Consider the following 72,089-nt stretch of genomic DNA (forward strand, 5'->3'; position numbering starts at 1 on the left):
CTGGCCTTTCTGAGTGGGAACTGGGCCCACGCCACACAGAACAGTCTCCTATATTTCCCCCTTTGTTTTTAGTTAGGACCGCTATGGATCCCACAAAGCTTGCTACTTGCTGGTCTCTCTACCCTGGGAAAATAATTTGCAAATGCAGCAAAGTACACAGAGCATTATTATAATCAGTAAGCAACCAGCTGCTCCAAAGACCCACATTCTCAGATTAAGCCCAACATTCATTGTCAGGCAGTAATGACCAAACAACAGATAACATTCAAAGAACTATGAGGGCTTATTTAGAGTCAGGGTCAGATGGCTAAAGGGCCATAAAACTTTGGGGAAACAAGTTCATTTCAGGCCTGGACCCTTATCATTTAACTTGAGGGTATTAGCAAAGCAGGTTTCACAGGATTTTATGCATTCTTTCTTAGGCTTGATTGCCCCAGGGAACCTGCCCTTTCCAGCACAGGGCCACACCCACCTCCGGCATTGTTTCAGGCTTAAGTCAGGGAGGGGAAGTAAGGCAGCCAAGAGATTAGAAGACTTCTTGTAGACAGAATGAGGACTCAGACTATGTCAAAGCTGAAGGTGAGGGTCCATCACCCCCTTTTTATATAGCCCCCCAAGTCCTTCCCTGAGGGCCCCTTCATGATCATTCCTGTCTTAGGTCATCCCTCCTTTGAGGAATCTTACCCGTCGTTGGCTAACCAGTCATTTGCCTGGGGCCAGGTAGGGTGAAGTGAAAGGGGGCAGAGGCAGTGTCCCTACCAGGAAGATAAGCTTTGTCTCAGGAAGATAACCTACACAGTTGCTTGTTTCTAAATGACAGCATTTGATTATATTGAGTGATGATGATGTGGGGAACATCCTTCTGAAAATTGGTGTTAGAGTCCCTGAAAGGTGTTACTGAGAATTTCGTCCTTTTTACAAGGACCCATGTGATCAAACAAAAGTAGTCATCTCAGTAATTCTATTTGCACTGTCCCCCATTTGCTCAGTGATACCCTGTCCTCAGCGGGTGCTCTGAGAGTCTCCAGGGGTACCTCCTACTCCTGCTAACACATGCTGCTGCCTGACCATCATAAGAAAAGGCTGTCTTGGGTGAAGTTTCCCAGAAGCTGATCTCAAGAGCAAGTGATTTATTAAAGTATTTTCAAGGAGAAACTGGTAAGGAAGTGGGAGAAGCAGGACAGGGAAGGGGGAGAAGCCAAGCAAAGGAACAATTTTAGGCAAAGTAAGGAGGATAATTTCAGCTCGATCATACAGGATAACTCTGGAATAAAAATAAAGGCCTGGAGTTTTTCCTGAGGAAGCAAGGGAGCCAGGTCTTCATGTTTCTGCCCCAGTCCCTGATTGGCTAAGGCTGTCCCTCTGGAGTCTAAGCTCCTGGGCATTTTCAGCTCTGCCAGGCGGCAACCCTCTGAAGAGAGTTGCAGGTTCCAGCCTCTATAAGCAAAAACACAAAGAAGTTAGGGGCGTGACACCAGAAAGGGTCAAAGGAATCCCAGAGGCTCTCGTCAGGGTGTGGACAGTACCTGCTACAGCAGATATAATTAGAATGGGTTGCCCAACTTCCTCTAAAGACATCAAGACTGCTCCCCTCATATATTCCATCTCTCTCTCTCTCCCAGGTCATTCCTGGACATTTTTTTTGTTTGTTTTATCAGCATGCTCTGTGCCCATTTCCTAATATGACTTAAACTTGTCACCTTCCCAGCCACTCTGTGTCCTTCTACTTACTGTGCCCTGGAACTTAGCAGACATCCCTATATCCCCACCTTGTCCTTAAATGTCCCCTTTACCTCATTCCTCTTATTTGCAGTTATTGTTCATAATGGAACCTGTCACTCCTGAGGGTTCCATTTTTCCAGAAAACTTTTCAATGGTGGCTGCTATTTTCTGCCGACCCAGAGTTGGAGTGGGAGTTCACCTGGCTCCCCATGGTCAATTTGGGATCATCCTTTCCTTCCCCCAATCCTAAAAACCCCTGATTTTTTATAATGGCTTGCCATAGACTTCAACACCTTCAACTCATCCTTGTAATTTTCTCCTGATTTTTTGGTCTACTGGTTCTCAAACTTGGCTGCACTGAGGAATTTTAAAAAGTACTGATGCTTGGGCCCCACTCTGAGAGATTCTAATGTGGCCAGCTTGGGAATTAGGACTTGCAGAAGCTCCCCAGGGGTTGATGGTGAAGCCAACTTTCAGAGCCACTGTCCTAACCATTCCTTCTCATTCACTGAACGTTTTTAATACCTGGCTGTCTTTACCAGTGAATAGTCATCATTTTCATGGATTTCAATGTCAATGTTTATCAGTTATTCTCAATTGTATTGGACCCAATACTTCCACCATAATGAATATTTATGTTTTATATTCCCTTTACTATTTTGAAATAAAGTTCATACATATCATCTAACAACACACACAGTATTAAAAAAATCAATATAATTATCCAAATGTAATATGAGAAAAAAGAATGTATAATACAAATAATATGTACTTTAATATATGACTGCTCAAGCACAACTATACTAGAATACGTAAACAAATAGTAATCTGCTTGCAATAAATACAGAATTACATACTGAAATGGCTGTGTTATAATGGGTAATTAAGTACCATGCTGTCATAACATAATTTTTCTGAAATGATAAATTACTTCAGTAAATTTCCAATAAACCCATAAACCTTCCTTTGATTTACATGACATTTATTGAAAAGGTAAAATGTACATTAAAACTGTGCAAAAATACTTTATGTTAAAATAGGAGCTAAGCTCAGATCACATTGTTTCCCCATCCCCACTTATATGAACGTTCAACTAGGCATTTCAAAATCTACTGAGGAATGAGGCAATTCTTTGATAATTAGGACCACCCAAAATAACTGATACTCTGGGACCACCCTGAATATAGGAGGACTTCCAGCATCCCTAGTTCCTGCCCACTAAATGCCAGTAGCACCCTTCCAATGATTACGAGACCAAAATATATCCCCACAAGTCTCTAAAACACCTTTAAGTGGAAGGTATTACCAAATTGAAAATCACTACCGTTGATGATTCTTAGCCCTCCTGGCTGCTCTGTCCTGACCATCTTGGTTTCGTCCATCTGCCAGGCCTCTTCTGCGTTGGATCTCCCTGTGCTTCCCAAACTGTGCATTAGTTCCTCTTAACCAGGTTTGCCCAGGGAGACTTTAACTTAGGGGCTGTTTAGAGAAGTGTGTACAGGTTAGAGGGAGAAGTAAAGGCCTGTGAAGCTCCTGGCGATTAGTATCAGCAGGAAGCTGTTACCACCCTTAGCCCTGAGTGTACAGTTGCAGCCAGGCCTTAGGTCCATGAAAAAGGACTGCTGCACAGGAGTCAATTTTTGCAGCGAGGTGGGAAGGGATGGAAATAAATATATAAATATTCATACCTTTATTTGTCCCCTCTCCCCTGTAATCTGCTGATGCTTCCCATTTGCTGAACCCTAGGAAGACAGAGGGAAGGGACCCTGGGGGTAGAGCATTCTGCAGAGGTCAGCCTTCTGGGGCTTAGGGCAGGGAAGAAGGAGCGGAGGATGGATGGACTGAGGGTTTAGGGTGACCAACTCATCCAAGTTTGCCTGGGACTTTCTGATTTTAGCACAGAGCTCTGCATCCTGGGGAAGCCCTCATTCCTGAGCAAACTGGAATGATTTAGCACCTCAGTGGGGATGATGTGTGAAGAGAAAATACCATCGCTATTTCTGAATGTTGAAATGCCTCCAGGACTGAGAACTTAGGTGTATTCTCTTTTCTATCTGTACTTTCTCCCTAGGAATCTCATCCAGTCCTATCTGAAATGTAAATTAATATTTAAATACTATGTAAACATTTGTGACACTTACATATGTATCTTCAGCCCTGACTTTTTCCTTCTTCAAATGTATGCTTTTCAGGCATCTTCATTTAGATATCTGGTAGGTATATCAAAAGTAATGTCTTGATTTTTCTTCGTAACCTACTTCTTTCCCAGCATCTTCCTGTCAGTAAATAGGGCCACACTCATTTGTTCAAGACAAAAACTTAGGGGTATTATTACATACTGCTCTTTTCTTCACATCCCACTTCCAATCCAGGTGCAAAACCCTTCCACGATGTATTTCAAACCCAAGCGTTCATCACCGTCACTGGTGTCGGTCTTGTCTAAGTCACCATGGCCTCTTACTGGGGTACCTCCCTACCTCTCTCCTTGCCTTGTCTCTTGTGTGCCCACAGTCCATTCTCTATGGAGTTGGAGGGGTTCTTTTAATATCTAAATTAGATCATATCATTCCTTATTTAAAATCTTCAGTAGCTTCTTGTCAAACTGAGAATGAAATCAATTTCACTCATATCTTTGCTCAAATGTTATCTCCTTAAAGATGCCCTATTGGCTGGCTACCTATTTTAAAATCACTACACCTTCTCTGTTAGTCACTCTCCATTCCACACCTAAATTTCCGCCTGTCATTTATTACTACCTGATGTTATAGTACAGATTTGTTTGGGTACCACCTGTCTCCCTTACAAGTGTGAAAACTTCAAGAGGCAGAAATTTTGTCCACCTTGATCACGGCTGTACTGGTAGCTGATTAAACTGCACTTACTTTACTGTTCACAGCTCAGTATATATTTGTTGAAGAAATGGTAAAATATTATATTGAAAATTGTAACTATAATTTATGAAATAGATTGTATTTTCTTTTTCTTTAGAATGTATGTGTGCTATAAAATATGCACAGATACATTTTTGGCTTCTCTTTAACCAAGATAAATAACTCTGAGATGTGATTTTATATATTAACCTCACTCTTGGGTTTACCATATATTTCCTCTTGAATATATTTTACATTCATCTTATTTTCTCTTTTTAAAAAATCTAAATTTATCATGTGTGCATTTTTAAAAAACTGGCTTAATTCCTTTCTGGAATAAGATATGCCACAAATTAATACTTATTAAGAGTATTTTGAATATTCATGAGATAATATAGGTAAACTTTGTATATGTAATTTGCCACCTTTCCAACGTGTGCTTAAAAACCTTTTGGTTCCTTTTATTCTTAAAATAAAGCTAGACACACACCCTAGGGCTGAGGATGTACTTTACACTTCAGGTTTACTGAAGGTCATTTTCGCTGCAGCTGTGGCGGAGCTATGCAGTTTTTATGTCTAAGCGTGGGCCAGGCCAGTGTCACCTGAGCACGAGTGGACAGCAGTTTGTTTTCTTAAGTCAGGAGGCAGTATCATGGTCAGGTAACAGGTGGTAGGGACCCTTGAAAGTGTTCTTACTAAAATATCAAAACCCTAAACTCCAGGGGCAAAGTTGAGCGGGTGAAGTTGAGAGAACAGATAAGTGTTAGAGAAATCACCAGTATTAGGTTGCACGATGGCTAAGATGAACTCCGATAAGTCTTCCTGGAGAACCCAAGAGGTTATTCATCTTAAAAATGTGGGTTGGCCCTGGCTGGTGTGGCTCAGTGGATTGAGTGCTGGCCTGCGAACTTTGCAAAGGTTAACCGGTTTGATTCCCAGTCAGGGCACATGCCTGGGTTGTGGGCCAGGTCCCCAGTTGGGAGGATCGTGGGAGACAACCACACACTGATGTTTCTCTCCCTCTTTTCCCCTCCTCTTCCCCTCTCTCTAAAAATAAATAAATAAAATCTTTTAAAAATGTAGGTCAATCTCTGATAGTAACAAAAAGAAAATTATATATGTATGAAACATTAAATTTCTTTTTTACTTTTATATATAAGAACTTATTTGATTTTTATAGCACAGCTGTGAGGAAGGCCGGGTAGATAGAATTTCTACTTTAGAATCCAGAAGCAGACATTCAAAGATGTTAAGCACCTGCCCGAGGTCTCATCATTAGAGAGCTGTAGCCACAGGCTCCTGGTTCTTTTTCCTTTCCTCTTCTGCAACATTTCTCAGTGTTCCTCCCCCCGCAGCTCAGCAGACCTGATGATGTCCTAACATTTTAACCTCCACATCATTGTTTACACTGTAATACTAACCGAAGCTAACTTCTTAATTAGGTAAAGGCTTTCCTGACTACTAAATTCAGAGTGATATTTCTGATACTTGAAATAGCTTTTGTTATGTGTGACTTATTAGGTTCAATGTAGTCCCTAAATTACAACCAAGGACACTTCAGCTTTTGAAATTCTCTTCTAGCCAATGAAAAACTATTATAATTTACTTTTTTCTTTTTAACTTTCTTGTATGTCTAAAACTCTGCTTCCTTACTGAGTTTCTTCAAGAACGAATTCTTATGTAGGCCCTTTGCTGTAGAATGCATATAGCAGGCGCTCAGTAAATATCTGGTGAATGTTGAAAGTCAATTATGAAATAGCTTTTATATTACTTATTTCTACTTAAATTGTGTTTCTCTAAATAATACAAGTGGTTTTTCCAATTGATGCTTTCTACATGGCAAAAACACTTCACATTAGTACAGACTTGGCATATTGCTATCTACTTGAGCTAATTTGTACAAAGCTATCAGAGAACCAAATTTGCTCCTACTTTTAAGGTACAATGATGTTATTCTTCAGATGATTACATTTCCTTATTGGAATGGAAGCCTGCATTTGACCCAGACATGCTGTCATTTGTTCTGGATCCACATGTAAATTCTCAGATTCTTAATAATGTATTAATGCTCGATCGTTAACATACACAGAAGTCGGCTAGATGCCTGTATGAGTTTCTCTGCTCCTTGAGAATTTCTGTAAACTTAGTTTATTCCCCAACCAAATGTATGGCCAGAATGCTTTTTCTAATTTCTAAAAATTCTCGGCAGAGAATGATGCCTCATTTCTGTCCCTTGTCACTTAATGTGCAAAGCTCCAAGCCTTCTCTGTTTTATTTTTAAAATCTTCGACCAGCAAACATTTTGCAAATTTTGTGGGTTATAATGCAGACATGGTGCCTCTCTACAGAAATCCCATCTCACACTACATAGCTAAAAGTATTGCAAAAAGGCAAACCCCTAAAATATGGGTTAAAGGCTACAGATAACCAGAATACTTGCTAACTTATGATTTATCTGTACATTACTGAGATCCTCTAAGTTTCCAGAGAGCGTTGCATTTGCTGTAGAACTACCTTACAATAAATATCTTAAAACTTACAGAAGGCTGTTAAATACATCTGTAAAGTTCCTCAAGCCCATATTCTTCAAATGAAAAGGTCACTGAGGCACAGTGAGATGACATCTCCAACACCACAGTTTGAGAGGGAACTTAAACTGAATTTGCAGTCTGCTGTCTGCCTGTTAGAGATTGGTAACTGAGCTGTTAGGCTTAATCACTCATGCAGCTCTCATGAAGCTCTGAGCTCAACAAGGAAAAAATATATAAGTCCTCGCTGATACAAATTCTGCTCAAATAGCTCCTCAAATAGTAGCTGGGGATTGTTTCTATTTTGCTGCTAACAAAAGCCAAGGAGTTCCCCTTCAGGAATTTTTACACAAGGAACAAAATTTCTGGCTATGTCTTTTGATAGTCTCTGAATGACAAAAAAGCCCAAAAATATGGGGAGGAGAGTCAGCTATGTGCTAGAAAGAAGATAATAATTACAATAAGGTGGACTCTGTGAGAAGAGAGACTCTAAGTGTGAGAAAATATTAGCATAAATATCTCACCAAAACAACCTGTGATCTCACTTTCCCGTGTCTGTTGCATAAACACTATTAATATTACCGTAAGATTATAATCATGTTGCAGTAGAGCTTGGTGCTGTTTCTTGGCTGTGTGGATTGTTTATAGGAGGATCTGCTGCGATTGCCTGAGGCTGCTTCCCAAACTTGCTGGGTCATATATTTTTAAATGGGTGATTTTTACGATCTGATCTGTCGACTTTTGGACTCACTGGTTTAAAGCTCGGTCTCTTGGGTCCCCCTTTTTTTTTTCCCATAAGAATTATCTCTGGGAGATGAGAGAACTTGTTAAAAATGCAAATTTTTGAATTTTATCCCTCCAGGCTGTAATTTAGAAATTCTGGGATTGAGTTTGAGAAAACTCCTTTTCATTGTTTCCCCAGTGATCCTAAAGGAGGTCATTTGAAATCCACATTTTGAGAAATGCTAGTCCACAGGCTACTGCAAAGTAAAAGCTTAGTGTGTTTGCTTTGGATTTCAGTGTATGTTTTTAAGTGAAATTTCCCCCCATGGACTCCCAATAAATCATTTCCCTGGATCCGTCTCGCTCCCCCAACCATGTTGAAAGCATTAATCTTAAATAGTAATTTTATTTTCTTCCTTCATCACAATATATTTTCCCTTTATTGATGTAATTTAAACTACAATAGTAACACACACTTTTTGAACAATTGAATGCTACAAAGATCTACTGAAGAAAAGTTTATTATCACAAGCCAGCAGGCCGTCGTACTTGTTCTATGCCCCCCCATGTCACCCATCCCTAAGCCTCTGGGGTCGAGATTAACAGCCTGGTATTATTATTCTATACCCTTCCCTTTGCTCATTCAAATACATACAACTCTAAATACCCATACACACAAGAACTTTTTTTCACATAAACTTATCTTTTTTAACAATGTGTGATCCCATATATCAGTAGACATACATCTAATTTTGTTTTTGAAATCTTTTTGTAAATTAATTTATCCATAGAATCACACATATTTTATATGTGTAATTTTACATAAAAGAAATAATATCTTATGTGTCATTTTTTTTAATATTAGTATAGTTTTTCAAGTGGTCCCTTCCTACTTTTTTCTCTGTTATCTGCCTACTTTCCCCCCTCCTTACAATTCTGTTGAATACCTTAACGACCTTTTTAAAAAATATTTTAATGTTTTCCTCTGTGCTCATGCAGTTTATCCAACTATCTATCCATCCATCTAAGCATCACATTAAATGCTTTTCTGCATCTTTTTTCCTCACTCAATAGTGCCTTATGGAAATGTTACCATATCAACTGGTACAAAACCAATTCACCCCATTCTAATGTTTGTGTAATATTTCATGGGGCATATTCTTCTGCTATTTCTCTTCATGCATGAGTATTAATTTTATTTACAGTTTTTGGCCATTATGAACAAAAGTACAAAGAACCTTCTATACTGGTGATTTTACTGTTATGGAATATATTCTCAGGAGCAGGACTGCTAAGAAAAACAAAAAGCAGATACTGTTTTACTGTGTTCCAAAAGATTGCAATAACTTACATTTCCACCAGCGATGCATGATCATAAGTTTCCACAGCGTTCTAACAGCCAGGTGTGTCGTTCTTGTGAATTGTTGACGGTACGAATAATGTAATGATATTTATTGTTACATTAATTTATGTTTTCTAAACTCGTAGTAAGCTTAAGCTTTGTTTTTTTTTTTTTGCCATGTCAATTTACACATTAGTGAACTACTTATACCCTTTTCTCATTTTTCCATTGAGTTGTTTTTATTGTAAATTTTGAAGGATTCTCAGTGTATTCTCTTACCGAACATAATGTACATTAAAATATTTCTGGTATCTTTTCCTATATAAATCATTTACATTTTTTATTTTAAATATTTCTCCTTTCTTGTTTATAGCTTCAGAGTTGCTTTGTCTTGGTTCAGAAGGCTTTTCACCCCTAATTTTTTAAATTAATATTTTGTAATGATGTTAATTTTTTAATATTTAAGGCTTCTGTCCTCCTGTAATTTATAGTATGAGATAGGGACTCAAAATTGTTTTTTCTTAGATAAATGATTCATGTTCACCAGTTAATAAACTATTATTCTTTATTAACAATTTATATAGTAAATTAATTTTTACATTAGAATTAATTTCTATATCTTCTATTGTACTCCAGTCTGTTTATTCCTATGTTGATACTATATTAATTTGATTATAATAGTTTTATGGTATATTTTAATATCTAGCATGACATCTAACTTATTTACTCACAGTTCCTTGGTTATTTTTGAACATTAATTCATTCACATAAAGTTCAAGATCATTTTATCTGATTCTAGAACAACCTTCTGGGATTCTAATTGGAATCACATTAATTTAAAAATTAATTAAAGATTAAAATTATGATAATTTTGAAAGAATTAATATATTCTGATGTTAAGTCATCATCTAAGAACATTGTATGAGTTCCCATTTATTCACACCTTTTTTCAGTTAATTTTTTTTGGTCTTTCAACTACATTATATATTTTTAAATATATTTTATTGGTTATGCTATTACAGTTGTCTTTTCTTCCCTTTATTCCCTTCACCCTACACCCGCACTCCCACCAGCTTTCCACTCCACTAGTCTGTGTCCATGAGTCATAAATAAAAGTTCTTTGGCTACTCCATTTCCTATACTGTTCTTAACCTGTCCCTGCCTATTTTGTGCCTACCAATTATGCTTCTTATTCCCTGTACCTTTTCTCCCATTCTCCCCCTCCCCCTCCCCACTCATAACCCTCCAAGTGATCTCCATTTCTGTGATTCTGTTCCTGTTCTAGCTGTTTGCTCAGTTTGTTTTTGTTTTTTTAGGTTCACTTGTTGATAGTTGTGAGTTTGTTGTCATTTTACTGTTCATAGTTTTGATATTCTTTTTCTTAGATAAGTCCCTTTAACATTTCATATGATAAGGACTTGGTGAGGATGAACTCCTTTGCTTCCCAGATAAGGGAAAGCCAACTATTTTATGTTTATCTCTACACACACACACATACCACCACTGGCAGCTAGCATGTTCACTTTATAAACAAAAGTTCTAGTCAGGTGACAGACCAAGGCCTCTGAGTGCTGCTGCTATCTCTTGCACACTTCCTTTCAGGGGAGGTGGCAGAGGAGCCCAGGTGCTCACACCCTTAACTCCTGGAATCTGTTAGGTAGGTTTCTGGCACATAGGTAGAGGTACCAAAGAACCTGCACTCAGACCAGAAGGCAAAAGCCCTTGTGAGAATTTAATGAATTCCCGTCTATGTGGCTTCAAGCTACCAGCACACAGGCCTCATCAACAACACTCTTCACCTTCTCCTCCACTCTTCTGCTGAGGAATGTGGCCTTCACAAGGACAGACTGCTTTGGGAGTGTTCCCTTCCCTAGAACGTGGCAGTAGCCTGATTGCACCACATCAATTGTGGGAGCGGCTCCAGTTTTTTTGTTTTGTGTTTTTTCCCAGCCACATTTCTGTGTCTGCTCACTGACCAAGGTCCAGAGTTTATCAAGGTTGACAGTGGGGCAGAAGCTCTGATTCCTCTTTAAGTGGTCGTGCCTCATACCAACTTTCCAAAGTACCCTGGCTGGTATTTGTCAAGGGTGGTCCTGTGATAATGCAAGCCACCAGCATCACCTCCTCTCCTGGTGCTTCCTGTGCTTGCCATGTGGCCGTGGCTGTGGCTCACATGGCCCAGAAGTTTCTGGGTCTTCCTCAGTCTGGATGGTATGTTGGTGACTGAGATGCAAGAGCTGTTTCAGTGAACTTTTGAAGTCAGTTTTGCTGAAGTATAACTCACATCCAGAAAATCCATCTTTCTGAGCTGCGCTGTTTGATAAACTCTAAGTATGCAGTCCTAGATCACCATAAGCAAGACACAGGACATTTCTATCACCTCCAAAAGTTTCCTCATGCCACTTTTTAGGCATTGTCTTCCCCCCACAACCTCTAACAGCTATTGATCTCTTCTTTTCCAATTAGTTTTGCCTTTTCTAGAATATCATATAAGTGAAGGCCTGTAGAATATAGCCTTTTGTATTGACTTTCAGTTAGCCTAATGCATTCGAAGTGTATATATGTTGTTTCATGTATTAGTAGTTCGTATTTTTAAAGTTTATTTTTATTGTATTTTTTTCACTAACATTTATCCCTCTTATATCCTCTTCCACCTCCACCCACCTCTCTTCCCCCTACACTCACCATCATGAAGTGAATATGTACGCTATAGAATAGTTTTTTAAAATTTATCAGATTGTAGACATTTTGTGGTGGTTAGGAATAATACTGCCTTATATATTTACATATAGGTTTCAATGTTAACATATGTTTTCATTTCTCTTGTGTAAATAACTAGGAGTGGGATTGCTGGGTTGTATGTTAAATTATATTTAACTTTATATGGCACTAGGAAATATTTTCCAAAGTGGTGATACTATTTTGCATCCCTATGAGCATTGTATCAGTTTCATTTGCTACACATCCTGGTCAGGACATGATATTGATAAGTATTTTTGGTGCTTTTAGCGATTCTTAGTGATGTGTAGTGTCAATGAAATTTTGTAAGAGTCTTCACATGCCTTTTCTGGGGACCTGGAAGGTTGTTTATTCCTACTTATTTCATTATGATTGTTATTGTTTTACTTTTTCACCATTTATGTTTCTTAACATAGATTCAAGCTACAATGTAAAGCTATTGATTTTTTTATATCTCTTATCCACCATGTTATGAATTTCTTCTGTAAAATTTAGTAATTTTAATATTATAATCTTTTTGATGTTCCAGGCACCCAAGTGCATTATCAGGAAATGACAGTTTTATCTCCCTTAAAATATTTATATAAGTTATTTCATTTTTAAAATTAAATTTGCCTGAATCTCAAATAACATTGAAAAATAATGACAGCTGGGAACATTTCTGCTGAATTCCAAACTATAAATAAACTGTGATATTTGCTATTGAACTTTGATGAGTAGATTTATTTATATTTAAATAGACTGTTTCTATTCCTACTTAGAGTTTTATTAGCTATGTCTGCTTAATATTGTCAAATGCCTTCTCAGCATCTATTAATATGAGTTTTCTGTTTTACATTTTTGCTATAATGAATTATTTTGATACATTTTCTGATATTGAATGAACTTTTCATTCTCTATTCCTTTTGGTAAATTGTTGGCTATTATTTGCTAATCTTATCTTTATAATTTTCTGCATCCATATTTATAAGTGCTAACTTTTTAATTCTATTTGACTTTCATCTTTCTTTTTCTTATTAGTATTGAATTGATTGAGTTATTATTCCCTTTTCAACCATGTCAACTTAGGAATTTTACTCTGATTTCCAGTTTCATTACTGATTATCTTCTTTTTTGTTATTCCTTATGATTAAACACATATATATTTATTCATATATTAAAATAAGCTACCAATTACATATCTCCAAATATATTCTCCTGTGTCTTTCTTCTTCATAAGGTGCAAACTTTACTTTTCATTATTCACTTTTTCTAACATTCACTTTCACTTCTCAGATGAAATCTTTACAACTTCTACTTCTGGACTTGACCAACTAAACTTGAAATTTTACTTTAGGAATTTTAGTACCAGGTGAATATTAGAATTTTCAATTTTCATTGCAATATGTCTCTTCTATTTTAAGAAACTTTATTAATCACGTTACATATTCCCGTATAATCTAACATTGTTTATTTAGATTTAACAATACACATTTTAAGATTTACATCAAAATTTTTCTACTCTTCTTCTCTGAATATACTAATTAAGAGCCTTTTTATGGCAAGTAACATTAATGGATTTAAACTGGCTGAAATTTAGGAGAAATATTATTGAAATTATTTCATCTTAACAAGAAGTTACGACGCTGGGTTGATTTTATGTTTGGTTGATTCAATGGCTTAGCAGTGTCTTCATGTGCTCAGTTTTCCATCCTTGTGCCAGACCACACATTACTGGTTGCCCTAGAAGCCAAAGAAGACCTGGGGAAGGTCTTCAGCTTTCTGGATTCCTTTAGCTTTATAGATATAGGGACACATTCCATTTTCTACACGTTCTTCTACAATTTTGAGGCCATAGTCAGCTTTCCCTCAGGGGTCCATGGATTTATGCCAAGACTCCAGGTATATTTTAATATTATATCATCAGTTTACTCTCTCTGACCTTGAGAGTTCTTCAATGTATCACTCAGTTGGAACGTGATCTGCTCGTGGCACTGGCATCTGCCTGACTCCAGAGCTGTCGCTGATATGGAGTTGGGGTTGTAAATGGAAGGGAGGTGGAAAGTAATCAGGCTGCAGTCTCTCCGTGACATTCTACTCCTTTCTACTCACTGCACTTGGACGACACACAGTGACACTTGCGTCATAAACCAAATGATATTTTGCACATCTTTAATTACAATATTAGGAAAATACTTTTAAGAACTCTCTATTTTTGACATATATTATTTTTCTCTGATTATATGTGATCCTTAGTAAATTTCCTTGACAAAGTAATATGGAATAACATAAAAATCTCCCACCATACAAAGGAAACCAGCTTTTTTTGTTGCATTTTCTTTCTATAATTTTTTCTCTACACATAGATGTATCTAGAAACTATTTTATTTTATATAAATATTTTTTGAATGCATGTGTGTATATTTTTCTTTATGTATATGTACTTCAGTTTGCTTCTGCTTTCTGTTCTGTTAGAACATACCTATCTTTTCTTGTTACAGTAGCATATGGTTTTAGTTATCATAATTTGTCATGGGCCTTAATATCTGGTATTGCTCATTTTCTTTTATTATATTTCTGACTTACCAGTTTTTGAGTATTAAGCACAATGTATTTTAGTACATTATTGGGTATCTATTCATGGAAAAAGTTTTATTTGATTTATTTTTTATGCCTTTACCTACCTGTAATATTTTTGTCTCCTTTGCATGTAAATAAAATATCAGCAAATTCTGTAATTCTTAAATTAAAACCAATTTTAATGAAATATTTTAATATTACTTTATTGCCTGCTGGATGTCAGTTTCAGATGAGCAGTTGGAAAAGGTATGATTTTTTATTCTTTGAAATTAACCCCAAATAATTCTTGGTGTGGATATTTGAGAGACTTGTTGCTTACCCTTGACAATCAAGAATCTCAGCAGGATATGTCCAGGATGTGTTTCTTTTTTCACGCATTTTCTATACAATTCTATAATCCATTTCACTCTACCTATCTTTCTATTTTAACGATTCTGAAAATGTTTTGACTTCCTTATTTCTTTCTCAAAGAAGTTTATAATTGATAATCTGTATCTGCATTCTCTGCTTCCTGTTTGTCATTTCCCCTCTCATCTCTTTTCCCCTCTCCTTTGGTATTTAGTTCTTCTAGTTTACCACTTAGTCTTTCCCATACTTGCATGTATTTTAGAATCACCTAGAGAACTTTTACTAGCATATTTTCAGGCCCTATAATTGCAGCGGAATCAGACTGCAAAGTTAGGGTCTCATGTCTGTGTATTTGAAAAGCAGTCCCTGTGATTCTGATGCACTTGGCTGGTTGGCCAGCATTAGAGAGCTAACATGCTACATTTTGTTTCTATCGATTTCAGTGCTGATTTTGCACTCTGTTGTTTCCACTATGTATTTTAATTTTATTTAAGTTTCTATGAGTTATTTTCTTATATCTATCAACTCTATTTTTGTCTTAGCTAATATTCTTTCTTGTCATGTCAGTTTATCTCATGTTTCATAGTGTCTATAGAACCAGATGGAGTCACATTTTCTTTTATATTCACAAGCATTTTTTCCTCTCTAAACCTTAAGTGGATTAATGTTCTTGTTTCATGCTGTGAAATCTGTCCATAGCCTTCTTGAATTGGAAAAGACCTAGCCAAGCCCAATATGCCATTGGACAAAATATGTTGATTTGTTTTGATCCTCTTTACTGTACTTGTAGATTTGTGTGCTGTCTCTTGCTTAGAATACATGCTGGACCTAAATTGATCTCACAGTTCCTAGGAAAATTTCTCTTTTATGGATTATTTTATTTACTACGTTGACATAGGGAAAGGGTTCTTTTCTTTTATCACCTAGTCTTTTTTAATATGAACAGGTGATTTTATTTGTGAATAATGTGCTAGAAGAAACTTTCAGTCCCTCATGAACAGAGTGTTCTCAGGGCTTTTCTGTCTCTGCCCTTACCTTTTACCAAAAAGATCCCAGGCTTCACTTTACTGTAGTCTGTGCTCTTTACTTTTGGTCAAGTTGCATTACTGCGAGATGTGGCTTCATTAGTGAATGTAGGGGAAGAAATGATAGATGATACATGGCGGAGGCCTGGGAGGAGGAACCAATTCTGGTTTCCCTGGAGAACATATCTTAAGAAGAGAGGGGTCAGTGATTCCGGCCCCATGTCTTTGGTATTAGCCTTTCCTGAAAAAGAGTAGAAACTTCCTCTTATTCAATTTCCTTTTAGCCATGTTGCTAGTTTAAAGGTCTAGATCAGTATCCTTAGAAATATGCTAGCCACATACCATAATTAAAAATTTTCTAGTAGCTACATTTAAAAAACAAAATGAAAAGTGAAAAAACAAAAGTGAAATCAATTTTAATATGTTATTTTCAGCTTGATATTTAAAAAATGTTATTTAAATATTATCAATACAAAAATTAGTCATGGAATACTTTACATTCTTATTGCTTCAAGTCTTCAACATCCAACATATATTTTATACTTCCAGAATGTTCCCATTTGAAATAGCTACATTCCAGGTGCTCAATGGCCACACATGCCTAGTCGCTGGACTGTTGCGTAGCACAGCTCTGGACATTGAACGTTTCTCAATCAGTTAAACGACGCAATTTTATAAGGGGATTTTCTCCCAGGTTGACTTTTTATAGGTGACTTTGGTTTCTACTACTGTCAGGACTTCATATCTCTTTCAGTATTTATATAAAAATTTCTGTGAGAAGTTTGGCTATATAAATTGAACACAGACAATTAGTCATCATCACCTCCTAGAGGAATCTGTTAAAAAAATTAAACAATAATGAACTTCATTGTTTTGAATATTAAATCTATAGCGTTACCCAATGATATTATAATTCCTCAGTTATTTGTCTTACCATGATTTTGAAAATTTCTGATAAGAATAGCTTATTTGCCTTTGATGTAAAAAGATATTTAATATCCACATACTTTTTTAAAATTTAAACTTAATTTAATAAGATTTCTTAGAAATCTTTGATACATGTTATTTCTTTCCCTCAAAATCTAAACATTTCTATATCCATGTACCAAGAGCTGACAAAAATAATTGAACATTTTTTTCTTCTTCTAGGAAATCAGCTCTCTGCTGAGTATACTCCATTACTCTTATGCTCACTGAAATGAGATGCAGGATTAGAGAAAAAATAATTATCACATCTGACACTGTGTGGATCTCTTTAGATTTTCAGCTGATCGTGTCCTCAAGCCTCAGAGGCTTTTATATAACATATCCTGGTTCTTCGATCAGAGAGAATTTAGTTGGATAGACCTGCCTTGCCAAGAGAATCAAGGGAGCCATTGTCTAAGGAAAAGTTATATCAAATTTAGATTATACTTCGGGCTATGATCTTTCTAATATTAGAAGCCATTGCCATACTTGCCTCAATTGGATGTGAAGTTCTTATAGATCCTTTTACCAACTCATTTAACTTTCTTTTACTTATCCTTTCTTTGCTTCAATTTTGAATATCCTTAATAGAGAGATAAAAATATTATTGGAGAATATTCTTATAATACCCCCTTTAGGGAAATAGGGTGAACCTCAGTAAGCACCCCAAATTACCTCTGATTCTTGCAGCATTATCGACTGTTCACAGGAGCCTGTCCAGCCCAGGATCTAACAGTGCGTGTCTCGATGTGCTGTGACGTGATGGATTCCACTGGGACAGAGAAGATGCGGGCGGGTTGCTTGTGGTACACTTAGCTGGTGACCGTTTTATTGTAGCACCATGTCTGATTAAAAAATCTCTGCAGAGTAAGCCTTTAAATTAAGAACATCTTTGCAGATAGCTAGCTGCCGTTTCTTCTGTGATGTTCAAAGGGGTCACCTCGTCTTTCTTTCATTTGTTTGCTTTGCAAAAGCCAGTGAGGACAGATGTGAGCACAACGCAAAGACGGTCTTCTTCCGAGACTCATTTTCCACTAAAAATTTGTCGTTTATAACTACCTTAAACAGGCTTTCTTATCATGTGTAGTCCTTAAGAAAACATTTTCCAAAATGACTTGTACATTGAAATTGTGGATGTGGAATTAATTTGGGGGAAACTTTGGGTATTGATGCCCCTTCCTTTTTTTGTGCTATACGCAGATTTTAATGATCCAACTGAATTCAAATTAGAACATGATAAGTTGTGAAAAACAGGTGGCTTCCAAGAACATACTTCCTTTTTTCAGAACAATCTTCTTATGTGCTACCTTTTCCTGTGAAGACACATCATCATTGCATATTTTGGGCAACAGAAGGTATGAAATGGTAAGGTCTGTTTAAAGAGCTGGTAGAGACATCCTACAGGGCAGCTTTGTACTCGAGACATCTATTTCCTGGGCATGGGCGTGCATAAAAAAGAATTCATGCCCTGTTCAAATGTTTGTGACTTAAATCCCATAAGAGCAATTTGTAAAGCTGGAAAAGGAGCATGTCTTTGGGGAAAAGCAGAATTGGATTGGAATAACAATTTTATCACTTATCAATAATGTAAATTATTATACAATATTTAAAATTTTCATCTCTGCTTTTCCTTCTGTGCAAAGGTGGTTGCTCATGCCAACTTCAATGAGCCATTGAGAATATTAAAATAATGAATGCAAGCGCATTAATCATCTTGCCACATAGACACTTAATAAATGCTGATTTCTTGGCCTGTTTGTGGTCAAAAGAATTTTGTTACTCGGTGAACTTTGGCTATTAACCTATTTTTAAATTACTGTCAGTTAATTGATAATGAAAATATGAAAGAAAGTAAGATAGGGTTATAGCGTGCCAGCACACTGAGTCAGAGAAGTGTTCGATAGAAAAATGAAGCATGAAGGAGCACTGTCACTCACCTGTGGCTAGGACGCTGTTTGGATGCCTGCTGTGGAGAGGGTACAGCCCTGCCTTCACCACTCAGAGGCAAAGCACAAGAAGAAAATACTGCTTTAATCTTGTTATCAAATAATTCTGCTAAAGTTCATGTGGAAAGGAAAATAATATATAGCTTACTTCTGATTTAAAAAGTAACTTTCTTGGATAAAAATCTGTTATTCTGCTCTTTGCTTACTTTGGTTCATAAAAATTTAGTGTAAAATTGGATTATAGTGAAAATTTGAGGGTGCAAATTTTTGTTTCTTCTTTTTATCTCAGAAGGTATCCACAAAGAACTTCTAGCTTCAAGTATAGTGTATAAAAGTGAAGATAAAACAAAGTATATTTTACAGGAGAATAGATGTTTCATAAATAAATTGATGTTTGCTAGTAAATTCAATCTGGAACATTCTTTTCTTGATATAGTAGCAATTCCAGTGTAAGCATGTTAAATTTAGGGTCCTCTTAAACCACTAGTTCCTGGAACTCTTTCTGAATGATAAATACTTCATTTCAAAAATTTATCTGAGGAATTTTATAGACTTGGAAGGGAAGGTTATTTTAGTTTTATGATATTGTGCTCAGATCTCCCCTTTATTGTTATTTTCAGTCAGCTTAAAGCATTTTTGGTGTAACAGTTTCTGTTGTAGAATGTATTATTTAGAAAGAATTTAAAGAATGAATGAAAAATAGTAAGAGGAGGTTTAATTTCAAAACTGTGCATTTTCATTTGCACCATTTGTAATTGAGAGACAATTCGCAGTGTTTTGTAGAAGTTCAGAAATCTCTGGCAGTTTCTTGCATTTCATCTGTCTTTAAACGCAAGTGCAGCAGGAGGCAGGGACATGCGCTGACCCAGGGACACAGGACTTGTCCTTGTAGAAGAGAACAGTCGCACCTCACTCACTCAAAGGGTCGTTTTTCTCACCGCCGCCATTGCATCCATCTCGGCACCCACTCCTATGGGGTTTACTAGTAATTCCTGTCTGTGTATTTTTGTAGAGTTTTCTTTCCTCCACTCAGTCACAAGCTACCACTCTGTACAAAGTGTAATCAGACTAATTTCTATGTCCCTTTTGTATTTTCCAGGATAATATCAGTTTTTTTTAACAGAACCGAAATTTAATGATTTGTTCTTGTCTAGAGAAAATCAAACTGTGTTGGCAATCACAGTCTGGGCTGGGAAGCAGGAGGACCAGTAGGAGGTTAGCCTGGGGGAATATTTAATGATGGGACACTTAGCCAGTGCTAAACTCATATTTTACTGCAGGGAGAAAATGTTTTAATTTGGAAGGACAAATAGTAAAGTTGTAAACTTAGACAAAGTCATCTTGATGATTAATAGGTATCTGTGTATCCACAGGGGCCTTTCTTATATGATGAAGGTTGAACAGAGTGTGTGAGAGAGAGAGAGAAACAGAGAGAGAGAATGGGTGTGTGTGTGTGTGTGTGTGAATGCATGCACATTTCAATGAGTCTGAAGGGAGATTATGTAAAACTTAGAAAATTTTTGAAAAAGGAATCTTGGAGGCAGACCCCTCATTATGAAGATGTTTTAGAAGAACAAATGCAAATGACCTATGATGTGACAACTTGAGTTAGCGCTATACTTTCGGTTCATTTGGAGTTTTGAATGATACGTTGACCACAGGGTCTATATGAATAGATCATTGTTAAACTCTAGAGGAAAAATATGCCTCCCGTAAGAGACCAGTTGATAATAGCCCCTCAAATGCATTACTCATATTACAATCATCTAATGTCACACTGGTGGATAAGCGAGATCTACTGACTCAACATCTATTCCACCTCCCTTAATGTACTTTCTGTATGGCAGACTTTGCAAAGCTTAAAAGTACATTTCTCAGATGTCCTTTGGAGCAGAAGCTCCGGATGTAATTTAAGTTCAGTCAATCAAATGCATTCATGAGAGGCTTGAATGCAGAGTGAAGCAGGAAAGGGGAGAGTCTGGAGGGGGTGTGCATTTTCTCGGTGTAGGGCCTGACTCAGTAGCCAGCACTTCTGAGTGTAGCTTTCTGATACTTGAAGCAGAGCTGAGGTGCTGTCTTCTTGGTTCCCAGCTTCCTAATTGTAGCCCAGGTGGCAGTTTCCTTTGAGCCAGTTATGTAGTGATTCCTGGTAGTAGCTCTCAGAGGCCCAGCCCAGAACACTTTGTTTAGACCTTTTAACAATGTTGTAAGCACCTCATTCTCAGTATTAAAGCCCTTTGGCTTACTATAGTCACAATATGGTCTGTTGTCTGCCATTGAACATTGAGACATAGATACTTAATCATTCTTTTCTCTTCCTGTGACTTGTTCCCTCTCCACACCATTCCTTGAGTGTCTATTTTAATTATTACCTGCATTAAACAATGTCTACGTAAGTCCACATTTTAAAATAATCTCAGGTCTATTCACTTTGGAGACATTGTTAATTGAAAATTAAGCCAGGAGGTTCAGAGATGAAATTGGCATGAGGAGAACTGTTCTGTTCTGTGGGGACCGACTTTCAGAGTTAATACCATATACTTACCATATGAAGAGTAATCTAATTCCAAGAATAATTAAGACCCATTTGTAGACTGGCAATAGCTACCTCAAACTTAGCATTTAGGTTATTTATTTCATTATGGATGAAAGTATGTTAAATTTTATAAGAACAAATGCCTTATGAAGACTTTACAGTCATTTTTAATCTTCTTAGAAAATACTACAGGTATTATAAAAACAAGAGAATGATCATTTACCCAAAGGGAAAACCTGAATTTTGCACTTTTTAAATAAATTTTTCTGATTTCAGATATGTCCTTTTAAGTTGCTCTGTCTGGACCTGACAATGCATAGATGAATTTGTCTTTTTTTTTCTTTTAACTTTTAATATACTTTATTTTTTAGGACAATTTTAGATTTACCACTAATTTGTGAAGATGGAACAGAGTTCCTATTTACCCCTTATACAACCTCCCTCATTAACCTTTTATATAACTATAGTACATTAGTTATAATTAGTGGAGCAATATTAACACATTATTATTAATTAAAGTCCATACTTTATTTGATTTTCCTTAACTTTACACAATAGTCTCTTTTTGATCCAGTATCCATTCACTGTATTTACATTTAGTTATTCTGTTTCCTTATGCTGCTACATGGAGATGACAGTTTCTCAGAATTTCCTTGCTTTTGATGACCTTGACAATTTTGAGGAATACTTGTTAGATATTTTGTAGAATGTTGTAAGTTTTGGGAAGAAGACCACAAAGGTGAGGTGCCATTTTCATCACATCACATCAAGGATACATACTGTTAACATGATTTACCACCATTGATGTTGACTTTGATCACTTGACTCAGGTAGTGTCTGCTAGGGTTTCCTACTGTTCTCTCACCCCTCCCCCTTTCATACTGAATGGCAGTCACAAGGCATGGTCTATATTAAGGAATGGGGAATAATTCTTTGTTTGCTTGAAAGTGGAGTATCTACGTAAATTATTTGAAGTTCTTCTGCCTGGGAGATTTGCCTGTTCTCCCCCATTAATTTATTTATATCACTAAAGACTCATGGATATTTATTTTACACTCAGGTTTATAACCAATGCTACTTTATTTTATTGATGAAATTGTTCTAGCCTTGACCATTGGGACTTTTTGTTGACTCCTGTGTCCCTTTGGCATACCACCACTATTGTGGATTTTCTTAGCACTTCCTTACTTTTTGGCCCTGTAAGATACTCTAGCCTCTACCTGCATATTTCCTGCCCTATTCCTAAAATCAGCCATTTCTTCTGGGAACTCTGATTCATTTTAATGATAAAGGGTATTAGAAACCAAGATCTGGGCACTAGACATACTAGTTGCTGCTGATATATATTTGCTTCTTGGTCTTAACACTGATTGAGCAAAGAAATATTTATATGTATACTAACCTATGTATATCTAGAAATATTCCTCTATGAAGCCATCTGTATCTATATTAAGCTAAATACGAGTTCATATTGATGGCTCTAGTTCATAATCATTCTGGCCTCCTTTTGCTTATCTACAACCTCTCACTCTAACAGTAAGGACCTGACTCCTACCATCAGTCATCTATTCACTTAATTGTTCAGTTCCAGTATACATATTTAGTAGTATCAGATTTTTAAACTTGAACACTCATAGAAAAAAACAATGCTTACATAGGTTTTTGTTTTTGTTTTTCCTTTGGTCTTACAAACTCCACTCATTCTTACAATTACCCTCTTTGTGAGATAATTTTATACATTTATCATACAATTAGATTGTTTTGTCACATTCTGGATTCCATCCTAGAAGCCTCCAAATGTCTAAATGATTTGAAAAAAATTTTATGTGTTAAGATTCTCTGTGCCGTGAGATCTTTTGCTTGGTTGCTAGCTGTATCATGCCCTCTAGATTGAGAGTGGGCATGGGGTCATATTTTCCTATTTTCAGATCCATAAATGATCCCTCTCTTTTTCTCTCCTTCATATGTCTGAATCCCCACCTTCCCTGGGTCATTTTACAGACCTCGGCTTGTTTTCCAGACTATTAGTTCTGCTCTGCTGTGGTTGTCAGTATATAATCATTAACTTCAGAAATTCATTAAAATCACGTCTGTTTTCATGCCTCATTTTCAGTCTTCTGCTGTTTTCAGTTTATACTATATTTATTTATATTTTACTATCATTTCACTGAGTCTTCAAGAGGCAAGGAATATAAATATACTTAAAGTCTACCATCTTAACCTGCAAACCTGTAAGTGTTTTGTAGCAACCATTTTGTCATTTTGATATAATCACAGTATTAAAAATCCATATGAAATCACTTACTGTTCCTTTGCTTGCATTAAATTAAAAATCATAACCTGTAGCACATCCAGTAGAATGTTTAACATTTTTCACTTTATTTTTTGTAATCTCATTCAGCACTTTTATTAATTTCCTTGACTCATTCTGTTGTTTGCAAAATAGCCGGCCCCTCAGGAACAAGGATGGGAATTATAAAATGTTTGCTTTGTAAGTGTAGTGGTTATATATCTTAAAAGGGGTGCATGGGCTAAAGGTGTTTGAATACCCAATGCAGACAGTATGGGGCAGGACTGGACCACTGGGGTCTTGTGTTTCAGCGAATGAGTTCACTTGCCCCAAAGCAGAATCATTTATATGTGTTTCAATTGCCAGCTCTTCACGTCATTGTGGGAGGGATTCCTGCCCAAGAGTTAAGTGGAAGGCTGAGCACATGCCACTGAACACTGGACAAAATAACAGCAGTTTATTAGTCTCATATCCTCACAGCAGGGACAGGAGGACACCTCACACTACGAAGGGCCACAGGAGGATTTTCCTTAGGAGAAGAGTGAGCACCCAGGAGCTGTGATAGGCAGGCTTCACAGTAATGAGAAAGTGGGTGCTCCCTGGTTCCCACCGGAGGGTGTGATTAGCTTGTTTGAATAATTCTGTAGGCTGACAGGGAACTGAAAACTACTTAGGAGTAAACGAGAAATGCACCTAGTCTGTTTGATAAGGAGTGTTGTTTGGCTAGGGGAATGTATCCTTGGAAACAGTGGGAGGGGCACCTGCACATGGGCCATATGAGGCCCTCTCAATTTTGTCAGATATCAAGGCAGCACATAACATTGGGCCTTCATTTTAGGCCTTAAGCCATAGTATGCTTTATGTGTGAATCAATCATTTTTAGTTGAGAACACTGAGTATGATACTGGTTTGTTCACTTTTTTCACTTGTTTAATTAAATTTATCAGATTTATTTTCTAAGTAGGCATATTGTACACATTTTTGAGAAGTCTTCAGTATCTACTAGTTTGACCCTGTGAAAAGGTGTAGTTTCCCAAAATCTCTAGCAAAGGATTTCTAGACTGAATGCTTTGCCTCAGTGTTGACCATAAATGATATGCATGTATGGAGTTAAATAGATTAAATAATGCAGGTGGCCTATCTGCCACTCTCTTAGTTGAAACCAGAGCAATCGAACTCAAGCTCTTTGAGAAGTAAAATTTCCAGTTCTACATACGGAAGGAGAAAATTGTTGACAGAAATCTCACACACTTCTTTGGTTTCTTATTGATGCCTTGGTTATGCACTAATGCATTTTGGAGACAGTCTATTATAAATCTTACAAATAAATTGGAGTTCTGACTTTTGAGAGGAAGGGAGATTTAGTAGGTTAATGCAAAATAATTTCAACAGAGTAATATTTGGATTAAGTCTTAATTAACTATTTTAGTAATTAATGGAAACATTTCTGAATGAAAGTCTGAGCCATATAAAAGTAAATTCACCTTCAAGCTTAGGATCTATCATTGAAGGAAAAAAAATCAACAAGAGAGGAAAACTGGCAGAATAGAAAAAAATGGGCTGTGAGACAGAAGGCCCAAGATCTTGTTTTGAGATCTGTCTGGCTTTGAATATGTTACTGAACTTCTCTTTATCGCGGTTTCTTCCCACACCTGTAAAACGAGGAATAAGCCAAACAACCTCATAGGTGTGATCCCACTGCACAGTTCTGCAGTTCAAGCTGTCTCTGCACTCGAACATTTCATGCTCAAGGCAGAGGCAGCATTTTCACAGCTCTCAGGACATCTGCATTCGGTCAGAACACATACCAGTTTTCCTTTGCCACTCACATTATCTTTTCGTGCTGAACCTTTCTCCCAATCATTATCCCTCTTAGACTTAAATAAAAATCTAACAGGAGTGCCAAAGCATAAACACATTAATAAATGTTTTAGTGTAGTCACCTTGTTAATTTTCAGAGAACATCATAAAGAAGTCATAAAATACACTCCTCAGCTAAGGATACTGTCAGCCACTGGCTAAGACCTTACTCCCTGCTATGTTAGAAACTCCCGCACAGCAGCTGAAAAAAAGAATGCAGTATTTTTGTAATGATACTTGATAGAAATGGTATGCAAAATATCTTTGAAAATTATGAAGAACCACAGGAATTGAAGTTCTTTGTTAGCCAACTAGCCAAGTGGCTTCAAAACTGATTTTAATTGTACTAACCATAGCCTTTCCCTTGTTCTCATAAAATCACCAAGGATGTTTGCCCCTCGATCAGGAATAACAATAGTAACTGTAATGATAATAATAGTATTGATTGTTAATGTGTCCTGAGTACTTACTATTCAAAATGCTTTCTATGTATGGTCATTTAATCTTCACCACTCCATGATGTCAGTATTGTTATACTTATTTTATATGTGGGAAATGTGGAACAAAGAGTGTTTAAGTAACTTACTCAAAGTCACACAACCGAAGGTGAAGTGGGGAGGTCATGATCTGAAATTAGCAGTCTGACTTCAGCGCTGGCTGCAGTACATTAGGTGGGAGAGCATGGAGGACAATTGTAGAAGATGCAGTCAAAGGACAAGCCAGTGCTACCAAAATACCACACAACTGGAGCAGAGGGAAAATAAGAACCTAGTAAAGAGAGAAATGGTACATTATATTTGGTTGGCCAAAAAGTCTGTTTTGTTTTTTTCCATAAAATAAGACACATTTTCATTTTTACCAATAACTTTATTGATTTTGCCTATTTTGAGTATGTCACCTATCTCCTGCTATTGCCTTCTAGTGGGTAGAAGCCTGGGGTGCTGATAAACATCTCCCAATGCATACGACAGCTCCACAGGAAAGAATTATTTGGCCAAAATCTCGATAGCACCAAGAAGCTTTACAAACCACTTTCGACACATTCCATCAGTCACACACAGCACCTTTCCCATACACTGCACAAATACGTTTTTGCATTTCAGTTGCATTTTTACCTTTCTTGATATAGCATAATATGCCAAAAATGTTACCTACATTCTTCCATCCTCAGTACTAAAATGCATAAAAATTCACAAATTTTGATGTTTTTTTAAAAATCCGTGCCGATATCATAGCTGTTACAATACGTCTAACAAAATCGTTTTGAATGAAGTTAAAGGAAAGTAGGCACTGCTAAAGCAATCATATGGAAAACACTGAACAAACTTTTGGCCACCAACCCAATAATATTTCATTTGAGCTGGAAAGGAATGAGAACGGTCAATTTTTTCTTTCCTTTCTCTTCAATTTTCCTAGATGTATACATCATAACACAGGCGAGTGGGGCCTTTGAGAGGCAGAGGAATGATTTAACGGAGATTTGGTGTTGACTGTATTTTGGAGGAGATATGACACACTATTTATTGTCTGTTGGCAATCTTCTGCTTCTTACTTTCTTGCTGGCAGAGTCTGCCTCCCATGAGAGAAGCTGAAAAGGCCAAAATACTGAACAGGAACATTCTTTAACTACAGGTTCAGTTCCCCAGTAGACAAAGGACTCTATCAGATAGTCCTTTTTTTTTTATTCAGAAAGCTTTGGTAATTTTTACATTTCAAGCTTTTGATCATTTCATCTAAATTTTGTAGTTTATTGAGTACAGTTGTATATAACATTCCCTTATTATACTTTCAATGTCTGTAGGGTGTTTATACTCATGTTTCCTTATTCCTGATATTGGTAATTTGTGTCTTCCTTTCCCTTTCTCTTTTGTCAGTCTGGATAGTGGTTGAATAAGTATATTGATCTTCTTAAAGTATGACTTTGGGGTTTTGTTGATTTTCTCGATTGTCTTTCTCTTTTGTATTTCACTTATTTTTGCCCATATTTTTATTCTTTTCTCCTATTGTGTATATAATTTGCCATTCCTTTAGATTTCAGACTTTTTTGTTTTCTAATGTAGTCAATCAATGCTTTAGATATCTCTCTACACACTACTTTACATCGCACAAATTTTACGTGATGCTTTAATTGCCATTTAGTTCAAAAATATTTTCTCATTTTCTTTGTTTCTTTGATTCATGGTCTCAAAGAAGTGATTTATTTAATTTCCATATATTTGGTGCTTTTGTGTTGTTGATTTCTAATTCAATTCTTTGTGGTCAGAGAACATGTTCTGTAAGGTGTTAGTCTCTTTTTAAAAATTTAATCTTTATTTTATATTTTTTCCATTACAGTTAGTCCCCTTATACCTGCTCTCCCCAGCAATTGTCCATGTCCATGAGTCTTTTCTATGTTTTGCTCAATCCCTCCACCCCCTAACCTGCCCACACAGCTATTAGTCTGCTCTCCATCTATGTGTCTGTCCCCATTTTTCTTGTTAGTTCAGTTTGTTCATTAGATTCCACATATGAGTGAAATCATATAGTATTTTTCTTTCTTTGACTGACTTATTTCACTTAGCATGATGTTCTCCAGGTCCATCTTTACTGTCGCAAAAGGTAAAATTGCCTTCCTTTTTACAGCTGAGTAGTATTCCATTGTGTAAATGTCCCATAGTTGTTTTATCCACTCACCTACTGATGGACACTTGGGCTGCTTCCATATGTTGTCCATTGTAAATAATGCTGCAATGAACATAGGACAGCTTATATTCTTTCGAATTAGTGTTTTGGTCTCCTTCAGATATATTTCCAGAAGTGGGATCCCTGGGTCAAAAGGCAAATCCATTTTTAACTTTTTGAGGTGTTTCCATACTGCTTTCCACAGTGGCTACATCAAACTGCATTCCCACCAACAATGCAGAAGGGTACCTCTTTCTCTACATCTTTGCCAGCACTTGCTGTTTGTTGATTTATTCAAGATAGCCATTGTGACAGGTGTGAGATGATATCTCGTTGTGGTTTTAATTTGCATTTCTCTAATGATTAGTGATGTTGAGCATCTGTTCATATGTCTATTGGCCATCTGCATGTCCTGCTTGGATAAGTGTCTATTCAGGTCTTTTGCCTAGATTTTAATTGGTTGTTTGCTTTTTTGGTGTTGAGTTTTGTAAGTTCTGTATAAATTTTGGATATTAACCCCTTATCAGATGTATCAGCAAATATGTTCTCCCATTTTGTGGGCTTTTTATTTTGTTGATGATTTCCTTTGCTGTGCAAAAAGTTTGTAGTTCGATACAGTTTTATTTATTTATTTATTTTTCTTTTGTTTCCCTTGCCTGGGGAGATATATCCAATAAAATATTGCTACAGTCAATGTCCAAGATTTTGCTGCCTGTGTTTTCTTCTATAACTTTTATGGTTTCAGGTCTAACATTCAGGCTTTCTATGAAAAGTATCATGTCATCTGCAAAAAAATGACAGTTTTACTTCTTCCTTTCCAATTTGGATGCCTTTTTTTTATTCATGTCTGATTGCTGTGGCTAGGACTTCCAGTTTTATGTTGACTATGTTGAATAAGAGAGGTGAAAGTGGACATACTTGGCTTGTTCCCAATCTTAAAGGGAATGCTTGTAGTTTTCACCTGTTGAATATGGTGCTGGCAGTGGGTTGGTCATATATGGCCTTTGTTTTATTTAGGTATGTTTGTTCTAATCTCACTTTGTGGAGAGTTTTTATCATAGATAGGTACTGGCTTTTATCAAATGCTTTTTCTGCATCTATTGATATGATCATGTGGTTTTTATCCTTCATTTTGTTTATGTGGTGAATCACATTTATGTGTTTACTGGAGGTATATCCTCTTGTTGTATTGTTCCCTTTACCATTATGTAGTGTCCTTCTTTGTCTCTTACTATAGGCTTTGTTTTAAAGTCTATTTTGTCAGATATAAGTACTGCTACCCAGCTTTTTTTCCCTTTCCATTTGCATGAAATATCTTTTTCATCCCTTTATGTTTAGTTTGTGTATATATTTCAATCTAAGATGTGTCTCTTGGAGGCAACATATACATGGGTCTTATTTTTTTATCCACTCAGCTACCCTATGTCTTTCGGTTGGAGCATTTAAGCCATTTACATTTAAGGTGATTATTGATAGACATATATTTAGTTTCATTTTATTGTTAGAATATTTCCCTCTGTTTTTTTTTCTTTCTCTCTTTTTTTTTCTTCTTCTTAAAGCAAGCTCTTTAACATTTGTTACAATATTAGTTTGGTGTTAACAAACTTCTTTAGCTTTTTCTAGTCTGGGACACTCCTTATTTCTTCTTCAATTTTAAATGATAGCCTTGGTAAGTGAAGTAGCCTTGGTTGTAGGTCCTTGCTTTTGATCACCTTGAATATTTCATACCACTCCCTTCTGGCCTGAAATATTTCTGTTGAGAAATCAGATGTAAGTCTAATTGGTGCTCCTTTGTATGCAACTCCCTGTTTTTTCTTGTGGCTTTTAGGATTCTCTCCTTGTCTTCCAGCCTTGTCATTTTAATTATGATGAGTCTCAGTTTAGGCCTCTTTGAGTCAAACTTGTTTGGGACTCTCTGAGCTTCCTGGACTTGTGTGTCTTTTTCCTTCACCAGATTAAGGAAGTTTTTGGTCGTTGTTTCTTCAAATAGGTTCTTGATCCTTTGCTCACTCTCTTCTCCTTTTGGTATTCCCATGATGTGGATATTGTTACACTTCATATTGTCCAGAATGTTTCCTAAGCTCTCCTCATTTTTTAAAAATTCTTTTCTCCTTTTTGCTACTCTGCCTGGGTGTTTTTTTTCTATCTTGTCTTGCAAATCACTGATTTGGTACTCTACTTCATCTACCTACTGTTTATTCCTTCCAGTATGTTATTTATTTTAGATATTGCATTTTTTTCTGACTGTTTTCTTGTTTCTATGTCTTTTTTATGCTGTTAAGTATCCTTTTAATCATTCCTCTAAACTCTCTGTCTGATAAATTGCTTGCCTCCATTTCATCCAGTTCTTTTGGAGAATTCTCTCGTTCTTTCATTTGTTTGGATCGGTTTCTTTGTCTTCCTGTTTTGGCTGCATCTTTGTATTTGTTTCTATATACTAGGTAGGTCTGCAAAGGCTCTGGCATGGGCCTTTTTCAGACACTGCTTGTGACTGGCCCTGGTTTGGAGCCATCAGCATTCCACAGCATGTGGCTCCCTATGTTGGGCCTGTTTTTGTGCCAAAAGAACTGGGCTGCATACCAAGGCTGGCTTTTATCAGCACCGGGGCCTGGAGAGTGTCAGCTGGTCTCATAGAGCTCCCAGAGATCTGCCTTAGTTGTTAAAGTAATTAATGATATAGCCTCAAGCCGTAATCAGCAGCCTGGCTTAAGCTCCACAGGGTGGGGCAGAGTAATTCCTATGGGCAGGGCTATTGCTTCCACACAGGTTGATGCCACTCAGAGGGAGTGCTCTGCCTAAGAAAAAAGGCTTTTGCAGTATGGAGAATGACTCAGGACAGGCATCCTTCTGGGAGCTGTTCTTTCAGTTCTTTCCCCAGAGGCACCAACTCCAGGCTCTCCTCAAGCTTCCCTAGTTCACTCTGCTGTCTCTTCGCTGGAGCCCATTGTAAATGGCTGCAAACAATATTTTGTGTGTCAACCCTTTAGGAGGCTCTCTGAGTCTCCAGCCATTTCTCACTGGCAGATAGAAACTGTGTGGCTTTTCACAGCAGGATGTTATAGGGATTCCTTTCTGGCTCTAGTGCAGTAAGCTGGGGAGCCCAGCTTGGGGTTCAGACCCCACACTTCTCAGGAGGAACCCCTCTGGCCACCGAAATATCCCTCAGACACTTCAGCTGCCACCCATGGGAGCCCAGCCAGCCCTCTTGCATCTCCTCTGCACACCCTACCAGATGAGTGAAGTGGTCTTTTCTGCCTGTCTTTGGTTATAAGTCTTCTCTCCAGCAAGTGTTCAGTTGGTTATTCAAGATGATTTCTCTACAATTTAGTTATAATTCCAGATTGGTCCTGGGGGGAGATTAGTGTAGCTCCACTTACTCCTCTGCTATCTTGAATCCACTGGAATAATCTTAGGTTTTAGTCTCTTAAAATCCACTGAGACTTGCTTTATAACCCTGCTGTAGTCTGTGTTGGTACCCATTCTATGTATATTTAAAAAAAAAAGTTTATTCTGCAATTGTTAAATTTATAAATGTCCATTAGATTAAAGTGGTTGATAGTGTCTCTCTGAGATTCTCTACCTTTCTTGTTTTATTTCTCTAGTTGATGTATTAATAACTGAAACTTATGTGTCAAAAATTCCAACTATGATTAGGTATTTGTTTTTTTTCTTTATTGCTGTAAGTTTTTTCTTATATTTTGAGCTTAATATATTATATTAAGCTCTTTTTGAGGTGCACATATATTTATAGTTATTATATCTTCCTGATATAATGGCTTTTTTATTACTATGAGACCTTCTAATCTATGAGCATGGTATATCCTTCCACTTATTTGTATCCTGTTCAATTTTTTTCTTTCCTCAGTGTCTCATAGTTTTTTCAGATTACATATCTTTCAAATTTCTCTTTTAAATTTATTCCCAGGTGTTTTATTCTTTTTAATGCAATTAAAAATGAGATTGTTTTCTTAATTTCTTTTCTTATAGTTTGTTATTAGTATTTAGGGACTCAACAGATTTCTGAATATTAATTTTACATTCAACAAATTTGCTGAACTCACTTATTAGTCCTAATAGTATTTTTGGTAGAATATTTGGGGTTTTCTGTATATAGTATCATGTCATCTGCAAATAGGGACAGTTTTACTTCTTCCTTTCCAATTTGGATGGCTTTTATTTCTTTTTATTGTCTAATTGCTATAGATAGGACTTCCCATACTATGTTGAATTAAAGTGATGACAATGGGCCTTTTTGTCTTATTCCTGAGAACAAGCTTGCAGTTTGTCACCATTGAGTATGATGGTACCTATGGGTTTATCATATATGGTCTTTACTGTGTTGAAGTATGTTCCCTCTATACTCACTTTGTTGAGAGTTTTTATTCTAAGTAGATATTGAATTTTGTCAAATTTATTTTCTGTATTGAGATGATATGATTTTTATTTTTTGTTTTGTGGATGTGGTATATTATAACGATTGATTTACAGATATTGAAACATCCTTGCATCCCTGGAATAAATCCCACTTCATCATAGTATAAGATCCTTTTAATGTATTGTTGAATTCAGTTTGTTAAAATTTTGTTGAGGATTTTTGCATCTATGCTCATCAGAGATATTGGGCTGTAATTTTCTATTTTTTTAGTTTCTTTGTCTGGTTTTGGCATCAGAGTAATGCTGGCCTCATAGAATGAATTTGGAAACTTTTTATTCTCTTCAAATTTTGAATTAGTTGAGAAAGATAGGTATTCTTCTTTAAATACTAGATATTTAAAGAACCAGGCCTGTGAATGTCTTTTGTTTGTTCAGAATTTTTTGGCTTACTGATTCAGTTTTGTTCACTATAAATAGGATGTTCAGATTTTCTGTTTCTTCCTGTTTCAGTCTACAAAGATTGTATATTTCTATGAATATATCCATTTTTTCTAGGTTGTCCAATTTGTTAGCATATAATTATAGTGTTCTCCCATGATATTTTGCATCTATATGGTATCAGTTGTTAACTTCTCTTTCACCTCTGAATTTATTTATTTGAGTCCTATCTCTCCCTAAAAGCTTATTAATTTTGTTTTCTTATTCAAAGAACCATCTCTTAGTTTCATTGATCTTTTTACTCCTTTTTTAGTCTCTATTTCATTTATTTCCTCTCTGATCTTTATTATTGCCATCCCTCTATTAACCGTGGGCTTTTATTGTTTTCTTTGCATAGCTCCTTTATGTTAAGGTTAGATTGTTTACTTGAGATTTTTCTTGTTTCTTGAGTTAGGTCCATAACTTCCCTCTTAGACTGCTTCTATTAAGTCTAAAAGATTTTGGAATATTGTGTTTCCATTTTCATTGTCTCAAGGTATTTTTTAATTTCCTCTTTGATTTATTTGTTTACCCACTGGTTATTTAGTAGCCTGGGGCTTACTGGGATGGCCTTGAAGCATCAGCTAAAGCACCTGTACCATGCTCAAGGTGGAGGAGGAACACAAAAACTAGCACACTTTGACACTTCCAACCACAGAGAGAGTTCCAGAAGTTATCCTCCTGTTTTGCAGACATTCTAGAACTAGTAAATAGATCTCATTTCTGTATGATCCAGGTATGGTTTAAATTTGTTTTTCTGCTATACCACAGGGGGAGCAAGTCTGCACATGGGACTCTCAATGATATTCCTCCCTACCATAGGTCATTTTGTTGGGGGTAGTGTTCCCAAGAACTGTGTATCCATCTATCCTATGCATTTCTTTCTTTTTTTAAATTACTTTATTGTCGTTCAATTACAGTTGTCTGCATTTTCCCCCCACCACTCCCTCCCAACCCCAGCCAAACCCACAATGAGGTGCCATCTCACACCAGTCAGAGTGGCCAACATAAACAAATCAACAAACAAATGTTGGAGAGGATGTGGAGAAAAGGGACCCCTAGTGCACTGTTGGTGGGAATGCAGACTGGTGCAGCCACTGTGGAAAACAGTATGGAATTTTCTCAGAAAACTAAAAATGGAACTGCCCTTTGACCCAGCAATTCCACTGCTGGGATTATACCCTAAGAACCCTGAAACACCAATCCAAAAGAACCTATGCACCCCAATGTTCATAGGAGCACAATTTACAATAGCCAACTACTGGAAGCAACCTAAGTGCCTATCAGCAAGTGAATGGATCAAAAAACTATGGATTTTTAGTTTTTTAAGAGGGAGGGTAAATACATTCTTTGTTACACCCATGTCAGAAATGGAAGTTCTAGTCAGTGTAAATTTAAGAAGAGAAAATACATAGGCAGTCCAGGTTTCTGGTCTCAGTCATATTTTTATACTTACTGTTTGATATATAATTTATATACTACGAAGTATACAAACTTTAACGTACAGCTTGATGTGTTTTACAAATGTATAAACATAGGAAAGTAACACCCAGATGTATATATGGAACATTTGTATTAGCCTAGAAGGTTCTTTCACACCTCTTCCCAGTAGTTTCCACCATCCCTGCTCTGCAGTAGTGTAATTATAACTTCTCTTGCCAAAGATTTATTGTGTTTAAATTTTAAATGAACAGTTATATTTTATGTACCTTTTTGTGCATGCATTTTTTACCCATAATGGTTTTGAGATCCATCTATGTTTTGTGTGTATCAGTAATTCATTCATTTTTTATTGCTGTATACTATTCTTATATATGAATATGTCATGACTTGTTTATCCATTCTCCTGTTGGTGGTTATTAGGATTGTTTCCTGTTTGGTATTTTGTGAATAAATTTGTTACAAATATTTTTGTTTTTATCCATCATTATAATAATGTTCTTTTGGGAGGGGAGGAATCAAGAAAAGCAGCAAGAAAGCCTTTTTTTGAAATTAGTAGTTGGTAGTAAGTTATATCATTTAGAACCATTTAATATCAAATATATATTTATTGGACATTTCTACATATCTGTAATACAATCATGATTTACATTGTATACAGAGATGACCCAAGGTATTATATATTTTGAAATGCCTAATCTCCAAAGAAAGGTTTTTAAATGACATTTTATGCATGTCATCATCATAGTAACTTTAATATAATGTAATTCAATTAATAAAATTAACATTTTATCAATACTGTGGGCTGACCTTTATAATCACTCATTAGGCACTGTTAAAGATGTTTCATCTTCACAACAATTTTACAAATAAAAAACGTTTTTCTCATGCAACTTGTGAATTAATTGAGACTGACAAATGTTAAATGAGTTGTCCTTGATCACATTGATAATAAATATTGTTGCTAGAATTTAAATTCAATTTGGTCTGGGTCCAGGGTCTGAGATTTGTTTACCAAAGCAGGATTACTGATAGACACTGCTGATGGAAGTGGAATAGCCAATTTATATCTCTTAGATGAACTTTCCTGATTATTAGCTGACTCTATTATATGATTTTGGATTACCCAAAATCATTTCTGTACTTAAAAGTTAATACTTTGAAGTACAGAAAATATCACAACTCAAAATTCATGTTTAAGCAATGGGGCTATGTCAGTAAAATAGTTATATACTTGTTCAAAAAGCTGTTCATTTTAGTAGTTCAGAGACTATGGTGTATGTATGTCCGTCTCATGAGAGGGTTTGCACACCTTCAGTCATGCTGTGCCGTTGGATCAATCGTGGTTATGACGTCTTCCGGCATCATCACATCCACAATGAGTCCCTCTTAGCCAAGTGATTTTTTATGAGGAAAAATCAATAAACCCGTTTTATTCCTCAAAGTCTCTTTAGTTTTGTGTAAGTAACTAATTTTACTTGTAAAATTACTAAAAGTTTCTCTCTGAAAACCATTAAGTTGTGGTCTCACTCTGTCAATTTGGTGATTAGTTTATTAAACAATAATATAATAATCACAAAGGAGAAATAGCAAGGTGAGTGCATACTAATTTCCTCTGACACTAGCAGCATGATACCTATGGAAATGGTAAATGAAGCTCTTAAGGTGTAGGAAGGCTATTGCGAGAGTTAGTAGGATGTAGTCCATGAAGGTGTTTATTTCACCTGCACCTGCAAGTAAAAGTGTCCCTCTCAGCATTTAAGCATATGTTTTCCAAGCGTATGACTTGGCCATATAAGTGTTTTCTAAGGGAGGGCTTAAATTACAAATGCATAAACTCACCTTGAAAAATAGACTCACACAACTAAATGCATTATAAATTGGTTTGAACTTTAAGCTAAAAATATATGATTAGCTCTGTGGATCGGTAAGGGAATAATTTAAGATCATCAGTGACTTAGGCAGTGATCAAGCAGTACAATTGAGTATGGATCATTAGGCTAATTTAATAAGTGAATGTAAATTTAGAATGAAATAATATTTCAATTGGTTTTAAGGACCTTTTCTTGCAAAGACAGATAAAGGAGGGGAATAAGAGGAGGTAAAGAAGTTGGACATGACATGCATGAAGAATCCTAGAAATGCAAAGGAGACTTGTGTGAACTAGTGGAGAGGGAGTGGAACTGAAAAATTAGAGTACATGGTTTGAGTACTTGTATCTCTGTCTCCTACCACTGACCTCAGCACGGCGTATGACTCTTCTGTTATCTAGTTTCCACGTCCCCAAAAAGAGGAGGTTGTAGTAAATGAATTGTAGTAAATGAGGCCTAAAGGCTCTCTAGTTCTGACCCTGTGACTGATATTCCTACTTATTGGGAACACAGATCAGAATTATTTTCACTGGGGAAACAGGAACATGCCTAGTTCTTCAGCCTATGGAAAAATGTTTTTTACACTTTTCCTACATGTGAGGCTGAGAAAAATATGAAGATCATTCCATTATATCTTGAGGTCCAATTGATTAGCTTACTAAACAGTAGGGTCTTATACTACCTGCTCATTTGTAAATTACAGTTACAAAATTTTTTAAAGACATTTTGCCATTGTCATTGTGGAAACAGCCCTGATCTTAGTTAATAGGCTCTGAGCTGACTATTTCTGGTCATTATGGAAGAAGTCCATATTTAATTAAGAATATTTATAAGAAGAATATTTTAAAGTATTAATTTTCCCTTATTAGTAAATATGAGGTATGCTGGGGTTAAAATCAGCTTTCATGAAAAGAGTTTCTTTCTGACTTTTGCTTCTGTTACTCAAAATGATAGATATACTTTATTCATTAACTAAAAAAATATTTATTGAGAATCATCGATTGGACAGCATTGTTCTAGGTACAGAGAATATAGCCATGAACCATTTCAGACAAGGCTACAGCTCTCATAAACTATACATAATAGTATGGTCTACATAATTTGTAAAATAAAGAAATGAATAACATAGTCTCAAACAGTGGTAAGTACAAAAAATAGTCACTAAACAGGTTGTTGGCTTTTTTCGATAAGAACAATCAGAGAAAGATTCTCTGAGGAGGTGACTGGGACCTGAGATCTTATTGAAAAGAAGTAAGCCAAGGCAAGGTCAGGGGTAAGGACTTTCCAGCAGAGGGTACACAAGCACAAAGCACAAAGCACAAAGACATAAGCACAAAGGCCTGGAGGAAGGTGTGAGCTTCATCTGTCTGTGGTGTGAGGGAAGGTCTGGATGGCTAGCACATAGTGAGGAAATGGGAGAATAGCACTCTGAAACTTACTTTGCTGAACTGTACAACAAAGATTATAACACCTCCCTCGTAGAGTAGTTAAGAGAATGGGAGCGTACCTACTGTGTGCCAATGCCTATGCTGTGGACTACAACTATATGCTCTTGCTTAGTGCATGGAAAAGATCTGCCTCATGAGGTTCAATATATGATTTTTATAATTATATCCTCTACCTCTTAAATAGATAAACAGTTTATAGTTGCACTTGCAAAATATTTTCATGTATCTTATACAATAAAATTCTCAGATATTTGAAGCAGTGTACAGCATTTCTGGTTATAACTTTTTGTATCTGGTCATTCGCTTCTGAATGTACCATTATTTCCCTATGGCTCATCCTGAATTACAAGGTAATTATTGTTGAGACTGCTTGTAAAAACCAAAGGCAGCTGCTCAGATTCTGAAAGTACCCTTGTCAAAGGAAGTTCTATTTAGGAATATTCTTCCTGGAAAATTTAAAATAATATATGCATAAGTACTGGGAGGATTGCAGTATATCCTAAGTCTATAGTAAAATAGGGTCATATCCTAAGAGTTCACATCATTGTAGAGCATGTTATTTTAACACATTTGATGTCACATTATATAAACTTAGAATTGTAATAGCTGAGCGACAGAAGGTACTTTAGAGATTATCTAGTTTATTAATTTCACATTTAACAATCTATACTCTAAAGATTTTATTAGGCATTAACAAGCATCACACACACGCACACACACAGGCACACACACTGTTGAAAAGCAGGGTTTTAAAAGTTTTATGGCTTTGTCTTCCTGTAGGACTTCTCAGAATTTTCATATGCTAATATAATACACTGTGAATTCCCAAGCCTAGAATATAATTTATAGCATTTCTCAGGCTTATTTAACCAATTGCCTTATCCTCATTCCCAACCCAGGGAACAGCCTTTTATGTGTCATTTTACTAGCATTTTATGGAACATAATTTGGAAGAAGGTGACCCACTCTTTAACCTTCTATGCAATGCAAGAAACCCCTCACAAGCTTTCTTTATGTGTGGTTGTTTAACTTAGTTTGAAAAGATGCTAGTAATGACGGTCTTTGAACCCCACAAGTCTAGATCTTTTGTTGTAATTAGTACCCACTACTTCCTTCAGCTGAGCTGCTTATAGATAAATGCTAATAACTAATATTTATGGAGTATTTAACACTTTATACTATAAAGAACACATGGAAAAAACCAAGGGGGAGGTGGAAGCAGGGGAGGGTTGTGGGTTTGCCTGGGATGGGGTAGAGGGGTGGGGAGAAAATGCAGACAACTGTAATTGAACAACAATAAAATAATTTAAAAATTAAAAAAAATAAAATTCAAAACCCCCCAAAACACTTTATATCTTATTAGTTCATTGAATGCTTATAATAAACCCATGAGGTAGTGAACTACCTTTGTCCTCATTTACAGTTAAGGAGTATGGTCAGAGGTAAGTTAAATATCTTGTCCAAGGACATAATAGATTGTGGGGTCAGGATTCAAATGGGAAAGTTGGCTCCAGAGCACAAGTTTTTAATGACTGTAGTTGGAAAGACAGTCTAGCCTAGTCTAGAGCCTTCTGCGTTCTTTTCAACAGTGCAATTCAATACAATTCAAACACCTCAAATCCACATTGCCTATATGAATTTTTCCTTTTATAAGTTTTATGTACCAGGCCCAGCACTCCTCCACATGATAGCATTACTATATCTTCTTTAGGTCTTCTCTCTTTCAAGTTTTTCATCCCCCAATCTTTTAACTCTCCTTTCTATATTATTATTTTTTTACAAGACAAACTTTATCTTTTTTAAATTAAACTTGTTGGGGTGACATTGGTTAATGAAATTATGTAGCTTTCAAGTGTACAATTCTGTGATACATCATCTGTATATTGCATTGTGTGCCCACCACCCAAAGTCCGATCTTCCTTCGTCACCATGTATTTAACCCCCTATATCCTTTTCTACCACCACACCCATTCCCTCTGGTAAATACTTTGAGGTACCATACTGTTGTCTCTGTCTAGGAAGTTTTTTGTTTATTTTTCTTGTTTGTTAATTTGTTGCTTTTAGTTTTATATGCCACATATGAATGAAATCATATGGTTCGTGACTTTTTCTAACTTATTTTGCCTAGCATGATATTCCCAAGATCCATTCATGTTGTTGCAAATGGCTGTATGGTATTTCATATTTTCTTATGGCTGAGTAGCATTCTATTGTATATATGTACCACATCTTTTTTATTCAATCACCTATCAAAGGACACTTCAGTTGTTTCCATCTTGGCCACTATGAATAATGCTGCAATGGACAAAGGGATGCGTAAGTCTTTGCAAATAAATGTTTTCAAATTTTGGGGGTAAATACCCAGAAGAGAGATTGCTAGGTCATATGGTAACTCTAGTATTAATTTTTGGAGGAACCTCCATACTGTTTTCCATAGTGGCTGTACCAGTCTACATTCCCACAAGCAGTGAAAGAGGGTTCCTTGTTCTCCACAACTTCTCCAACACTTATTACCTGTTTTACTGATAATCACCATTCCAACAGGTGTGAGGTGGTGTCTCATTGTAATTTTCATTTGCATTTCCCTAATGGCTAGTGAAGTTGAGCATCTCTTCATATATCTGTTGGCCATTTGTATGTCTTACTGGGAGAAGTGTCTGTTCAGGTCCTTTGCTCATTTTTTAATTGGATTATTTGTTTTGTTGTTGTTGAGTTCTATGAGTTCTTTATAAACTTTGGATATTAACCCCTTGTTAGAGCCATTGTTTGTAAATATCTTTTTCCTGTTCAGTTAGTCGCCTTTCTGTTTTGTTGGTGGCTTGTTTTGCTGTGCAGAAGCTTTTTAATTTGATATAGTCACATTCATTTAATTTTGCCTTTATTTCACTTGCAAATTTATAAAATCCTTTTAAGAACAACATCCATAAGTTTAGTACCTATGTTTTCTTCTATGCAATTTATTGTGTGTCTATTTTTCTTTAGTAGTTATAACAAAAAGAATACAAATACCTAGGAATAAAGTTAACAAAGTATGTGAAGGACCTATACACTGAAAACTACAAAGCATTATAAAAAGTGATTGAAAAAGATACAGAGAAATGGAAAGATATTTCATGTTCATGGATTGGAATAATCAATATAATTAAAATGGCCATATTATCCAAAGCAATATACTGATTTAATGCAGTTCCTGTCAAAATCCCAATGGCATTTTAAAAAGAAATAGAACAAAAAAAATCAGATTTGTATGGAACCACAAAAGATCCTGAATAGCCAAAGCAATCCTGAGAAAAAAAAATGAAGCTGGAGTTATCAAACACCCTGTCTTCAAATTACACTGCAAAACAACAGTAATCAAAACAGTATGGTATCGCTAAAATAACCCTACTTTAAATTGACGTATTTCCCCAATATGCCCCCAAATGTAGTATTCCAGTTTGATAAATTTTCCCTTAAAATTCTCTTTTCCATGTTTTTTGAACTAAAAAATATATATATAACATAAGCTTTGGAATTGGAGCTAGATGTAGATTCTGGCCCAGTACTTCAATAACTTGTATTGACAAAGCTCAGGTTTTCTCACAAGTAAAGCTGGGACTGTATGTATTTTACTTATTGGCTATGAGACTTAAATGAGATGATATGTTTAGGGCATATTTATTGGGTCTGGCACAGGGTAGGCAGCACAATAGATGCTGATGCTTTTCTCTTTTCCTTTGGTCATGCCAGTCTGGGTCAGACGTGTGGGCTTCTGGACAGGTTGCATTTCTACCCCACATCTATCCATAATCTTTCCAGTTTAATGTCTATCTTGGAAGATGAGTACATTTTCCTTGTATTTTCCTCAGAGATTTCTTCACTTTATAATGACCTTTCTTTCATTTTGTCCCTAAAAGATGGGGTGCCCAAATTCTGGTTGTGTGTATCCTGAGTGATGATGCCTCCCACATTCTAATATTAGAACTTGTAAAAAAATATATACCTTATATGATAAAAATGGTTTTGCATAATGATTAAATTTAGGATCTTGAAATGGAGAGATTATCCTGGATTATCTGAGTTGGTCCGATGAAAAAGGTGGCAAAGTTAGAGTCCAAGAGAAGTGTGGATGGAAGCAGAGCTCAAAAATTAGTGATATACATTAAAGGTAGAGGAAAGGGCCTTATATGAGCCAAGCAATGCAGGCAGCCTCTAGAAGCGGGAAAATGCAAGGAAACAAATCCTCCTTAAAGCCTTTTAAGGAGAAGGAAAGCCCTGTAGACACACTTTAGATATCTGACTCAGAGGTGTGAGATAATAAAGTGTGTTCATCCACTCATCTTGTAATGTTTTACAGCAAAGGTAAGAAACTTGAACATTGTATGATCATGTGGCAACTAACCTTCAGCCACAGTGGGTCCTCTCCTGCTTGTTGAAGACATTGGCTTTTCTCTCTCCTTTCGTAAGTGGCTTTAAGGCTTTTGCTTAAGTGAGGGAAGAGGCCAGGCATCTGCTAACCACCTCCAGTTCTGTTATGCCCTGGGGTTCTCTTTCTGAACAGCTCTGCTGCATTCTTTCTCATGAGCACCCCGTGAGTTCACAAGAGGAACAAAAGCCTGCTAGTGAGTAAAGCAGGAAATCACCATGTCTGGAGTCCTCACTTCTTCCAGACAGACACGTTAGTCCACACGTTTAACAATATGTGGAAATTGTGGCTGATTTCCTCTAACCTACTTGTATGGTGTCCACTCCTAACTCCCATGGTCTGTCACGAGTACAGAAGTTCACATGCTCTGTTTTTCTTTGGAGATGCTTGTCCCTCTTCAGAATTCAACTGATTTGGTTGCCCTGACTATCAACTCCTTGATTATTTAAAGTTATGATTTTATAGCTTCTACTTTTTGATCATTGTTAAGGAATAAGCAACACTTTTTCCAGTTTTCTGCATACTAAGCAGAAGGGGGAAACCAGTCAGTTTTAAGGCTGGTTCTATGATCATGAAATTGATTTTCCTCATTTATGGCTTTGGCCTTTTTTCCTCAGAGACTTTCTCTAGATCTTACCTGTGCCATGTTCAGCTGCTTTTACAGAAGGAAAACATATACATTAAATGATTGTAGATATGATTCTCAGTAAGGAGAAAAGGGTGCCTTTGCATAGAATACAATAATTTTAAGGATAATTATTTTTAAAAATTTGTCATGATTATGATTTTTTGAAACATGGGTAAATTTAATTTTTTTAAATATTTTTAATTGCATTTTATTGATTATGCTGTTATAGTTGTCCCAATTTTGCCCCTTTGCCCTCCTCCACTCAGTATCCCCCACTCCCTTAGGCAATCCCCACACGATTTGTCATGTCCATAGGTCATGTGTATAAGTTCTTTGGCTATCCGAATTCCTATACTGTACTTTACATCCCTATGGCTATTCTGTAACTACCTATTTGTACTTCTTAATCCCCTCAGCTCTTCAACCATTCTCCCATACCCCCCTTCCATCTGGCAACCATCAAAATGCTCTCTGTGTCCATGATTCTGTCTCTGTTCTTGTTTACTTAGTTTGTTTTTTAGATTCAAGTGTTGATATGTATTTATTGCCATTTTTTTGTTCATAGTTTTTGTCTTCTTTTTCTTAAATAAGTCCCTTTAACATTTCATAAAATAAGGTCTTCACAATGATGAACTCCTTCAGCTTTACCTTGTCTGGGAAGCACTTTATCTGCCTTTCAATTCTAAATGATAGCTTTGCTAGATACAGTAATCTTGGCTGTATGTCCCTGCTCTTCATGACTTTGAATATTTTTGGCCAATCCCTTCCAGGCTGCAAAGTTTCTTTTGAGAAATCAGCTGATAGTCTTATAGGTATTCCCCTGTAGATAACTAACTGATTTTCTCTTGCTGCTTGTAAGATTCTCTCTTTATTTTTAATCTTTGGCATTTTAATTGTGATGTGTCTTGGAGTAGGTCTCTTTGCATCCATCTTGTTTGTGACCTCTGAGCCCCCTGGACTCATGCCTATTTCCTTCACCAAATTAGGGAAGTGTTCTTTCATTATTTTTCAAATAAATTTGCAATTTCTTGCTCTTTCTCTTCTTCTTCTGGCACCCCTGTAATGCAAATGTTGGGACATTTGAAGTTGTCCCAGAGGTTGCTTACGCTATCCCCAGTTTTTTTGGATTCTTTTTATTCTTGTTCTCATTGCTTGTTTGTTGCTTCCTTATGTTCCAAATCATTGATTTGATTCTCAGCTTCATCTACTCTACTGTTGTTTTCATGTAAATTGTTCTTTATTTCAATTAGTGTATGCTTCGTTTCTTACTGGATCTTTTTTATGGTGTTGAGGTCCTCACTAAGTTCACAGAGCATCCTTATAACCAGTGTTTTGAACTCTGCATCTGACAGTTTGCTTTTCTCCATTTTTTTTAGTTCTTTTTCTGGAGTTTTAATCTGTTCTTTGATTTGGGCCATGCTTCTTCGTCTCCTCATTTTGGCAGCCTCCCTGTGTCTGTTTCTATGTATTAGGTAGAGCTGCTATGACTCCCTGTCATAATGGGCCATGTTAGACCATAGTATGGCCTAATGTAATAAGTGTCCTGTAGGGTCCAGTGGCACAGCCTCCCCTATCACCCTTGCTGAGTACCTGAGGTGCACCCTTCATGTTGGCTGAGTATACCTGCCTCTTGTGGTTGAGCCTTTATTGCTGTTGGCACATCAATGGGAGGGATTTACCCAGCCAGTCAGGTGCAAGGACTGGCTGTGACCACTGACTATCAACCTCCACCCTCTGTGGAGGATCAGTTGTGCAGGGGTAGGTTGGTGGTATTCAGACATGGTCTGTAGCTTTCCACTGGGTCTGCAGGCTCTGGTACTTCATGGGTGGTACAGGCCAAGGTCAGCCCTCACCTGTGTTCTGCTTGGAGCCACCCTGCATGACCTATAAAGCAATCTTCAGATGGCTGCTACTTCTGCTGGGCTTAGAGGTTCTCAGACTGAGGCCAAGCTGTGAACCCAGGCTGGCTGCTTCTGGAGACAGGCCTGGGGCTACTTAGCAAGAGGTATGGGGGCTAGTGGCTCTCTGAGGCCAGCTGTTGCTTATTGTGAGGTTTTAGGAAGTTGTGAAACATGAGCCAAGACCAGCCATTCATATGGAAAAGCCACTGTTAACAGCTTGGGTGGGCCCATAAGTGGGTGGTATGGAGCCTCAGGGGATCTCCCAAGTAGGGCAAATAGTGTTAGCCAGGTTGATGGAGTCTCAGATATGGCACCCACCTGCCAGATCTGTGGCTCTGTGGAGGTAGTGTTCAGAAAAGGGTTAATGGCCTTTGCCTACCTTTCTGTCCAGGAGAAAGCTATCCCCCAGCTCTCACCTTGAAACCAGAAACTTCAGTTCCGTATGCCACTGGTGACTTTCAGGCTGCTACCTCACTGCTGGAGCTCCAAGGAAGTGAGTCTAAGTCCGTATGTGAGATCTCTAAGGGGAACTGCTTGGGACTCTAGAAGTTTCTTCCACTAACTCAGTCCCCACTGTTTTTTGCATCCAGAAGATATGGGACTTATTTTCCTGGCACTGGGACCCCTCACTCCTGAGATATCCCTCCTGAATTTTTATACACCACATGTGGGTGTGGGACCGTCCCATTCTGTGTCTCCACCTCTTCCACCTGCATGGATGTGATTTCTTTAATTCCATAGTTGTCAGACTTCCATTCAGTTCAATTTCTGGCAGTTTTAAGTGGTAGTCATTCTATAGTTGTAATTTTGATGTGGTTGTGTGAGGAGGCAAGCCGTGTTTACCTACACCTCCATCTTGAATAGAAGTCATGATTATGACTTTTAAACGATTTTTTAAAATTATTAAATTATTATTTTTGATGTTTAGACCAGGAATTCGTGCCTATTTGTGAGTGCTAAATTTAGGAAACATGTAACCCAGAAGGTTAAGTGACTATTTGGGGTGGAGTCACTGTAAATTCAGAGGTAACAGGTAAAGATAATACCTCACAAGGGAAAGATTTTGAAGTAATAATTTAAGTGCATTAACCAGAAAATTAGGCTTTCTTTGACTAGGAAGGAATTAAAAGAAGGCAAAGACTGCAAATGAATACTGCTTTTATTGCAAAAATACACAGAGATAAACTCATCCCTTGAGAGGTGTTCCCCAACTGTATGAAGGGATTGTATAGAACAAAGAAGCCTTAATAATAATGAGCAATAATCGGCTCTTACAGCTGACCTTTCCCACAAAATCCTCTAAGGACTTAATGTGTGCTGAATATTTCACCAGTCTGAAATAGCGAAGAGGATTGTTACACATAGAAAGTATTTCAGATATTGGCAGGACCCATAAACTCTGATAGAGAGAATTTCTAAAGGCTATCCTGGGATTACAAAGCAAAGTAATGACTTCAGGTTTTGGGTAGGTAACATAAATGGGCAAGCCGGTCTGCTGTCAGACAATAGGAGGTAGCGAAGTTTGAGGGCCCTATGTGAAAATTTTCAAATATAAATTGTTTTACAAATTGTTTCAGCCAAATTAAATATACCATTAAGCTATAGGTCCCACTACCCTGCCATGCCTAACAGTGACATTTTCCAGTAGGTAACCCAATGGTCAGTTTCACAAATTGAATCTATATGTCTTATTATGTAACATAGCCTACTCTTACATGACATACTTATTGTCAGCTAGAAATTGAGTCTAAATCCTAAGATCTCCCTAGACATCTTTTGCAGTTAAGAATACTGCGAAGCCCCCAAATCTCTTCTGGATTTAATAAATTATGAAAGCCCTGCTCAGGAGTTCTCCTCAAATCAGAACAGTGATCATCAACTGAAGGAGGCTTGTCTGGCTCACACTGGATATATGAATGGGGCAACAAGTTCCCTTCTGTGAGGCTAAGTTCGTTAAGAAGAAAGATGAGTGAAGCAAAGATAAATCCTTTCTTTCTCCTTGTTCTTTGCCCAAGAAGATACATTTTATCTGATACGAGTGTTGTTTAACATGTTGTAGATTGATGGAGAATATGACTTGCTTACTGATTTGGTAGATAGCAGGGCACATTTCTATCTACAGGAAGAAAAGGAGCTCATATCAAGTAAAATAAGATGTAGAAAAGAAAATGTTTAGAAAGAGACAAACTGGGTCAATTCTGTGACTACTAGAAATAGATTATTTCATGCTGTTTTCTGGGAGATGAAACACAGTTCTTAGGTTTGGGTAGGTGTGTGAGACTGGAAGCTGTGCTTAGTAGATTCACAATTCCAACTGATGCACTAAGGAAGGAGAAGTGCTGGCCTTGTTTGTTATGATCGGTGTCTGAGAAGGCTGAGACTCACGGCTGCTTTTACGATCTACAGAGTAAATACAAGATTATTTTCTGGGACTTCAGCTGTATGGATTCCCCTAGTTTAGAAGTAAGTAATTGAGAGTCGTATAGTGGGAAATCCTTACAGATTTTCTGATATTTTTCTTAACCGAGACCCATTTATGTGCAGAATCCCATGGTTAGAGAATCACTCTGACTTAGCCCCTTAGGGTCTGAGTTGATTTTTATAGTCATAAATGGTAATTCTATTATTTGATGTGGCTGAGTTTTAAAGCTTCTTATTTGTACTCCTTTTGAAGTCCCCCTCCAAATTCTTACAGAATTCTTTCTATTGACTTAACTTGGTTTTAACATGTTAGCTACACACGTTCAAACATAAAATAGATAAAATCTCAAATGCTAATAATCCTTATACCCACATAAAATCCAAGTAAATGCACTAATTCACTGTATAGAAAACCTATGAACATAATAAAATTTAAACACAAATACAATAAGATAAATGATATTGTTTTCCTGACATGACATTTCTTGTTTACATGTGAATAGAGTGCCGGCTGCATCCTGCTCTAGCGCCTAATCCTACTGTGTGCCCTGTGTGGATTCAATTTCCCAGCCCAGAGTAAAATTCATCTTAGAGCACCTCTCAGGGTCCTCAGCATCCGTTCTCACTCTGCAGTGTGAGAATGACCCATACACAGGCTACAGTACTTGCTCAGTGCTTTCCACTAATTGTGACACATTTAAAAAGACCCCATGTAAATAAATGAAGGGGGAAAAAGAGATCAAATATTGACATAGCTTGCACGTCTAAAAAAGCTAAACACTACAACAATAAAAATGCTTAAGGAATATTTTTTTCAAAACACTGTAGAACTTTTTCAAGGGAGTCAAACTATTGAAATAATTGGCAGTCCCTCCCTCTCCACTAGTTGTTATTATTTTCTTTTTCCTCATGGAAGCTGCTCTGATGTGCTTTTTCAGCCACTCAGAGTTCATGCCCGGTGAAAAGTTGTTGGCAGCTACTTGGCAAAAAGCAATCCATAGTTAGAAAGGAAGGCTGAGGTCAGGGGTGGTGATTACTCAGTCTGAAGTAAGTTAGCCAGGGAAATTACTTCTAAATTTTGGGCGTTGGGAAGAATAATTCCTTGATATATTGCCTTAATTTACCTTATTTTGGTACTCTAGCTTCCTTTTTATGTTATAACCTGTTAGGGACTAAAGACTGTTTATTCTTTACTTGTAATGCATCCCAAGAATTGGGGTAAAAGATTGTACATTTAGCAATTTTCCTATTTTTTTCAATGATCTCTGAACTTTTTTTTGGCTTCCTGCCTCAAGAGGTGCCTCACTTCTTTTGCCTTTAACACTTAGAACTTGGGTGTCGTTGACCTCAGACAACACTTTGCCTTCCACAGTCCTGTGGGTGGTGGTCTTTTGGGTGGATTGTATGGAGTGGCTATTGTCTCTAGGACATCACCAAGATTGAAGTCCTTGTCTTCTTCCAGCAGGTGGCAGTAAGTGGCAATCTCAGCCTCCAGTTTGACCCTGCTGTTCAGCAGGGCCTCAGACTCTAGGACCTGGACCTGCCTCTATGCCTGGGTCTGGACCAACTCTGACTCCAGGTGCAGCAGGATCCCACTGAGCTGTTCCATATGCATGGCATAGTGTTTTTCCACCTCCCTCAGGCTGTTCTCCCAACTGGCCTTCAGATTTCTTGAGTCCCGGTCTACCTCCAAGGACTGGACCCTATGTCTCAGCTCTGTGAGTGTCACCTCAGCAGCTCTTACCTCAGCAATCTGCAAGGTGATCACTGTGGTGCTTTCCTCAATCTGATGGGACCAGTACCTAGCTAGCTCCTCTCGGTTCTTCTGAGCCAGTATTGGGTCCAGATGTGCACCATGATCTTGCTGAGGTCCTGAGATTTGGGGGCATCCAACTACACAGTCAACCCAGAGCTGGCAATCTGTCTTTGTAGACAATGTACTTCCTCCTCATGGCCCTTTTCCATGAAGAGCAGCTCCTTCTTGAGAGCCTTGACCTCTGTCTCCAGCTGCAGCCAAGTGATGTGGATGTCATCAATGACCTTTTGGAGCCCATTTATGTCACTCTCCATGGATTTGCTTATGGCCAGTTACATCTCATACTTGACTCTGGAGTTATCAGTAGCAAGACAGGCATTGCCAATCTGCAGAACAGTGCGGGCATTGAACTTGCAGAGATCTGAGCCAAGGTGCTTGATGGTCTTGAAATAAAGCTTCCAGTCTCCATCCTGGGGCCCCTCCTTCTCCAGGTATTCCTGGATTTTGCTCTTCGGTCTCCAATTACTAGCCTCCAGGCTTCTGAGCATCTCCAGATAGGAGACCAGGCAGTCATTCAGGCATTGCATAGTGTCCTTCTTGCTCTGGAGACCCCGTATGCCCACCAGACCCCCAGCCATCCCCGCAGCCAAGCTCCTGGACCCCCAGCTGCCCTGTGTGCTGGCAGAGTGGTACATGGAGATCCAGGAGCCTGAGCCCTCAACACCTGCATAGGTGCTGGCTGCATGGCTGGCTGGCTGGACCTGGTGGCTGGGTGACTGCACAGAGTGCAGGGGCAATTTGTGGAGAAGCTGGAGTGGGTGCTGAAGCTCACATTCCAGGAGGAAGGGGAGAAGCTGAGGCTCAGGTTCAAGTAGCAGTCAAAAGTTTTCCTATTTCATCCATGCAGTGGATTTTTTTAGGAGGCAGCCCCACTCAAAAGACCTTTGTACTGTATGTTGTGACTGTTAATCAGAAGTTGAGGCTGATTCTGACTGATTTCCACTCCTATGGCTTTTGGCTAAATATCTTGCCCAAGATGAAGTCAGGAAATCTTCTAGGCTGAATATTGTTGCATTCTTTCTTGAATAATATTAAAATGCCTTCTAGAATCTAGAATATACTAGATTTCTTTCCTTTGTTGTTAAGGGTATTATTTTCTAACAACTTTATGGGTATTTGGCAAATGTGAGTGGTAATTGCTGGCCCTTAAAATCTGGTTTTGCCATTTGTCCAAATTCAAAATTATGGAACTCATAAATGTTAGCATGAACTTAAACACAGGCACTGCTCTTTATAATATTCAATATAGAAAAGGTATTTTTATGTGTTTTAGCTTATCAGTTTTATCATTACCATTAAATTACCATCTATTTATTAAAATGTACTTGTAACTTCATAAGGAAGAAAAGATACATATTTCTTTAAATATAAAGCTATGGGAAGTGAGAAAACATTCTATCTATGTACAAGTTGGCACAGTGGTTTTCACAGAGACATTCTTCTCCTTAAAAATAATTTCAGAAAGCTGTAAGAACATTTTCCTCACACTAAACCCTTTTAAGAGAAGAGCTGGTTATCCTTAAACGAACACTACATAGTAGTCTTCATTGTAAAATATACTGTCCCAGAATTGAAAACAAAAATCTATAAACTTTAAGTTCAAGGGGCTTTTTGGATAGCAGGAATCTGATAGCTTCTTGGATATCATTGAAATGATACGGGTATTTGAACTAAATTAAATATCACCCCTGGAATGTCTGAAAACACTGCTGTGCTATTGTTGCCCTCATCAGCTAAGATTAGCCTCGTTGTTCCACAACACCCTTTATTAGTAGACAGAAACTTCATAACTAGCTCTGCTAAGTTAAGGAGGATGTGTACTTGTCATATTGCATATGGAGGTGTGGCTGGGGATAAACTCAGTGCTGATGCAAAATGTAATAAAAACACTTAAGTTGCAAAAGAAGGAAAATGTCTATCATAAGTTTTTGTTTATCATACTTCAGTCTTACTCTCAAGCAAGACTTCCTTTAAAAATTGCACTAATGAGCAAGAACCATATGGCTTGGGTTGGAGATATTGCAAGAGTGGCATAAATCCAGCTGTCTTTTCCAGCACACGGGCATATTTTATTTGTTGTTTAATTGTTTCTAGTAAAAGAATTTGCTTATGTGCTTAATGCACATAAAATATTTCATTTTCTTTTTATATTGTTAATAATGGATATTCCATCATAATTATTATTTCATATGTACACAACACCTTTCCTTTGAGTAATTCATATAATTTATACCCAAATCACACAACCATTTATGTAAATATTTTGCATGCCTAGTTAACAACCTTGAAGATCGCCATGTGTTCACATTTATGGAGTCACAAATAGTTTATTGGGGGGTCAGTTATAATTAACTGGATTTTATTGATTTAATTTTTTGTTTACTCAAGCTGTGAATGGAAGAGTAGAGGCAGAATGGGCTAAATAAGGGGGGGATATAACATCTCAATCTGAATTTTCTGCCAATTGTATGAGATATATCTCTTGGGGAGGGGGGCAAAGGAAGAGAACTTAGGAAATGTTTTTATGTACTTTGAGTGAATATAATGAATTAATTTAATACCTTTCTTAACTTTAAAGTGCTCAATTACTTGAAATGGCTTTCTTCTGTACCTTTTAAAAAGAGGCATTAGCACCATTGTATCTTATTCTGTACACTTGCAAAAGCCCCTTATTGAGGGTCACTGTATGTCTGATAACTTTACTAGATTTTGGAATTTGCCCTTATGTCAGAACAACTGCTAATTCAGAACTCAAAGCTCTCAGTCCATTGATGGAGTGTGATCCATAATATATGTATAGTTTGATATGCAGAGTATATATATTTTTGAATTAGATGCAATATTTAAAAGCTGGAATATTATACACAATAATCTGAATGTGAGGCTTATTTTAAAAACCAGAAGATTTGGCAATACTGGATTCAGGTTTCTTCATAAAAGTGGTTTTCTGGGGCCTAGTATGCCGGCTTCTTTTAAATGGGCAAGGCTGTTTTAATTGTCCACTTCTCCCACCACTACTTACCTAACTGGAAGTAGATAATAGAGCATCATATTTGAAGCAAAGGAAGAGGACAGAGCAGGAGATTAAGCTAGGGAAGTAGGCAGGGACCAAATCTTGATGAATCTTGTGGAACATATGAAGGAGTTTGGAATTTATTTTGTGACAATGAAATGAGAAGGCTTTGACAGACTATAAGGAAGTGTTGTGATTTTATTTATGTTTTAGAAAAAACGCTGATATTAGCATGAAGAATGGTTGGTGGGAGGGATTGAGACTGGATGGAAAGAGACTGTTATTATAGTTAAGGAGTCTATTGCATGCAACAATTTATGGAGAAATGATGGTAATTTGACTAGAAAGCCAAATAGATAGGGTTTTATATGAAACTAGTGAGCGACAGATCACTGCCTAGGATGATTGTCATAATATTTTTCTGGTGAGACGAGTGGATTGTGCTTTCACCAACCAAATTGAAGAGGAGGTGAAGAAAAGAAGAAGCAATTTAGTTTTGAATATCTTGAAGTCAAGGTTTTATGTGACATTAGGTGGAAATACACTGTAGGCAGAGGGAGATATGACTTTGAAGTTCATTGGAGTGGAGGACATTGACACATGAGCTGTAATTAATATACTATGTGAGGACAAAAGCAGGAAAAAGCCAAGACAGAATGCTGTGGAACACCAAAGACAGGGTAGTGAAGTATAATAAAGGGAACATTTTTTTAAAGGGCAAATTGCATAAAATTGTTAGAAGTCAAGCACAGGTAAGTGGTCGTTAGATTTGGCAACTGGGTAGGTTTGGTGCAGTAGAAGTCTGACTGCGGTGCATATGAAGGAATAGAAGGAAGTTGAGAAACTGGCCAGATGTCCATTTCCAGCAATATGGCCGATTAGATAGAGTTGAATCCCATGTCCAAAAACCATTTTGGGAAGTTTAGATTAAACATTTTCAATTATTTTAAAAGTATAATTGGGCATGTGAAAATGAAAAGGTAAGCTCCAGGGCCAAGAACAAGAAGGTAATTGAAAATTAGACTGGTAGGATGATACAGCAAGGTCTATCAGATTTGTTAATTTTGTTAGCCAAGGGGCACAGCATTTAATGCTTCTATAGGGACAGATGCCAAGGCCTTGGGCCCAACAAGGTGTCTGAAATTGAGAACTCCCACAGAAAGCTGAACCATTAAAGTACTAACATTCAATAAAAGGGCCTACTAAAAAAGATGTTTCCCCACCATCACTGAGAAATGTTACATCTTTATCTGAGCATTTGTGGAAAAACATTCTCTTACAAGACTTTATAACCACAAACTAATCTTTGTACCAATTTGGAGTTCTAGTTTGTACTACCCATGTGGGTGAAGGACCCCAGGTGTTGACATTAATACACAAAAGTAGTCACAACCTGGGAAAATCTCTTGCCATTGAGAAGAATCAAGCATAAAATCCTTTTGGGTGACCTACGTTCAACCCAAGACTTACAGAACGCCATCAATAAAGTTTCATTTAACACTTCTACAAAATCCATGTGGAAACAGTCCACCAGGATTGGGAGTCAGGGATATGACAAGCAGCAGGAGTAAAGCATTAAAGCCTTCACAAAAAGGAACTATTGAATTGAGACCATAACATGTGTTACTAATAACTAAAGTGTGATGAAAGAACGTGATACTATCAACATGAGAAATAAGAATAAATATGTAACTTCTAGAAATTGAAAGTAATGCCATTAATTTAAAAACTATTTAGTAGATGAGTTAAGCAGTAGATTAGACAGAGTTAAAGAAGATATAAAAGAATTAGAAGGTGGATCTGAGGAAGTTACTAAAACTATAGCAAATGGATAGAGAAAGAAGAGAAATATGAAAAAGAGGTTAAGCACTATGTAGAATATAAATGCAAGGCCCAATATACATCTATTTGAAGCTATAAATGTAACAATATATGTAAAAGGTTGGCATAAAACAATCGCCAACTTACAACTCTATACCAAACTTAATCATGATCCCAGAAGGAAGGTGAAATGACATTATCAAACAACGGAAACCAACTTTCAAGAAGCTTGACAGTAAAGAAAAGGAGAATCTGGGTAGGAACAAAGTGTGATGGACTAGGTCTGAGAATAGATAGTAAGACTGGAGAAACTTGATAAGGAGATAGCAAACAGTAATAGGAAAGGAGAGAGAGAGAGATTGTTAAGAACAAACAAAAGTTATGAATGAGGTTTTGAGGATGGGAAGAATTAAGATCGTTAGGGAGTTAGAATGGCTGTGCTATCAGTATGTCAGGGAGGCCAAAGCAACTTTGAGCAACTGGGGAGTGGGGTTGGTGGGGGAGTAAGTGGACAGAAAGAAAGGTGGCCAAAACCCAGTAAAAGAACAGATGAGGAATGCTGGGAGCCCAACAGAAGTCTCAATTAATACATTTCTTATAACACTACTCCTACCATTTGTATTTTTGAAATAAGGAAGAAATATTTCTAAAACTACAGAAATTTCTGAATTATAGAGGGAAAGCTACAGTCTGTCTTTAAAGGAGAATTTTTGGTGAGATTTTTAATTATGCTGTCCTATCCATGGCTTTGGAAATCTAAAACCAGTGATTCCAAAAGAAGATGCTTTCATGTAAAGTATTAAACAATTTATCCAGTTATATAAAATATTATTTATTTTCATAGTCAGGGTATATTATAAGAGTCACTTAATTTTGCCTTTTTTTTGGTCAGGCTTAGAGACTGGCTTAGATGATGAATCTGGAGAAAAAGTACAGAAATGGGGGAGACTCAAGGTGTTCTATGGACAGTACAGGCCCAAAGAGTAGGATGGCGTTTTGGAGTGCAGAAGAAAGACAGGCTTTCTGGAATTTTCTAGGTAAGGGCATAATAATGAGGTTCTTGGAGCCATGAGTTTTATGGCAATGCTACCTCATACTTAGTCTTAAAATTTCTTTTCCACTTTGTTTCATTCCTATGTCTTACTGTCAATCTCCATAGCTTGGGAGACTGTGTGCAGGCACTGGGACTGAGGTGAACTAAACAGAGCAGCAGCTTTATTGAGAAGCAATTACAGAATGGCCAGAGGTGACGGGGATTTGGGCTTCCCCAGAGCATTGATCTGGAGCAAAATATCTGATAAAGAAGGCTTTTGGGAGAAAACACACTTACTATTGACAGGGTTCAATTTGCAATATGGCTGATTTGGATATTGGGGGAAAAGTTTATCTTAAAAAACTAGATACTTGAGACCAGAGATTTCAGAATCATTTTTTATACTGTCTCTCCATTTTCATTAACACTATAATTTTTTACATCCAGAAGACTGAGAATGCCTAGCATACAGTTTTCAGCATCTTTTTATTGATACCCAAGTCCCTTAGGTAATACTTAATTGTGTCTTCTCAAATCCCTTCATTACTCTTAGATTAAGCTATTGAGGGAAAGTATATTTTACTCACCTTTTAACCCCCTTTAATGTCAATACTAATACCAGAGTTCAAATCCTGAATCAAAGTCTGCTGTTTACATTATATGTTACTTTTCAGTTAATTTGTTTTACGAAACTCCCCAAATCTGCTTTCCCCTTATTTATGTCACGTTCGTCAGCCATCTCAACTACAGAAACTGCTGTTCTCCTGAGTGCTGCCCTCCGTGTTCCTTCTTACACCATCTGTTCATTTCCATCTTGTTACTTTGCTCCTTTCCCATTGTCTAGAACTCCTTTCCCTGGTTATTTGAGTCCTGCATTCACTTACAACTCAGTTCTCAGCTATTGAATAGTGTATATCTACAAGCCTCAGGGAGGAAAACTATGCCAGTGCTTTATTTGCATTTCTCATCATATTGGCACGTATTCAGAAGAAATGTACTTAATATATTCAGTAAGTACTGATTGAATTGGTTGCATGTGATGTCCACCTATGCAGTTTCAAACTCTTTATAAAAGTGTAGGAAAATACTAATATCTCATGATTAAACTCATATTTGTATCTATAATCTCAGTTATAGGCACTGAAACTAATAGATCAGTATCTTTTTTGAAGTATATTTTTTTGATTATGTTATTACAGTTGTTCCATTTTTCCTCTTTATATCCCTCTGCACTGCACTCCCCCTCCCACCAGCATTACCTGCTCCCCGCCCGCACCCCGCACCCCTTAATTCATGTCCATGGGTTGTACATATAAGTTCTTTGGCTTCTCCATTTCCTGTACTATTCTTTTTAAAAAAAAAAATATTTTATTGTTGTTCGATTACAGTTGTCTGCATTTTCTCCCCACCCCTCCCCAACTCCAGCCAAACCCACCTCCCTCCCTTGCTTCCACCCTCCCCCTTGGTTTTGTCTATGTATCCTTTATAGTAGTTCTTGAAAACTCTTATCCCCACTGTACCTTCCCCCCTCCCCTCTGGCTGTATTGTTAGATTGTTCTTAACTTCAATGTCTCTGGTTATATTTTGTTTGCTTTTTTCTTCTGTTGATTATGTTCCAATTAAAGGTGAGATCATATGGCATTTGTCCCTCACTGCCTGGCTTATTTCACTTAGCATAATGCTCTCCAGTTCCATTCCACTGCTGGGATTATCCCCTAAGAGCCCTGAAACACCAATCCAAAAGAACCTATGCATCCCAATGTTCATAGCAGCACAATTTACAATAGCCAAGTACTGGAAGCAACCTAAGTGCCCATCAGCAAATGAGTGGATCAAAAAACTATGATATATTTACACAATGGAATTCTATGCAGCAGAGAGAAAGAAAGAGCTCATATCCTGTACTATTCTTAATCTTCCCTCATTTTGTACCTACCATTTATGCTTCTTATTCCCTGTACCTTTCCCCCGATTCTTCTCCCTCCCCCACCCCCCACAGATAGTCCTCCTTGTGATCACTATTTCTGTGAATCTGTGCCTGTTCTAGTCATTTGCTTAGTTTTGTTTTGTTTTTTTTTTAGTTTCAGTTGTTGATAGTTGTGAGTTTGTTGTCATTTTACTGTTCATAGTTTTGATCTTTTTTTTCTTAGCTAAGTCCCTTTAATATTTCATATAATAAGGGCTTGGTGATAATGAACTCCAACTTGACCTTATCTGGGAAGCACTTTTTGTGCCTTTCCAGTCTAAATGATAGCTTTGCTGGATAGAGTAATCTTGGATGTAGGTCCTTGCCTTTCATGATTTTCTATACATCTTTCCAACCCCTTCTTGCCTGCAAAGTTTCTTTTGAGAAATCAGCTGATAGTCTTATGGGCACTCCTTTGTAGTTAACCATCTCCTTTTCTCTTTCTGCTTTTAAGACTCTCCTTATCTTTAATCTTGGGTAATGTAATTATGATGTGTCTTAGTGTGTTTCTTCTTGGATCCAACTTCTTTGGGATTCTCTGAGCTTCCTGGACTTGCAAGTCTAGTTCCTTTACCAGATTGGGGAAGTTTTCCTTCACTAATTTCTCAAGTAAGTTTTCAATTTCTTTTTCTTCCTCTTCTCCTTCTGACACCCCTATGAATCTCATGTTGGAATGTTTAAAGTTGTCCCAGAGGTTCCTAAGCCTCTCCTCATTTTTTTGAATTCTTATTTCTTCATTCTGTTCCTATTGAATGTTTATTTCTTCTTTCTGTTCCAGATTGTTGGTTTGAGTCCCATTTCCTTACCTTCATTGTTGGTTCCCTGTATATTTTTCTTTATTTCACTTTGCATAGCCTTCACTTCTTCATCTATTTTGTGGCCATACTCACTTGTTTCTGTCAGAATTCTGATTACCAGTGTTTTGAGTTCTGCATCTGTTAGGTTGGCTATCTCCACATTGCTTAGTTCTTTTTCTGTAGTTTTGATCTCTCCTTTTGTTTGGGCCATATTTCTGTGTCTCAGTACACTGTTACACTGTAAGGGGCAGAGCCTCAGGTATTCACCAGGGTGGGGCAACCCACTTCACTGCATTGAGGCGCTGTATGTGGGGAAGGGTCATAGAGGGAACAATACCACTTGCTCAGCTCTCTCCTGCTTTCAGTCATTTCCCTCGATTCCCACAGGCAGATTGTACCCTTTCAGGTGCTGATTCCTGGGTGGGTGGGCTTGTGTATGTTCTAGGACCCTGTGGGTCTCACCAATGGACTCTCCAGTGAGACTGGCAGTTTCTTCTGCTGCTGCAACCCCCACAGGTTTTTACAGCTGGAGGTTTTGAAACTTTAGTTTCCCATGCTGGATTCCTGGGTTGCCCAGCCTGTCTTGCTCCCCAATTATTCTTCCTGGTTTACCCACACATGAATGTGGGACCACTTGGTCCTCTAGCCACCACCTTGTCATGCATCCTCTCAGCCCTACTGCCTGTCTCCTCACCTCATACCAGTGTGGGTGAATGTTTCTTCTTTAACTACTTGGTTGTCTGACTTCCATACAGTTTGATTTTCTCACAGTTCTGGTGGTTTTTATTTATTTATTTCTATTTCTTTATTGTTGTTCGAGTACAGTTGTCTCCATTTTCCCCCTCACTACTCCCCCTACCCCAGCTATCCCCACCTCCCTCCCCCGATCCCCTCCCTCCCTTGGTTTTGTCCATGAGTCCTTTCTAGTTGTCCCTGAAAACCCTTCCCCCTTTTCTCCCCATTATCCCTGGGTGTTTTTAGTTTTTTAAAATGGTTGTTATCCTTCTCTTGGTTGTGTGAGGAAGTGAAGCATATCTACCTACGCCTCCATGTTGGCCGGAAGCTCTCTTTTTTGCTGCTGTTGTTTAATTCTAAACTCTCATGGGCTTAACTAAAGGAGTTTAAATTACACCATGGATTTCAATGGAATCACCATTTGGAGTAACAGAACTAAAACCATCAATTTAATTTTTGCCTTAATAGATTTACTTGTTCCACATTATCTTTTAATAATGGTTTTATTCATATAGTTAAAGTGGCAGTGGAATATGAAACTTTGAATTTCATTAGGATTCCTCTGTATTTCTCTTAATAGATAATGTGCATATATTTGTTCAATACCCATCTGCCTGGTATTTGATCCTTAGCAACAGTTTAACCTTAGACTGTTTTTATTTCCTTACAGATTATGTTTATTTTAAAGTACTTCACATGGCATTTTTCTACCTCCATTTCTATCACTCTTAGGTTATTCCCATTGCTAAAAACCTTTCCATTTTCAGGTCTCAACTTAATTCTTTCCTACTCCATCAAGTCCATAGTGCTACTTTCCACTCTGATCGATAGATTGCTCACCCACTGACCCTACATTCCTGTATTCTGAATCATACAGTTCAATGCTAGCCGCATAGAGTTTTACATAGTTTTTACTTGCTTCATGAATATTTCTGTTTTGTTTTTATTTTCTTGTACATTGTAAGTACTTCTAAAACTTATACTTACTTTTTATCCCTTATTATTTTTCAATATAAATGAAAAGAATATTACAATAAAATTCTTGTTGGCTGATTGCTTATTAATTAGTATATTTTTAGATAATGCAAATAAAATTTGCCATTGGTCAAAGCTGAAAGTAAATAAGGAGGTAGCAATGCTGCTAGGAAACAAAAAACATGTCATTATTCTGTCATCATTACAATGCATCCTATAAATTACAGCATTTATCCTGAAGGAAAACAATTGGTGATAATGATACTACCCAGAAAAAAATTACCCATGTTCATTTGTGAAAATTTCTATTATTATCAAAATTTTTTGTTATATAGTCACTAGTATTTAATTTAACACTTGTTTATTAACAGTGAGCTTTAAAAAAAAAGTCTATTGATGTAAGTTACAATATTGATTTCTCCAAATAGCATAATGGCTTATTTGAAGTACTGGCAAACTCTACTGATCTTGTTCTGTTCTGTATAAGCCTCTTTTTCATCAGTCTTCCAGAAACTCAGCAGTCAGAAAGACTGTTACCGATCTCAGTTTAAAAGGATTTATGCTATTCAATGCCTAGGTCTAAAATGTCAAAGGCAAATTTGGGTAAAAAGCTTGATGAAAGCAGTTCAATATTACTGTGCTTAAAAAGAGATTACTTGAACTACAATGACTATGAATATGACAACAGGAATCCGACTTGGAAATCAGAGCATTAGCCAATTCTGTAATGACATAGTAACTGGAGCACTACAGACACGTGTTCAGCGCAGATCAATAGCACTGCACAAACAGTACATTTCAAAGATAATGTAAACATAATGTGTGAGAAATGTAGTCACATCAGAGGAAGTCCATGTTTGCACTGGAGTACTAACAGTATAACTTCAAAGACCGAAGAGTTAAAAATTCTGACGATAAAGGAATGTTATGAGATGTTGCGTCCAAAACATCAGGAAAGAAGCAGATTTTTAAATCATTTTTTAGACATATCTGAGATACAAATATGAAATCTTAAGTCATTAAGATAAAATTTGACTCTATTATATACCATCAATTTGTGTCTATGCTACTTAGAAAAGCATTAACAAAGGTCAGTGGCTTTTAAAGGAAACATAACTACTAAATTGAAAATTGTCAACACAAGGCAATGTGCTTCTCAAATGTTCTTGACCCCAGGAGAAAATCTGCCACTGGATTTTGATATTTGGACCATCTGTAAAATAAGAAGGTCCAAAATAGAGTTGTTTTATGGTTGCCAAGATTTAACAACAGATAATGTTTGTAGTAAGTTTCATCAGCAGTCCTGCTGCGTGACAGGGACCACTATGCACAAGGTCTGTTTTTAGCTCTCACTCGGAGGAAAAACCGTACAACTGGCAGAGCAGCGGACTATTAGGGGTGTCTCTGTAATAGCAGAAACTTGAATGGTGTGTTCTCTTAGGTTCTACTTCTTAAATTTTAATTCTTTATGCAGCTTCCTCTCTGACATTTCATGAGCTTATTGCCTGGTTATGGATCTAATCTCTGAAGTCAATTTGGGAGTTAAAATATGTAATTATTCTTTTTCTAATAACATAGTTGTAGAAAGAATCTAGGGCTTATATTTATATGAAATATAGTAAAGGCTACATTATACATCCAATGTTCTAGTGTGTGTTGTCCTTAGGATATTATTTTTTCTTAACACACAGCTAACTGAGCACAGGGGACTTTGTTTCCTCTGAGTGGTTGTTGCTTGGAAAGGAGACATATGGTTGCATGCATTTAAATTCTCCATTAGAATGTTTACAGGAGGGGAACACTACTATGCTCTAAAATGGCAGACATTATAGAGGGCTGCAGAATTCAGCTCCAAAGAGTTTTATATCATTACATGACTACTTGGAAATAAACATTATACCTGAATGTTGTTTATGCAAACTACAAGTAACTTATTTCCCTGAGTAAATATTTAGGTTGAAAACATTCCCCAAACATTTAGTTTTCTAATTTACATGCAATAGAGGGAAAGAGTATATTTAATCATATAATTATACAGAATTTTTAAGAAGAAAACATGTTTTGTTGGTGGGTTTTTTTAGTTAAAATATAGAGTACTTAATTTTGTTAGTTCTGTGATTAAATATGACTATATTGGTTGTCAACAATTACTTTGATTTTGATTTAAAATTTCATTTCAATTAATATCCTATCCATTCAGCAGCGGCCACACAGACAGCGTTTCCCCTGAAGTGGGTGTGGGTGACCACAGTCTCCTTCTGCCGTCTCCTGCCTGGTCCACCACACTCGTACAACGATTAAAATAGGAAGAAAGAGTGGCCAAGCTAGATCAATAAATCAGCTAATTCAACAGCTCCAATTCAAAATCCCATCTAGATTAAAAAATGAATTGTTTAAAACAAGCTGATTTACCTAGAAAACAACAAAAAGTGGTAGTTGAAATACTGACTGATAAAAGAGGAAGGTGATATTGTTTTCTTTTTTCCTCAACTCCCTCCCCTTTAAGCCCCAGAAAACAAACAAAGAAAACCCCCAAGGCTTTAGATACAAAGTTCCAGACCCTGTGCTAAACAGGTATTCGGAGGGCGAGACAGAGGAGGGTGGCAGGAGAGTATGAAAGGGATCTCTTACCTAAGAGTGAAGGGTCTGACTAATGTCCAGGCAAGCAGTGGGGAGTAATAGCAACGTGTCCCTTCCATTTGGGAATTTATGGTCTAGTGACAGTATCAAATAGAGAAACATTTCTTGGTAGTCAGGGACGGGAATTTAACCAAAAGTTTGCTATCGATCAAAGTACCGTTTTTACCACTTTTGTTGCATATCCGTACCCTTTAAAAATAATGGTAAGCCCTTACATTACCTGAGACATGGGTCTTCTTAGATCTCTTAAACTGAAATAACTGTCCAATTTATTTTGGCCATGCCAATAGTTCTGATTTCATAGCTTTAAAATATAGGTCATTGCCAACTTTGCTCTTGATTTCAAAATAATCTGAATTACTAAGCATGGCATTCAAGGCCATTTATGATCTTTGAAGAAAAAAATACCCAGAAGGTTTCTAATTTCAGCTCCAGTTACTCTCATTAATATTTTCTACAATCCTGCCAAATTAAATTACTCAACTATTTTTTTTCTTTTTTTTAATCTTACGAGGAGGTTATACAAAGAAATGCTTTAAACAGGTAGGAAAAATGAGCAAGGTGTATAAACAGGACGTTAACAAGAGAACTCCCCTCGCCTATCTCAACACACACACACACATACACAACGCCCTTCCTCTAAAGAAAACAGGGAAACACAGAACAATTAATTTCTGTTTAACCTATGAAAGGACATTATTTTATAATTAAAAAGATATAAGTAAAAACATTAAAATTCCAGATCAGAGAATAAAAATGTTCTATTACCACTTTTGACCAGGGCATGGGAAGAGGAGATACTCTGATATGCAGTTAATAGGAATGAGGTGGGAAATTTGTTTGGGCAACCACTCTGGGGGATAGATTTTTTAAAAAAAATTTTAAAGTTATCATGTTTTATATTTGATGTTTTTGTACATAGAGATCTGTGAATCTTAAATGCATATAGAATTATGAAAAAAACAGCATGTTCGGGGGAAACCATAATTTGGGGATGATATTAGTCCATCATCCCCAAATTCCCTTATGCTGTCACTTTACAGTACTTCTCCCACTCATAACTCTGGGCAACTGCTGGTGTGTTTCTATCACCATAGATTAGTGTTTCCAGAATGTCATGTGAATGGAGTCACAGCCTTTGAGAGAGGCTTCTTTCACTTAGCATATAACTTGGAGATTCTACCAAGTATGTATAAGAGTGCTACTTGACAGTAATATCTTTTGAAGAATAAAACATTCCAATTTTGATGAAATAAACTTCATTAACTTTTTTTATTTGATTTTAGAAACTTTTTTTTGTTCTTCAAGAAAGCAACATTTTTTTCCAAAAAGTTTTATAGTTTTAGATGTACATTTAGGTCTGTCATTCATTTTGAGTTAAGTCTGGTAACTTGTGTGAAATGTTCTTTTTTACCCTCATTTGGAAACCCAGTTTATTCAGTATTATTTTTAATAAAGACTTTCCAATCTCCAATGAATTGCTTTGGTTTTTTTGTCAAAAATCAATTGATCATAACCAAATGGGTTCATTTCTTGACTCTCTATTCAGTTTTTCCAAAATTCCAAATTGTCTTGATTATGGTAGCTTTATAAGTATTTTTTTAAAAATCAGGTAGGGTAAAAATCCTCCAACTTTCTTGTATTTTAAAATTGTTTTGTTTACTCTAGAAGCTGTTAAAATTCAGCAATTGTATTTTTGTGTTTTAAAATTTCCATTGTGTTTTTTTGAGCTTTGAGCTTCATTGATGTGTAATTGACATAAAAAGTTTTAAGATATTCAAAAAGTACATGAACCATGGTAATTCGATATACATATACATTGTCAAAGGATTCCTCCATCAAGTTAGTTAACATGTCTCTCACCTCACATATTTATTTGGTGGGGGTGAATTTTTACACTGATAGCAAATTTCAAGTATCTGAGACATTGTTATCAACTATAGTCACTATGTTTTATATTCGGTCCTTAGAACTTATTTATCTTATAGCTGAAAGTTTGTATCCTTTTACCAAAACTCTCCCTATTTTCCTCAACCCCCATCCCTGGCAAAATCACCTTTCTACTCTCTGTTTCTGAGTTAAAGTTTAACTTGTTTGTTGCTGCTGTTGTTTTTTGATTCCACATGTAAGTGATACCCTGCATTATTGTCTTTCTCTCTGTGGTTGGTTTCACTTGCATATTGCCCTCAAGTTCCATCCACGTTGTGACAAATAGTCAAATTTCCTTCTTTCCCATGGATGACTAATATTCCAATCTTTATCTTTCACTTAGTGATGGATACTTAGATTGTTTCTATATATTGGCTATTGTGAATAACGCTGCAATGAACATGTGAGTGCAGATATCTGTGTGAGATCTTCTTGATGGGCATTTATTTTTTTTCTTTCAGTACTTTAAATATATCATGCCATTACCTTCTGTCCTTCAAAGTTTCTGCTTACAAATCTGCTAACAGTCCTATGGGGGTTCCCTTGCACTTAAGAAGTTGTTTTTCTCTTGCTGCTTTGAAGATTCTCTCCATGTTACAAATTAATTATAATGTATCTTCATGTGGGCCTCCTTGGGTTCATTTTCTTTGGAACTCTGGGCTTCCTAGGTCTGGGATGTTTGTTTCCTTTCCCAGGATGGGGAAATTTTTAGCCATTATTTCTTTGAATAAGCTTGCTGTCCCTTTCTCTTTTTCTTCTTCTGGGATTCCTATAATGCAAATATTGGTGTACTTTTGGTATCTCATGAATTCTTTGAGCTGTCTTCACCCTTTTTCATTATTTTTCTTTTTGTTTCTCTGATTAGATGAATTCAAGTATGCCGATCTTTTCTTCTATATCTGCTGTTGAACCACTCTACCGAAAAATTCAATTTCGTTACTGTGTTCTCCAGCTCTGTGATTGTTGTTTGGTACTTTGTTATATTTCCTATCTCTTTGTTGAAATTCTCACTTTGTTCATTCATGCTGACCTTGGTAATTATGTTTATGACCATTATTTTAAACTTCATATCAGGTAAATAACCAATTTTTATCTCATTAAAGTCTGTTTCTGGAGTTTCATTTATTTGTTTTATTTTGTTTAGAATATATTCCTTTGTCCCTTCTTTTCCCTTGACTCATATTAGATAACACAGCCACCTCTCTCAGACTGATGTAGTAGTCTTGTGTAAGACATGAATGTTATTGTTATCGTTCAGCTTAGTCTGAGCTCTGGGTAGTCTCTCAAACCTTCTGATGGTCCAAGCTGCCTTCTTTGTTTTAGTGGCTTCCAGTAGTTGAGGGTGTGCCAGGACCTGTCCCAGAATGGAGGATATCACTCAGCACTTCGATGATGCAGGCTGATTGGAAGCCAGGTCCTCAGGCAGCAGCTTTTGAAGTACACAGGTATACCTCTTTCATGGGGAATGCTGGAAGATGGGTGTTTCTCTCTGCTCCCACTGTGCTTAGCCCTAGGGGGGATAGCCAATTAAGAAAAGTCTCTTTGTTTGGCACAGTCCGTAGGAGCAGTGAACCCAAGCGCTGCTGGCCATGTGAGCCTGGTGCTAAAGGGGTGAATCCTCTTGGCAGTAGGTACAAAAGTTGGGACACCAGGTATGTGCACAAGCTCTTTCCAGGTATATACCAGTGACTTGGAGTGGGCCAGAGGGAGAATGTGGAGAGGGTGCTGCTGGCCTCCCAGGTTTCTGGGGAGTATTTCAGTCAGCCCCTAGATGTATGTGAAATTAGAAGTGTGACCCTTAGGTGGCAAACTGTGAAGTATGCAAATGAGCCTCTTTCAGAGAAAGACCTAGAGTTGGGCATTTCTGTTTGCTGCCTCTGGGTGACAGGGAGTCCTCATGAACTTGTTAAGAACTGTTTTGTTTGTTTGCTATAGTCTTATGGGTCTCATGGGCACAAGCCCCATTGGCTTTCAGAGTTACGTGTTTTGGGGGACTGTCCCTTAGGTGAAAATCTTAAAAGTTGGGTCACTAGAGGTTGGATCCAAACCCTTTGCTCCTCAGGGAGAAGTTAGGAGGTGTGTGTTCCCTCCTGATTGTATGTCGCTGTGCTGGGGGGTGGAGTTTTTGATGGGTATGTATCTCAGCCTTTCCCACCCTATTGATGTAGATTTTTTTTTCTTTCATTTGTCTATGTGAAGAGTCTCTCAGCTAGTTTCTGGATTTCTTTCAGAGGAAATTTTCCCGTGTGTAGCTATGGATATGGTGTGTCCGTGGTAAGAGGTGATTTCAGGAGCTTGCTATCAGCATCTTGGACTGCAGATCCTGTGTTCTCTGTGTAGTGTCTGTTATTCTGCTGAGAATGCCTCTTTGTCTTTCATTCATTTCAAGTATGCTTTCTTTATCTCATGGTGTCCAGGTATAACAGCTACTTTAAATAGTTCACTAATCCCTACAGCCTCTGGGCCATGTCAGTGTTATGATCTCTCGATTATCTTTCGTGATTTCCTTGACATTTTCTGTTTCTTCTTATGTCGTGACTTTTTATTGCATCCTAGACATTGTGGGTGTTATATTGTGCAGACTTTGAATCTTGTTATGATTTTCTAGACAACATTAAAGTCATGTGTTGCTTAATGATGAGGATATGTTCTGATAAATGCATCATTAGGTGATTTTGTCATTGTGTGAACATCAGAGAGTGCACTTACACACACTTAGATGCTACGGCCTACTACACACCTAGGCTATGTGGTATAGCCTACGGCTCCTGGGCTGCACACCTGTACAACACATTATTGTACTGAACACTGCAGGCGGTTTTAACCATGGTGCGTACTTATGTATTTAAACATAGAGAAGGCACAGTAGATATATAGTGTAAAATTAAAAAATAGTACACCCGTGTAGCACACTCACCGTGAATGGAGCGTGCAGGACGGGATTCAATGGGAGGGCCTGGGTGATACCGTCCACTGCTGTTGACCTTATGAGCGCTATGCACTTAGGGTACACAAAGTCAAAAAACTTTCTTTCTTCAGTAATAAGTAACCTTAGCTTATTATTACCATTTTGCTTTAAAAACTTTAAAAATTTTAAAACTTATTGACTATTTTGTAGTAACACTTAGCTTAAAAAACAAACACCAAAAGTATTTTCTTTTTATATTCTTATTCCACAAGCATTTAACTATTCATTTTCCTTTTTAAACTCATTTTGCTGGTATCTATGGCACAGGCACACACAGTAGTGTAGGCCTGCATAGGGTCAATGTAATCACCATCACTGCCTTCCACCTCCACGTGTTGTCCCACCTGAAGGGCCTCAGGGGCAATAACATGCTTGGAGCTGGTCTTCTGGAATGCCTGCCTGAGGCTCTTCTTTTAGGAGGTGACACTCTTTTCAGAAATATGTCCATGGTGGTTTGCTTGACTTGTTTCTTTGATTCATCGTAGATGAGCTTGTAAGCAGATAATGCACTGTGTATTGTCCGCTCTATTAATGAAAATCTTTTATTATTGGGGTCCATGACCTCAAAAGTTTTAAGGAGCTTGCTGAGGTCTGCAGAAACTCCTGCTAACCCATTCACTGTGAATTTTCTTGGGAGTTCTTCTTTTCTTTGTCTTGAAATTTCCTTTTCTCTTGCCTCTTCTTCAGCTAAGCATCTGTGTTCCAGCCCCAACAACTCTTCATTATTCAGTTCCCAGGAACGCCTCCAGGACCCCTTCAGTGCCATTCTCATCCACACCCGGTTGAAGTCGTGTGCCATCTCAGCCACAGCCTTGGTGATTTTTGCAGCCTCTTTTTCTTGCAGATCCTTTGAAGTCATGGCCTACAAAGTCACTAGGTGAGAGGAATTTTTCAGCTCCGTTATAATCTTATGGGACCTCTGTCATATGTGTGGTTCACCGTTGACCAAAATGTCATTGTGCAGAGTGTGACTGTATTGTTCTTGTACTGGCAGTCGATTGGCCTGGCTAGATTCACTGCATAAGGTCTGTTTATGCCTTCTATGCACAGTTACTCACAATTCAGGTACGTTCTCTATGTCTTTGCTGTGTTGGTTAGGTTTGTCTTATGAATGCATTATTGAAATGTTAGGCTGAGCTTTGCCTGAATTAATATATAGCACTAGGCAATCTCTTTCTAGAACTTTCCACACCCACTTCCCCCAAACTGTCTGTCTACCAGGGGCTCCTTTCCCAATTCTTCTGGCCCAAAGCTTTTTTCCTATCACAGTTTTAAAGCCCACAGTGGTATGTTGCTCTGTAACTGGGACCTTCCCTTAGGGCAAAGTTGGGAGAGAAGAAAATAACATACTGGTCATTCTCTACGTTTTTCACTCCTCTTCTGTTTATTTGTAGAATTCAGTCATGTAGGTAGTTGTTGATTTTTGTGTTTTGTCCAGAATTTTTAGTTTTAATCAGAGGGATTGATGGGCCCTAGGGTGCTATGCCACCCTACGAGACTGAACCTCTTTTCTCTTCCTTGGATTATTATTTTTTTAAATAAGTGACAGGTTCTATTTCTGCAACTGCACAACTTTAATTAGGGATACATCAGTTGAAATCGAAATGTGCAGGCTATAAATCTATTTTTCTAAAATGGCCCAGTTTTTCTTTCTCTATTTTAACCTTTCTCTATTTTTTCTTTCTCTCTTTTCTTTCTCTATTTTCCTTTGGGTTTGAAATTGCTGGGCAAGTCAGAGCTATTTCAAGGCCCCTAAATGCATATTTTTGTCCAATTTCCTAATCTTTTAATGTCAAGTGTATCAGAAGAACTGCTCCATGATGCCGCTGTTGCTAATTTTCTATTAATTCCGATTTGCTCTCTGGTAATTTAATTGAATCCTAAATAGAAAAGTCTATCACTCTTTTGAACAAGGATTGCTTTTTTGCCTTGCCTGCTATTTGCTTCGCCTTTTCACTTTGGGAAGCAGCCAGTTCACCAGTAGGGCCCTCTTGTTCTTTCACACTTGATTGTGTTTATTGCCACTTACTGTGGGCTGCTCTCTTTCATTAAATTCTTAGTAATGGACTGACAGCTTACCTCACAACCAAAACCTACTTTAAATGCTTCATCGGTTTGTCAGATTCTTATTACACTGTGCCTTACAACTTTTCAGCCCACCTTTTTTCTATGGCTGTTACTGCAGCCACTGGCTGCACATAAATATAACCTGACAACCCCCACATTTCCCCAAGCCGTCCAGCTTAGGAACAGCAGCTTCTTTTCCCTTTCTCCAAGTGAGCTGCCTTTCTTTGCTTAGAGACCTGAATCTGCCCCTGCTGTACTGGCTGCCTCACAAATGGTACTTATTCTCTTCGTATTGCCTCCCTGCCCCAACCTCCCTCACTGAGTTCAGATCATTAATTAGGATCAGATAATAGCACAGCCCAGGAGGAAATAATATACTCACCCAAAGTACTGTAAGGTCTGGCCAATATGTACCAGCTGGAACTGGGGGATACCTATGAGAGAGGGTCTTGAGGGAGTTGGACCAGAGAAGGGAGAATACAAGGCTGGGTAGGGAGGAATGTATTGGCATCATTCTCCTGTGACTCATCGTTTAATGTCCTGGAGGGAACACTTGGAGCTGGCTCCAACACACTGCTGGGATGGCTCCTTGAGGCTTGGACACAGTGATGTGTGTTTAATTAGAGATGCTAGAACTGCTTGGCAAAGTATTAAGAAAGGACTTGAAAGCTTGGGGAGGGGCACTGTTAGACTGGGTTTCCTATGTGAGAATAGAGTACTCATTCACTCTAGATTTCTCAGTAGGGCCAGGAGGACATGTCCTTCATTAAGATATCAAGAAATAAAGATACTGGTGAGTACTTGCATTTTTGAAAAGCTCACTGTGGTTACCATTGCCTAATGTCAATATTGGCTTGATGGTAAGAGATGTTGCCATTCGACTAGGCTCTTTAGTAGTAATTGGATAGACGGGACCCTAAAATAGTAGAGGATCAAATGGAAGAATTTACCTGATGGCAGCAAGGCAGCAAAGTCAGAGTGGCAACCAGGACGCCCTGACTTACAGGAACCTGTTTCAATGACTAATAGGGCATTGTTTTCCAAGGGAGGAAATTGAGGGGCAGCTGAAATGAGTTTTGCTTGACCTGTATAACTTAAAAATAATAACAAAAATAAAAATAAAGGTCTAGTAAACAGCTGATGTCAGCCATTACAATTGAAAATTTTTATCCCTCACCAGCTTCCAGACATAACTGAGTTCTCATTGTCACAGTCCATTAACTGAAGCAAAGGCAGCCCACCTGGACTGGCAGTTAAATCCCAATTGCCCATGGCTTTACCCAATTGAATAACACCTTTGGGTTGGTCGCCCTCTTTTCCTGTTTTCTTTATTCGAGTCTCCCCTCTTTCATTCCCTGGGAACAGTTCCCAAGAATGTAGTATTTACATTAAGATCCTTGTTTTAGTTTCTACCTTTTGGAGGAAGAAAACTAGTAACATTGAAGCTTTGAACTTAACCTTCCACCAATAATGAAACCTCTCTAAAGTTAAATCACTGTTCAAGTATAAGTCACCTTATCATTGTCATTATTATTTCTTATAGCAGTATTGCTAATTGATCCCTCTCAAAACTCTGATCTTCAGTGATTCTTCTTCAATAAGAGTTACATGTTGAAATATATTTTGGAAATGCTGCTTGTATCTTTATTAGAAAATCATGAAATGCATTGTCATATTAGAGGTTATAGGAAATCCTATAGTAAAGAATTCTATTTAATTTCACTTCTCATTTTCCAAATTTATTTGACAAAGAAGTACTTTTTGAACCTATAAAATCTCATAATTATAATGCTCCCCAGAAAAACATTTTGAGAAATTTTATTCATTTGGGGAAAGTCACAGGCATGGAATTCTTTAATTTTAGAGGTCCTCGAGAAATAGTCTTTAATTGTGGCTCGGGGGTCAGTTTAATCAACTTATTCAAAGGTCTAGTGGATCATGTTTGATAGTCAGAGAAAGAGCCTTGCTTTCCATTTCAATTTAAGATATGGATCCTATTTAGGATCTATTTAAGTAAAGACCAAGAATATTCCTTATAGGAAGATTTTGTACTTTGGGGAGGAGATGTTTTCTCACTAAGTTTCTGGGGAATGCCATTAATGAAAGCGTATAATGTATCTATAATTGGTTGGGGATTCTTATATAATTATAGTGAAATGTATTCAGTAGTTAACACAATGCCTGGATCTTAGCAACTACTCAATCAATGTTGACTATTATTTTTAATAAATCATAATTATTGTGATTAAGGGAGCATTTATAATTTCTCTGAGGATCGAGATCAAGGGTTTTTGCAACTCTGGCTACATATTTGGATTATCATTAAAGATGTAACAACCCCTGGGACCTTGCTGTGGGGTATTGTCATCGGCATTTTTAAAAAAGCTTCACTGGATAGGGCACAAAACTATGGCAAACCTGGGATCAGCTGCCAAAAAGGCCAGTGATGTTTAAAAGGCAAAAACTTCCAGACTCAAGGGTCAGTTCCAAGATATGTTCATTGTGTAACAAAAGGTTAAGTTGTGGGGTCAAAACAAGTGATACGGGGCTTTTGATAATGTTTGAAAGATAAATTAAGGAAATGATGTTGAGATGAACCAAAGTTCAGGTGTGAAAAAGTGCAGCTAATGTTTTACTTAATACTTCATCTTTTCTTGGAATTTCTTTTACACAGATAATCATACTGTTTACTAGTAACAAACAGGACAAGTACTTAGCATATAATCACATTATTTTTCACTTGGTATTTTCTTGTTTAATGCATTCCTGGAAGACATAGCTCTCTAAGGTTTAGGGGAAGGTGTGTTGTGGTTTCGGTTGGGAGGGGCATGCACACGCAGGGTGGGGGCTTAGAGGCAAACCAGCAGCAGTTACCTCTGCACTTCTCTTTCTCCGCTTGCTCAGTTCGATCTCTGACAATTCACTTTGCAAGAATAATAGTCAATTAAAAAATAATGGGAAAATAATGTATTCACAATAACAACATCAACAACTACCATAATATTTAAGACTAAAGTTAATAAAAATGGCCTGGATTTATGTAAAAATGATTGTAGAACTTTACTGAGCAGGCACAAAGGACAGCATTCCTTGATGAAAAGCCACAATAGTTCAAACGCTTAAATCATCCCCAAATTAATCTGTACACTTAAGTACATCTTATTCAAGACCCCAGGGTGTTCTTAAAGGAAATTTATTGTCATGATTATAAGTCTCATCTGAAGTAATGATGGCCATCCCCCATCGGTC

General features: G+C 37.2%; 1 pseudogene; it reads right to left on the bottom strand.

Annotated features, from left to right (window-relative positions):
• Window positions 1–10,942: 10,942 nt before the first annotated feature.
• LOC139440755 (large ribosomal subunit protein uL15 pseudogene) lies at window positions 10,943–49,150 on the bottom strand (annotated as a pseudogene).
• Between the last annotated feature and the right edge of the window lie 22,939 nt (window positions 49,151–72,089).

This window comes from Desmodus rotundus, chromosome 2 (genome assembly GCF_022682495.2).
Source record: "Desmodus rotundus isolate HL8 chromosome 2, HLdesRot8A.1, whole genome shotgun sequence".
Lineage (NCBI taxonomy): Eukaryota > Metazoa > Chordata > Mammalia > Chiroptera > Phyllostomidae > Desmodus > Desmodus rotundus.